This window comes from Dryobates pubescens, chromosome 14 (assembly GCF_014839835.1).
Source record: "Dryobates pubescens isolate bDryPub1 chromosome 14, bDryPub1.pri, whole genome shotgun sequence".
NCBI lineage: Eukaryota > Metazoa > Chordata > Aves > Piciformes > Picidae > Dryobates > Dryobates pubescens.
This window is the reverse complement of record NC_071625.1, coordinates 29702025-29771596: the sequence shown is the minus strand read 5'-3', so window position 1 is coordinate 29771596 and position 69572 is coordinate 29702025. Positions and strand designations below refer to the sequence as shown.

Here is a 69572-nt window from a genome sequence, read left to right as displayed (position 1 = left end):
GATAGCAAAGTGCCCTGTGCAGGCCTGACAAAGTGGGACCAGCTCCAGAGGGCAGCAGGCTTAACCCGGTTCTTTGCTGCTTGGTTTTCCTGTGTGTGGTGTTGTGCCCTGCCACCCTTCCATTTCCTCTCCCAAATAAACAATGGTCTTACTGAGATGCCCTCTCCAGCTGAGCAGGACATCTTTTGCCCCAGCACTGACATCCCCACCTGTCTACCCCTTCCAGGTGTTCACATACACAGACACTCCTCCAAAATCCTCTTTGCTGCAGTTTGTCCTGCTTAGCTGAGGGAAACTTTGACACTCCAGGTGCATAAACTGCTTAGGTACCTAGCACCTTCACCTGCCTTTTGTCAGGAGTTTAAAATGGATCTGGTGGCCACGTGAGAGACCTGGACCTCAGAGAAACAGCTCTGCAGAGAAGGTAGACAATTCTTTTTACACTTACTTATAAGACCAGCAGCAGATCAGCTCCAGCATTGCTACAGATGGAGAACTTTTCATACAGAAGACCTGACAGGTTATTTACCCTGCTTTCTTGGAACAGCACTGGTGGTGAAGACTCTGCAGCTGGAGAAGAGCATCCATGGGGAGTGCTGGAAGTTCATCCCCCTTAGCTTTACAGAGGGGATAAGGTACCGGTGAGATGAGCTTACAGTTTTCCATGCTGGCAGCACCGTGATACTAACACTGCCCAGAGCACGTGGAGGTTTGGGGTAGATGCTTGGCTGGGTATCACCAAGTGTCCTGAGAGTGCCAAGGCTCCTGCATGCAAGAGAGGAGCTGGCTGAATGTGCCAAGATTTTCTGCCTACCCCTCAGCTGCTTTCTTTGCTCACAGGGGCTCAAACCAAGTGATTTTTACACAAAGTACACAGGACCATACTTCTCAACATGCTGTGAGGGCGAGGGTTGCTTCTGCTCCTGCCAAGGAGCTGTTAGCTCTGTGCTGTGCTGGGAGCTCTACATCCAAATGATGAAAAAGATGGGTGGCTGCAGGAGGACAAGGAAGCTTGGACTCGGCAGCGTACAGCTTCACACACTGTGGTCTGGGTATGTCAGTGCTTTCCCTTTCACCACATTCTTAATCTCCCTATCCAAGGACTGAAAAAACAGAGGATTTGGGTGGCATTTAAGCCATCCACTCACATGAAACCAGCCTGCATCTCCATGGGAGGTGCCAGTGCAGTGCCCTGATTAATTGATAGCCAGTAAGATGTAAATAACGGAAATACAGCAAGCATGACCTAACATGACAGCAGTAGGAAACAGGGCAAAATAGCGCAGATTAATCTCCACTCCTATGATCCTTCTGTGCCATGACTCAGGTGGACAGGGATGGCCTGGAGAGAAGTGGCCAACAGACATTCTTGTCCTGGCAGTCTCTTTCTTTGAACAAGGAGCTGGGGGAAATGTGCTACTTCTAGTTGTCCAGAAATGTTAGTGCCATAGGAATGACAACCTTCCACTAAAATCAGTGCAGGAAATACACCTAAGCATTTGCCTGGTAGTGGTGAGGGATTTAGCATCATTGTGTGTGAACTGATGTCATTTTGCTGCTCCTTAACAGGTCTCAGCTGCCCATCCTGCCCTTCCCTCCCTGCAGGCTTGCCCTCTAGCAGGCAGCCTCAGCCTGGACTCCATGGCTGGGCAGCAAAAGCAACCATCAGAAATGAGGCTCTTGTGAGCAGTTTTACATCTGAGAGACTGGAAACCATCCCCAAACCATCCCCAGGTTTGGTTACCATTCAGCACATTATTTCATAAAGCAAAATGGTTTGATCATGGCTGCTGTGAGTCTAAACCACTCCAGTAAGTACAAGAATGAGTACTGAGGGCAGATGCCAGCCATGCTTTGATGCAGTCCCAGCCCAGGCCCGCAGGTTTCACACTCCTGTGCTCTCAGCACACCAACCTTACTTGCTTGGGGCTGCAGGTATCGTGAAAAGGAGCTTCCTTTAAATGCACTTCCTTCTCCCATTTCTCTGGGCCTGGTTCAGTGCCTCCTCCTGACTTGGCTGGCTATGTGAAGGTCATGACTTCACACACTTTGTAAACACAGACTTCTAGAAACACAGACTTTACAAATGTGTATTCTGGGGAGATCTTGCAGCAGCCTTCCAATGCTGAAAGAGAGCCTAAAGATGGGGAGAGACAATTTATCAGGATGGATAGTGATAGGATGAGGGGCACTGAAAGAGCGTGCAACAAAGATGGTGAAAGGTCTGGAAGCTGGTGAGGAGCAGCTGAGGGAACTGCAGGTGTTCAGCCTGGAGAAAAGGAGGCTGAGGGGAGACCTCATTGCTCTTTACAGCTCCCTGAAAGGAGGCTGCAGTGAGGTGGAGTTGGTTTCTCCTCCCTCATGTCAGGAGGGGAAATGGCCTCAATTCGCACCAGGAAGGTTTGGGTTGGAGGTTAGGAACAATTTCTTTGCTGCAAGAGATGTCAGGCATTGGAACAAGCTGCCCAGGGAGGTGGTGGAGTCACCATTCCTGGAGGTGTTCAAGAAACAAGTAGACAAGGCACTCTGGGACATGGTGTAGTGGGCACAGTAGGTCGGGCTGACAGTCGTAGAGATCTTCTCCAACCAAAACAATTCCACGAGTCTCTTTAGCCTGTGTCTGGGGCTAAACTCCAGCAGTTGCTCTATCACTCAATGAACCCTCCCCAGCAGTAAAAGGGAATCAGGAAAAGGAGAGAAGACCAGCAGGTTGAAATGAAAATGTATTTAATGGTACCTCCAAACTGATCTCAGTATCAATACAGTACAGAAAGTTATACTCCCCCCAGCACAGCTCCAGCAGGTACACCCAACAGAAAGGCAGGGTCAGGAGGAGCACAAGCAGGAGACTCTCCTCTCCTGGGCAAACCTTCCCCTTTACACTGAGTGTGCTGCTGATGTTCTGAGACACACCTGTAGCCAACTGCAGCCAGCTGTGGAGCTGCTGATGGCCTGCAGCCCGTGGTAGCCTCACATTCTGGCCCAGCAGCACCAGGACAGAGAGTAGATTTGTGTCAGATGGTAGAAGAAATTCTTCCTCATGGAGGGAAGATGTTGCCCAGAGAAAGTGTGGAGGCTCCAAGCCTGAAATGGTTGAAGAGGGCCTTGAGCAACCTGGCCTAGGGGAAGGTGTCTCTGCTCATGGCAGGGGTTGGAACTTTAAGGTCCCATCCAGCCCAAATTGTTCTGTGATTCTGGACAACAGCAATTGCTATAAAGCTCAGGGGTTTTCCTCTCATTTCCCCCCCTCCTCTTTGCCCAGTGCTGTTGCTTGTGCTATTCTAGCTGTCATTAACTTAGTCATCCACACTTCCTCCTAATCAGTGGCAGGATGTAAACCTGTGAAAACCAAACTGCTTTGAGTTAATTTCAGAATCCTCTCTCTATGGATTTTAAGATATTTCTTTTGCCATATACACAAATACCTGCAGTTCAGAGCTGAGACCAAACAGACTGAAATAGTGCTGCTGCCTTGGAAGGGGAGACATTATCTTCCAATTCTCCTTATCTTAGAGTGAAACAAAATAACCCCCAAGTGTTACTGTCTGGCCTAAATGAGCAGTTACAGCCCTGGGTGTTACCTAGCATCTGCTAAAGCACGACCAACCTTCTCAGCCCAAATGCATCCACCTCAGTGAAGAGGCTGGGAAATAGCAGGCTTGGAAATGAAAACTAAGTAGGAGGCACAGGCCTAGGCAAAGTGGGGCAAGGAAGAGAGTTCAGAAGCCCCATGCTCTAGGAAGCTCTCAGAACTGTCTAGCTGAGTGCTCTGAAACTTGGAGGCTGCAAAATGTACATTTGGAAAAGATATTAAGTAGAAAATATGCACAGACCTTGTCCTGGCTTCTTCCTTAGAGCTACCTTTCAGTATCTGAAGGGGACCTACAGGAAAGCTGGGGAGGGACTCTTTAGAAGGGCTTGAGGTGGTAAGGTGAGGAGCAATGGTTTGAAACTGGAGCAGAGGAGGTTTAGGTTGGACATCAGGAGAAAGTTTTGCACAATGAGAGTGGTGAAATACTGGAGCAGGTTGCCCAGGGATGTGGCTGAGGAGACATGGTCCCTGGAGACATTCAAGATCGTTCTGGATGTGGCCCTGGGCAGCCTGATCTAGTTAGAGATGTCCCTGCTGCCTTCAGGGGAGTTGGACAAGCTGCCCTTTGAGGATCCCTTCCAAGCCAATGCAATCTGTCAATCTTCCCTTCACTGCTGGGGGAAGGAGCAAGGAAGCAAGCAAACAAACCCACTACTTTTTAAATGCCAGTTTTAAAGTATCAGCCATGAAGTTGTGTGCTGCTCTGCCTGTAGTCTCTGCACAAAGAGCTCTCAAGCTCATGAGATTAGTAACAAAATCGCTACTCTCATGATCAAGCTTTTCTGCTTGCCTTTCAGATTTAGGAACTGCTCCTTCGTGTGCCTGGGACTGGGGGGCTAAAGCCTGATGGCTGCTGCTCCAGCGGATAAATGAAGTCTCTTTTACAACAGTACCCTCTCCCCAGTGCGACCCAGCCCGTCAGTCACCTGCAATTTCTTGTCTTGGCTGCCCGAAGGGAGCGGAGCAGCCCGGCCCAGCCTGGCCCGGCCCAGCCCAGCCCAGCCCAGCCCAGCCCAGCCCGGCCCAGCCCAGCCCAGCCCGGCCCAGCCTGGCCCAGCCCGGCCCAGCCCGGCCCAGCCTGGCCCAGCCCAACCCAGCCCGGCCCAGCCTGGCCCAGCCCGGCCCAGCCCGGCCCAGCCCAGCCCGGCCCAGCCTGGCCCGGCCCAGCCCGGCCCAGCCCGGCCCAGCCCAGCCCGGCCCGGCCCAGCCCGGCCCAGCCCAGCCCAGCCCAGCCCAGCCCGGCCCAGCCCAGCCCAGCCCAGCCCAGCCCGGCCCGGCCCGGCCCGGCCCGGCCCGGCCCGGCCTGGCCCGGCCCAGCCCAGCCCAGCCCGGCCCAGCCCAGCCCAGCCCAGCCCAGCCCAGCCCAGCCCGGCCCAGCCGCTGCTGCCCAGGAGCGGCGCTGCCCAGCCTGGGTGACAAGAAGCTTTGCTGTGACTAATGCAAGTTGATGGCGCTTGCGAGGGGCTGGCAGTGCCCAGGGGCCCTTCTCCTCCCGCTGTTAGCAGGGAGCCTGTGCGAGCAGCTTGGCTCGGGAGGTGCTGCTAATGCTGTCTCCGGCCGAGCAAACGCGCGCCGGCGTTAAGGAGCGCGGCGCTGCTGCCCCGCGGGTTTGGAAGGCGTGGAGCGGGGCTCAGAGCAACCCCTGGTTTTTCCTTCCCATTTTCCTTTTGCATTTAAGGCAGCTAAACATCAAAGGGGCACAAAGGAGAGCTTTTGTGTCAGGACGTGCAGAGAGCTTTCGGTGCTCGCTAGAAGGGGCCGACACGGGGTAGGGAGCACTTCCCTTTTGGTGCACTGTCATTCATGGTTAGATTCATAGGATGGGTTGGGTGGGAAGGGACCTTAAAGATCATCCAGTTCCAACCCCCTGCCATGGACAGGGACAACTTCCACCAGCCCAAGTTGCTCAAGACCTTATCCAACCTTGCCTGGATCACTCCAGGGAGGGGACATCCACTGCCTCCTTGGGCAACCTGTTCCAGCATCTCACCACCCTCACTGGAAAGAGTTTCTTCCTAATCTCCAGTCTAAATCTGCCCTCCTCCAGCTCCAAGCCATCGCCACTCGTTCTATCAGTACAAGCCCTTGTAAAAAGTCCCTCCCCAGCTTTCTTGCAGGCTCCTTTAGGGCCCTGAGGGCTGCTATCAGATGGTTCTCTGTTTATCACCATCTCCCTTACTTCCTCTGACACCTTTTCTTTCCCCCTCTCTCTATGTAATTTCTCAAAAAGAGCTTGTAATGACACAAAGAAACCTTTACCAAACCCGGGGCCTCCTTCCCAGTCAACAGCTCAGATGCTGCCCATGTTTTTCAGGCCCTTTGTCCTGCTTTGGAGTACCACCCTGAGATTCCCAGGGAAAAGAAGATGGAGCTTTCCCTTTGCTTTCTCCCCAGCCCACTCCTCCTCCTCCAGTTGTCAAATGTCAGATCTGATTATGCTGTCCTGAGAGAGATCCTCATGCTGGCAGCATTAGAAACCGTGGAACTGGCAGTCGTGTGGGGGTGGTGGGAAGCAAGATGGGCTGGGCTTGGGCATGAGCAATGATCTAGCCTGGGTTTACATGCCCAGAGCACTGACCAGGCTCAGTTTAAAATGAGAATGACAATAGTAAGAGGATGACCATGACAATAAGAGTCACTGTGGGTGATGTCATTCCTGCTGAGAGTAGCCAGGAAACTGCTGGTGCTCCTGAAGGGCCAGGGTGACCTCAGGCATCCTGCAGTGAGGTGCTTTGATGGCAAGAAGCTCGCTCTTCCTGAGCCTGCTAGCACAGTTTAGAGAAAAGGAAGATGTGTGGGGCTGAGGAGGGAGGGGAGGAAGCTGCAAAAGCCTCCTTTTAATGAGGCTTTGCAGGAATAATTATGAATGAGTGTGGTTAATAGAAGCACAGTAGGCAGCATGGAGCAGGGAAACTGTAGGGCCCTGAAATACTTCTGCTGTGTTTCTGTAACAAGTTGGTAATAAATATGCAGTTGGCAAGAGGAAACCTTCATGGAGCCACGATAGGAAAGCCATCTCAAGTTAAGGGCTCAGCAATGTGGACAGCAAATCCATGAGGAGGGCAGTCATGGTTCCACTGCTTTTCAAATCACGCAGCAAAGCAGCTGGAGGAGAAAAGGGGAGAGGGTGCAGGAGATTATTTCCAGGTCAGACCTTGTGGCCAGGTGGAAAATGTAGTGTCCTGGCCACAGCTGGGGCAGCTGGCACTGCAAGGGACTTGGTGACCATTGCAAGCAACCTGTGAAAAAGGGCATCAAAGAAATGGGAGACATGAGACCTGCCACTTGAGGAAAGGCTGAGAGAACGAGATTTGTTCAGCCTTGAGAAGAGAAGGCTTAGTAGAGACCTTATTGGCACAGGCCAGCAGGTAAAGGAGGGAGACCGCCCTTTAACAAGGAGTCCTATGGAAACATGTGTCAGGTTACACCCATCCCTGGAGGGGGCTGAAAAGAACCCAGCCCCCAGGTGGACAAAGAAACCTGACCCAGGTGAGCAGAGAGCAATCTGGTTTTCCCCCTCCCAGAGGAAGGGGTCCCCAGGCCAAGGTCTGTTCCACTCCCCCTTCCTGTCCAGCAAACCCTGTTGAAGGGGAGCCATCCTCTTGGCTCTTTCTCTCGTGCTCCTGCACTTCGCCTGCCCGACAGACATCTCTGCTGCCCCTCCTTGCCACGTGGCCTGCCTCATGCTGCAGCCATGCTTCTAAGGGCTGCAGCCAAAGAGAATCCACATTCACATCAAGGGAACCCAATGCCAGCTGGCCTGCTTTTGTATATTTTTGCATTTACCCTTTTCCTTACAGCTTTGTACCTTTCCCTGTTACTCAAATGCTATAGGTATTTTGCTAAACTTATATTTTTTACTTCCAGATTGATTCCAGACCATTTATTTTGTGATTTTACCTCCTTTATTCCTGCCTAATTTGCTTTTACCCTGCTGGGCAAAAAGGGAGAGGGGAAGCAATCTGATGTGCTCCATTTGGGCTTTTGGACTCTGGGAAAAGCTTAAACTACAACAAAAAGACAAAGGCTGATGGGGACAAGTTACTGCTGGGGAGATTCCCAGCAGACTCCAGAAGAAAATGCTTCCCCATAAGAACAGTTGGATGTTGGAATCATCTCCCAAGGAAAGCAGTGGATTCCCCTACACTGAAACAGCTTTCAGACTCAGGTTGTCAGGGTGCTGGGCTGTGTCATTTCAACTGCACAATGACCTGGGAAGGTTGGACCAGGTGGTCCTTGGGGTCCCTTCCACTCTGACCTCTGTGATTCTGTGAGATCTGTTGTCCCCATGCTGCCACTCTGCAAGGAGAGTTGTGTTGCTGCTGCTCTGCCTGTTCCAGTGCGCAGGCACCTCTGAGTGAAGCAGTCTGGGAGCTTAGGCTGTGCTGAAGTGGCTCTGAAGCCAGGGAGTCTGAATGTAGCTAGACAAATACATTGATTTAAATGCAAACAAGAAGCCAATGTAAGTGAAAATTTTAGCCAAAATGGTGGCTGTTTGGAACATTTGATTTTGAAACGATAAATTCTCTCTGGAGACATTCCAGACCCTCCTGGATGTGCTCCTGTGTGACCTTCTTTAGGTGAACCTGCCCTGGCAGGGGGTTGGGCTGGATGCTCCCCAGAGGCCCCTTCCAACGCCTGGCAGTCTGTGATCCTGTGACTCATCCAAGCAGCATCTTTTTGCTTCAGTTCCCTCAAAATGCAGTCCAGCTTTTCAGAATGAGGTCTGACCAGTGTTGGTGGAATCAGTGGAAGTGGGAGGTGCTTGGTGCTTTTGCAAATAGATGCTGGGTGTAACTGAATAGAAGTTCAGTGGATATCAGAGACCTGCATCCTTTGTGGTCTTCCTGGCTACCCTTTCTCGGTTCTGTTCGAAGCCCCATGGGCCTTCACGGCTGCAAGGGGACCTGAGCCCATGACTTTGAAAGCCTGAAATGCAGAACAATGGGATCATAGCATGGGGTTTAGGGGTGACTAGGCTGAGAGAGAGCTGTGCAGATGGAATAACCTAAGTCAGGATGATTCCCATATGTAACAAGATGACTTCTTCAGAGATCTCAGAACACAATTCACCAGTGGGGGCTAGTAGGCAAGGCTAGCCAGTACCTGGCTTTGTTTTAAATGAAGTTACTGCATCCATCACTGCGTTGTTTGAAAGCAGGGCTTCATAAATGACTGGAGGGAAGAGTGCAGATTAAAGCCTTTGGGCTGAAGAAGGAATTGCCTGGATGGCTGCACTCAGAGAGTTATAATCAATGGCTCAATGTCCAAACGGAAACCAGTGACAAGTGCTGTCCCTCAGGGGTTGGTGCTGGGCCCAGTGCTGTTTAACATCTTCGTCAGTGACATGGACAGCAGCACTGAGGCACCCTCAGCATGTTTGCAGATGACAGCAGCTGAGTGGCCCAGCTGACACACTGGAGGGAAGGGATCCATACAGAGGGACTTGGGCAGGCTGGAGAGGTGTGCCTAGGCCAGCCTCATCAAGTTCAACAAGGCCAAGTGCAAAGTCCTGCACCTGGGTCAGGTGCAGCACAAAGCCAGGCTGGGTGAGGAGTGGCTGAAGAGCAGCCTGGAGGAGAAGGCCTTGGGGGTGTCAGGTGGTGACAAAGTCCCCAGGAGCCAGCAGCAGTCACTGGCAGCCCAGCAGACAGCTGCGTGCTGAGCTGCATCCAGAGCAGGGAGAGCAGCAGGACAAGAGCAGGGATCCTCCTCCTCTCCCCTGCTCTGGTGAGACCCCTGTCTGCACCCAGTTCTGGTGTCCCTGGCATAAGAGGGACATGGAACTGATGAAGCAGGGCCAGAGGAGGGCACAGAGATGTTCAGAGGGCTGGGGAACCTCCCCTAAGGGAACAGGCTGGGAGAGGTGGGGCTGTTCTGCCTGGAGCAGAGAAGGCTCCAGGGAGGCCTTGGAGCAGCCTTCCAGTATTTGAAGGGAGCTACAAGAAAGATGGAGAGGGTTTTCTTACAAGGGCTTGTAGTGACCAGACAAGGGGCAATGGCTTCGAGCTGGAAGAGGGCAGAACTGGAATTAGGAACAAATTCTATGCAGTGAGGGTGGTGAGACACTGGCACAGGCTGCCCAGGGAGGCGGTGGATGTCCCCTCCCTGGAGGTGTTCGAGGTCAGGTTGGATGAGGCCTTGAGCAACCTGGGCTGGTGGGAGGTGTCCCTGCCCATGGCAGGGGGTTGGAACTGGACCTTAAAGTGACAGAATGGTAGAATTGTTTTGGTTGGCAAAGCCCTCTGGTCCCTTCCAACCTAAACCACTCTATGGATCTATGAAAGAAAGGTAACAAATCCACTCAGTGCTCTGAACACAGCAATGGCAACAGCCACTTGATATCAGCATCCTTACAGCCTTCCTTTGGGAGATGACAACAGAGAGAGGCAGTGCTTTCCAGAAACATGTTCCTGGAAGTGCCAGAGGAAAAGCTAGTGTCTTAGGCACAAAACAAGGGGGAAAAGGAAAAGAAGAAAATGAGAAAAGAAAAGAAGAAAGGGAAGGGAAGGGAAGGGAAGGGAAGGGAAGGGAAGGGAAGGGAAGGGAAGGGAAGGGAAGGGAAGGGAAGGGAAGGGAAGGGAAGGGAAGGGAAGGGAAGGGAAGGGAAGGGAAGGGAAGGGAAGGGAAGGGAAGGGAAGGGAAGGGAAGGGAAGGGAAGGGAAGGGAAGGGAAGGGAAGGGAAGGGAAGGGAAGGGAAGGGAAGGGAAGGGAAGGGAAGGGAAGGGAAGGGAAGGGAAGGGAAGGGAAGGGAAGGGAAGGGAAGGGAAGGGAAGGGAAAATAATGTTTACAAAAAGAAGAAAAGGAAAAGTGAAGAGCAAGAAAAAGAAAAGGAAAACCAGGGAGAGAAGCTAAAATGCAAAGCTTCAGCTCAAGAGATCTGGCAGGCTGCTGTGCTATCCTGGCAGCCCCATCATCTCTGGCATGAGTCACTGCTGCTCTGCATTTTCTTTCAAGAAAAGTTTTGCCACTTATTTCTGAACCACATCTCCTGAGTTGTCATTTATATATCTGTTTTTTTGGCTAACATATCTAATTTGGTCTTTTGGTGAAGTGTTTACCAGCTCTTTATCAAAAGTGTTTGGCCAAGGCTGTCTCCATCAGAAATGGCAAGCATGACAGCAAGTTGTGTTGGAATGGAATGGCAGGGTTATTGTTGCCATACTGTAAATGTCACTGTGACAGAATAGCAGATTTTAAAGCACTGAGCCACAGACATCTGTTCTTTCTGAACTGTTACCATTATTTTGCTGCAGTGAATATGGTTTTGTGCCATATGGACATCTTTGGGTGCTTGGGAAAAACTTAGAATAGATTGACTTGGATGTACAGAACCTGAATTTGAATGAATTCTTTGTTCTCCTTTTATTCCTCATTTGCATGGCTTATGGTCTACATATGCAGGTCCAGAGGCCACAAGATGATCAGAGGGCTGGAGCACCTCTGCTGCAAAGACAGGCTGGGAGAGTTGGGGTTGTTCAGCTTGGAGAAGAGAAAGCTTCAGGGAAGGTCTTGAAGCATCCTTCCAGTACCTGAAGGGGGCTACAGGAGAGCTGGAGAGGGACTTTGGGTGAAGGCATGGAGCAACAGGATGAGAGATTCAGGCTGGAGGAAGCTCTATTTAGATTCAGCACTGGGGTGGAGAGGCACTAGACCAGGTTGCCCAGAGGAGGATCCAAGCCTGGAACTGCTGAAAACCAGGTTGGATGGAGCCTTGAGCAACCAGGTCTGCTAGGAGGAGTCCCTTACCATGACAGGGGGTTGGAACTAGATGATGTTTAAGGCCTCTTCCAACCCCAACCATTCTGTGATTCTATGCATGCTGAGGACAGAAACTGGACAGTGCCTTTCTTTGTGCTCTATCAGGCACTGACTTCTGCTGTACCCTTTATGAAACTATGTAAGATCTCACTCCAAGTTTCATTTGCTTGCAAACTGTCAGTACTGCTGCCTTGAGATGTGGCAGGTACTGCATTCTATTGCCAGGTCACAGTCTCACCTTTAGCCACCCAACTGCTCCTGAAGAAATTGCACAAACCAGTCAAGAACCTGTGTAGCAGTGGCAGCAGTGCCAGCAGGGCTTTCTCGTAGCTGCACCACTATGAGCAGTGCTCCTCTTGCTTCTGGTGTCTCCAGTGCCTAGCAGCACACCAGCACTGTTTAAATTCTGTTTCTTCTCCTTCTGCCATGAAGTGATGAATTCAAAAAGCTGCTGCTGTCCTGACTGAAAGAAAATGTTTGACAGGATGCTCTGAGCCAGGGCCTGGGCTGGTACTAGTCAGCACATGTACATCACTCCAGCTCTTCCTTGTACTCCTCAATGAGCTCTTCTGGAAACATCCTACCATAAATACTGATCCTTGTTCTTTCTCTCCTCTGCCATGAGAGAACTGGCAGAGATTGTTCATGGGGTGGAGGAGGGAAGGATCTTGACCCCTGAGGTGTCTTCTGCTTTTCCTGGGCTCAGCCCATGCAAACAAGGGGTGCTGAATCTGTCATGGAGATCCCCACTGGCTGCACAGCTCTTGCAAGGAGGCCAAGCCAGTGGCCTGGTGGACATGTGCTGGGCATTGGTCCTGCCAGGGTCAGAGGCAGGGGTAGGATTCATGCACACAGTGGTGCCCCAAACCAGCTCTGTCCCTGCAAGACCAGGCCTCAGGTTTTCTCCCTCACTTGTGCACTTGTCATGCACCTCACCAGAGTCAGGCTCAGGGGGACTGCCCTGATCGGGGCTGGTGCACAGGCCACGTTCTCTGGTAACTGCTGTGTGTACTTTGGGCTGGGCTGGTCATGCTCAGGAGTCACTGAAAGGACAATTTCTCTGTTCTTCTGCACAACTCCTTGGTTAAACCTAATACATGTAGCTTGAATGGATAGTGTTACATTCTCAGAAAGCCACTTTTCTCCTACATTTGAAGCTCAAGTAGAGAGCACTGCCTTTTATTTCCTTTTTTCACACAGAAATGTGCTTGTGAGGATGCTGATTTCATGTACTCACTTCATCAATTATTTCCAGTTCTCTGATTCATATGATGGAATCAGGTTCCACTGGAGTAAGTGGAGTGCAAAGCACAGCTTTCTTCCTACAACGTGTATCTGCAGGCACTAGAAACGTACTGATGCCGAAACAAAACTCAGCGTAAGCCCCTGCTGTGAATGGGGAAGGAGCCAAACATGTTTCTGCTCAGCTGACAAGCCTGGGAAGTCAAGAGACAACTTCATTGAACAATTGGTTCAGGGGCTGGAGAAGTCTTAGGTTACAGGAACGACAAACCCACTGATAGTTTTTTACACCCAGGGTATTTCTTGTGGTAGAAGCAGCAGGTAGTAATTAGGGGCTGGGATTTCTTGCCTTCCTAGCTTAACAGAGGGACTAGACTCCAATTCTAATTGACACAGCATGAATTAATTGTACTTTCTCATTGTGTGGCTTTAGAAATGGCTGGCATCCCATGGATGGTTGATGTAGGTAGTGCAAAAAGAAGGCAGGAGTCCAAAGCCTTACTCTTGGGGCTGTCCCTGAGGCTTCTCCAAACACCCCCAGGCAAGGCACTTGGTACCAAGCTGCCAAAGTCATGGTGCTGATTGCTCCATTAGAGGCCATGACTCCAGCATGCTGCCCAGCCATTCTCCTACAGGCTTCTCCTCAAAGTTTGCATTCAGCTCCAGAAAATTGTCTCATAGTAGTAACCAAGGATGAGAGTTTGTGTCCTGAGTCACAGAAACAGAGAATGGGTTGGGCTGGAAGAGACCTCAAAGATGGTTTAATTTCACCCCTGCCATGGGCAGGGACACCTCCTAGTAGAGCAGGTTGCTCAAGGCCCCATCCAACCTGGTTTTTAACACTTACAGGCTTGGAGTTTCCACAGCTTCCCTGGGCAACCTGCTCCAGTTTCTCTCCACCCTCATGGGGAAGAAGTTCTTCCTCTTGTCTCTCTTAAATGGAGCTTCTTCCAGTCTGAAGCCATCACCCCTCACCCTGTCACTCCATGTCTTTGCCAAAGTCTTCTCCAGTTCTTCTGTAGACCTCTTCAGATACAGGAAGGCCTAAGGTCTCCCTGGAGCCCTCCCTTCTCCAGGCTGAACAACCCCAACTTCCTCAGCCTGTCTTTAGAGATTCTCCAGCCTTCTCTGGACCTGCTCTAGCAGTTCCCTGCCCAGCAGGGCTGTGTTCTCCAGGGTGCCTGCCCAGCAGGGCTGTGTTCTCCAGGGTGCCTGCCCAGCAGAGCTGTGTTCTCCAGGATGCCTGTCCAGCAGGGCTGTGTTCTCCAGGGTGCCTGTCCAGCAGGGCTGTGTTCTCCAGGGTGCCTGTCCAGCAGAGCTGTGTTCTCCAGGGTGCCTGTCCAGCAGAGCTGTGTTCTCCAGGGTGCCTGTCCAGCAGAGCTGTGTTCTCCAGGGTGCCTGCCCAGCAGGGCTGTGTTCTCCAGGGTGCCTGTCCAGCAGAGCTGTGTTCTCCAGGGTGCCTGCCCAGCAGGGCTGTGTTCTCCAGGGTGCCTGTCCAGCAGGGCTGTTTTCTCCAGGGTGCCTGTCCAGCAGGGCTGTGTTCTCCAGGGTGCCTGTCCAGCAGGGCTGTGTTCTCCAGGATGCCTGTCCAGCAGGGCTGTGTTCTCCAGGATGCCTGTCCAGCAGGGCTGTTTTCTCCAGGATGCCTGTCCAGCAGGGCTGTGTTCTCCAGGGTGCCTGTCCAGCAGGGCTGTTTTCTCCAGGATGCCTGTCCAGCAGGGCTGTGTTCTCCAGGGTGCCTGTCCAGCAGGGCTGTTTTCTCCAGGATGCCTGTCCAGCAGGGCTGTTTTCTCCAGGGTGCCTGTCCAGCAGGGCTGTGTTCTCCAGGATGCCTGTCCAGCAGGGCTGTTTTCTCCAGTGTGCCTGTCTAGTAGAGATTTCTATTCTAGGTGCAGAGGTAAATTTCTATTTTAAAGCAGAGCATTTGCAGAGGGGACTGAAGATACAGAGCTCTGAGGAGGTGCTTTATTTTGAGCTTGCACTGTGTCTTACTAAAAAAATCGCACTGCCAAGACAGGCCTTGAAAATCTTCAGCAGAAATACTCAGCACAAGCTGCCAGCAGGCTGGGCTGCTGCTGCCAGTTAGCACCACTGGCATTTCATCCATTCCTTTGGCACTGCAGGGAAGCACCAGCCTGGCATCACCAGGACTTTGATTTCTCTTGGGTTGGTGACCAACTGCTCATGCCCCTCAGGGTGCTGCTGAATGAGGACTATGTGGCTTCCTCTATGTCAGTTGTAAACATGGACCACAAAAATGATCAGGGGGTTGGAGCAGCTCTGCTACAAGGCCAGGCTGAGGGAGCTGGGGGTGTTCAGCCTGGAGAAGAGAAGGCTCCAGGGAGACCTGAAAGCAGCCTTCCAGTAACTGAAGAGGGCTGCAGGAAGGATGGAGAGAGACTGTTTGCAAAGGACTGCAGGGACAGGATGAGAGGCCTACAAGAAGGATAGATAGAGACTTCACAAAGGCCTGCAGCAATAGGATGATGGCTTCAAACTAGAGCAGAGCAGATTGAGATTGGATGTTAGGAACAAGTTCTGCACCATGAGGGTGGTGGAACACTGCAACAGGCTGCCCAGGGAGGTACTTGAGGACCCATCCCTGGAGATATTTAAAGTGAGGCTGGATGAAGCCCTGGGCAACCTGATCTAGCTGGGGATGTCCCTGCTGACTGCTGGGAGGTAGGGCTGGATGAGCTTTGGAGGTCCCTTCTGGCCTGGAACATTCTGTGATTCTATGAGTGACACCAGAGCAACACTGTGGGAAGAGCAGGGCTGGGATTTGGGTGTGCAGAAAGACTGCACAGCGGGCAGGCAGCACCTCCCAGTTGTCCAATGGATGGATCCAGATTTCAGCCTTTATTTGTCTATCCCTTATGCCTACCACTTAAACACAGCCAGACACATCAGCAGGCTGAAAGCTCACAGCATCCTGCTGACAGTCTCTGTCAGAAGGCACTGAGTCCAACCCCCTGACAGGCCATCACTGCACTGTGCACAAAAGCCTGCCTGCTACCTTTCAGGCTGGGAGCCACATCATGAGATCTCTGCTGATGCCAGCTGTCAGGAGATGAAACTTTGCATTGCAGAATCATAAGGGTTGTTAAAGACCTCTAAGATCACCAGGTCCAACCTCCCACTGAAGACCTCCATGACCACCAGCCCATGTCCCAGAGTTGCCACATCCACACATTTTTGCACACCCCCAGGGCTGGTGACTCCCCAGCTCCCTGGGCAGCCTGTCCCAGCGCCTGACCACTCTTGCAGGAACAATTTCTTCCTGATATCCAATCTAAACAGCTTGCAGCCATTCATCAGCATCTGTTCCCCTTCTTCTTGTGCAGTGTTTTAACTTCAACTCAGACATGAAGGTCTGTAATATTTTATTCAGCAGCTCATGATTTATTTTTTGATTACAGAGAATAACTCTGGGAATACAGACAGAAAGCAGGAAGAAGTTGAGCTCCTTGGGGGACAGGAAATACCTCAAAGTTCAAGCCCAGAATAAATCTGGATCAATAGCTTGGCAAATGTCTCTGTCAGGGGGTTGTCACAAAGTCTCTTTCAGTGAGAACCTCCTGTTCACTGCAGCCTGCAATCTGCTGGGGAAGCATCATCCTCAGACAGGCATCCTGTACCCATCTCTAGCACAGCCTTGCTTAAGAGAATGTATCTAAAGCACCCTTCATAGAACCATAGAATTGTTATGCTTGGAAGGGACCTCAAGGATCAATCAGTTCCAACCCCCTGCCATGGGCAGGGACACCTCACACCACAGCAGGTTGCTCACAGCCACCTCCAGCCTGGCTGCAAACACCTCCAGGCAGGAGGCTTCCACCACCTCCCTGGGCAACCTGTGCCAGTCTCTCACCACCCTCATGGGCAACAACTTCTTCCTCACAGCCAATCTCAATCTACCCATTCCTAGTTTAGCTCCATCCCTCCCAGTCCTATCCCTCCCTGACACCCTCAAAAGTCCCACCCCAGCTTTCCTGCAGCCCCCTTCAGATACTGGAAGGCCACAAGAAAGTCTCCTGGGAGGCTTCTCCTCTCCAGCCTGCACAACCCCAACTCCCTCAGTCTGTCCTCATAGCAGAGCAGCTCCAGCCCTCTGCTCCTCCTCCTGGCCCTTCTCTGGACACCTTCCAGCACCTCCAGATCCTTCCTGGCACAGAGGCTCCAGAACTGGCCCCAGAGCTCCAGCTGTGGTCTCAGCAGAATGGAGCAGAGGGGCAGAATCCCCTCCCTGGCCCTGCTGGCCACACTTCTCTTGCTGCAGCCCAGGCTCTGCTTGGCTCTCTGGGCTGCAAGTGCTCCCTGCTGGCTCCTGTTGAGCTTCTCCTCCCCCAGTACCCCCAAGGCCTTTTCTTCAGGGCTGCTCTCCAGCCAGTCCCTGCCCAGCCTGTAGCAGTGCCTGGGATTGCCCTGCCCCAGCTGCAGTACCTTGCCCTTGGTCTTGTTGAACCTCAGGAGGCAGTCATGGGCCCAGCTCTGCAGCCTGTCCAGGTCCCTCTGGATGGATCCTTCCCTCCAGCTGTCAGCAGCACCACACAGCTTGGTGTCACCAGCAACCCTGCTGAGGGTGCCTCAGTGCCACTGTCCATGGCACCAACACAGATGTTAAACAAGCCTGGTCCCAGTGCTGACCCCTGGCCCCTGCTTGTCCCTGGCCTCCACTTGGACATGGACCATTGACATCATCTGGGGCTGCTCATGGAGTTTTGGAAACTTATTCTGGTTGGGTGTTGCAGTGAATTTGGAGTGATCTCATCTGAACTGTGTGAACATCCATGCAATTAGCCATTATAAACAGGTTTTTCCCACACAGGACTTTCTGAGCAGGCTGCCTAATGAGGCAGGGGAGTTTTTGTCCCTGGAGAGGTTTGGGATCTGTCTGAGCAGCCTGGCTAAGAGCAGTGTAGGAGCTGCAGGTGCAGAGGAGCTGTAGCTGCAAGACAGGGCCATAAACCTGTCTTGAGCTTGAAAAACTGGCTTTTGGTAGGCATCCAGCTGGTATGACTGTGGTGAGCTAAGAAACAGTAGATTTCAGCTGAGCCTATCCTGGACTGCTGTCAGGAGTCTCCATGTTAGCATGTGGGAGTGGAGGGAAAAGGCACTTGTGCTGGCTGGAGGCCTAATTACATTCCATCCTAGATGGCTTGCAAGAGAGTTCAAACTGCAAAACTCATAATCCCTTGAGCTAATGCCATCTACCATGGATGGACCACAGCATCAGGAAGAGTTTGCCAGGGCAGGACCTGGTCATCTCTGTAGCTAGAATTAAAAGCTATCATTTACTTCACACAGTGCTGCTTGCACTTACTGCAGGGCTGCACATATGGCTTCTTACATGATTACTGTGGAGACAGACTGATTGTGGAGCTGAGACTGAAGAACACCCTAAAATATGTTCAGATTGGTTGGTTGACTCTCACTGAGGAGATCATAGGTGTCAGCTTAGACATGAATTGTTTCATACAATAACAGAATCATCTTAGCTGGGAAAGCCCTTTCAGATCATTGAGTCCAACCATTCTCCAGCTCTACCAAGGCTGGGGTTAGACCATGGCCCTCAGCACCACATCTCTGCTTCTTTGAAACACCTCCAGGGATGGAGATTCAACCACCCCCCTGGGCAGCCTGTGCCAGTCTTTGAGAGCCCTTTCAGTGAAGAGTTTTCTTCTAATGTCCAACCTAATCCTCCCTTGGTCCAACTTGAGGCCATTTCCTCTCATTCTATCACTTTTTACTAGGGAGAAGAGACCAACCCCTACCTCACTCTAACCTCCCTTCAGGGAGTTGCAGAGAGCAATGAGGCCTCCCCTGAGCCTCCTTTTCTTCAGACTAAACACCCCCAGCTCCCTCAGCTGCTCCTCACCAGCCCTGTCCTACCCACCCTTCCCCTTCTCACACTGCAGTGCCCAAAACTGAACCCAGGACTCAAGGTGTGGCCTCACCAGTGCTCAGTACAGAGGGACAATCCCTGCCCTGCTCCTGCTGGCCACACTGTTCCTGGTCCAGGCCAGGATGCTGCTGGCCTTGGCCACCTGAGCACACCTTCAGCCGGCTGTCAGCCAGCACCCCCAGATGTTCTCTGCTGGGCAGTTGCCAGCCATTCTGCCCCTAAGCCTGGAGCATTCCTGGGGCTGTTGTGACCCAAGTGCAGCATTGGCCTTGTTGAATCTTGTGACACAGACTGCAGCCCGTGGATCCAACCTGTCCAATAGCTCTGTAGAACCTTTTGGCACTCAGGAGGTAGCACATCATGCGACGAGTCTTAGGATTTACATTGCAGCCAACAGCCAAGCACTAAGGAAAGATCTGGTAGGTTGGGGAGGGACTGGAAGTGGAAGCAGCTGTCACAGTGCAATTCTTTGCAATTTTGGCTTTTGTGGCATAACTTGCTGAACATTATTTAAAAAATGTGCTGATGTGCAGACTGCTGGAGGGCAGAGCTGGGTGACATGCTGCTTTCCTGCTCAGTGGATCTCTGAAATGGTTTGTACACAGTCCAGCTGAAATTATTCTTACATGCTGGAAATACATAATGGAGAGATCCCAGCAATCAGTTCTGCAGGCATTGGCAGAGTGTCCCAGACCTCCTCAGGTGCATGGGGAAATCCAGAATACAGAATTTGCTCTGTGGACTACAGACTTGGCCCTTTCTTTTTGCATTAGTCTAAGCACTTACACTGTCCTCATGAGCCTGAAAGCTTTTGTTGCTAATTTGCAGCTGGGCCTTTTCATGGCCATTAGGATTCTCCCCTCACAGCTTAGAGGGAGACTTGCTATGAGAAGAAGAGACCGTGTCCAATCACATCAACCAGATCAGCTGATGATCCAATTCCTCATCTCAGTAATGGGGATGCAATTTCTCAGAAGTCCTTAATAGCTGTGAGCTGAAAAATTGGCTTACCAGAACCAGCCTGAACAGTGCTGGGCTGCCCAGCCCCTCAGGGTGGCTTGAAGGTACCAAGCAGTGTCAGTAAAGTCATAAGGACAGGTAATAGTGATGGAATGCACTAATCATTCCCAGTACCAGACAGCTATTTTGCTGCCCAGGGAGGCTGTGGGTGCATCCTCCTTGGGGGTGTTCAGGGCCTGACTTGATGAGGCCTTGAGCAGCTGGGTTTAATTGAGAGGTGTCCCTGCCCCTGGTGGGTAAGTTGGAGTAGCTGATCTCTGAGGTCTCTTCCACCCTCAGCCAATCTATGGTTCTATGACTATATGTGAACCAGAACATAATCAGACAGCACCAATCCTTCTTTCCTTCCTACTGCAGCTGTGTTGATGCCAACGTAACTCTGAGCCAGGATGATTAACAAGCAGAAGCAATGCTCAGAACATACCACTCTGGTATGGGTGTCCTGCCACCTGAGGCGGGCCTGGGGTGGAAGACACTTTTCATGTTCCCACCCTGCCTGTACAAGAACTGAACCCAGTCCAAAGAGGCTGTCAGACGGGAGCAGAGGCTCTCTCGGAGCTGGGTGCTCACCGCCCCACAGTCCCAGCACGGCTGTGGAGAAGGAACCTGCCAAGGACTGGAACACGCTGCTCAGAGAGGTAGTTGAGGCTCCATCCCTGGAGATATTCAAGGTGAGGCTGGACAGGGCTCTTGGCCACCTGACCTAGTGAGGATGTCCCTGATGACTGCAGGGGGGTTGGCCATGATAAGCTCTGGAGGCCCCTTCCAACCTGGGTAATTCTGTGACTCAAGTCTGCTCCCAGCTAGGAGCTCCCACACGGTGTTTTGGGTATGCTAAATACAATTTCCAGGGCAGATGAATCTCATGGGAAGCTGTTATTCCAGATCCCTCAGCAGGACCCCTGAGTGTGGAGATTTCAGGACACCAAAGTCAGCTGCTAATTGCAATCTTTCCTGTGGAAGGACTTCTGGGCTTTGGAAACAATGGCGCCCGTTTGCTGAGCTCACCAGCTTTACCCTGCCCCTCTCACTGTCTCACAGCTCCATCTGTTTCCCTGATTTCCTGCTTGTGTGTCCTTCAGGGCAGATCATTAGACCTTCCCCAGCCAGCCTGGCAGGGGAGATCTCCTTCACCTCTGTTTTCTCTAGCTTGGCCTCACTTTGCAGCAGTACAGCTTTTGGAGCCATATCCTGATCTCTTCCCATCATATTTGCTCTCCAGGGTGGAATGACAAAGCCTGCTAACAAAAGCATCAACCCTTTGCTCCTCATCTGGGAAGGAATAAAGTAAAATTACACTGGAAATTAAAAATTGCAGCTCCAAATAGCCTCTGGACATTGGCAAGAACCAAGTGAGCATTGCCTTGGAAGTGCTACCAGTGAAGCATGTGCTGGACAAAGGGAAATACGAAGCCAGCCCCAACTAATCCCATTCCCAGAGAACCTACCTCCTCTCCTGCTCTTCATGACTGGCTGCTCAGCAGGGCCTCCAGTGATGACACATGTGTCAATATGGCCTCCTGACTGCCACATATAAACCCCAGCCCTCTGCACCTACAAATCATACAATAATAGAGTCAACTTGGTTGGGAAAGCCCTCTGAGACATTGAGTCCAACCATTCTCTAACTCTGCCTTGTACTTGGGGCTAATCCATGGCCCTCAGCACCACAACCTTTGTGCTGGGATCTCGAGCAAACAAGGCTCTCGGGATGGGAGGAACAAGAGGGCGGCTCTACATCAAGCATCCCCACCTCTTTAAGTACGCAGCCGACCCGCAGGATAAGCACTGGCTGGCAGAGCAGCAGCACGAGGGCGACGGGGGGCAAGATGGCCTACCTCCTCATCGAAGAGGACATTCGGGATCTGGCTGCCAGTGACGATTACAGGCACTCGGTGGACCTGCGGCTGGAGGAGCCGAAGCCCTTTGTGCCGCCGGCCCGGATGACGCAGAAGAGGCAGCGGCACATGGAGACGCTTCGCCGCGGGGGGGATGCTCCTCCCGCCGATGGCCCCCCCGAGGCCGCGCCGCCCCCCGAGCCCTAAGCCCCACCTCCACGCCCCCCGGACCTAATAATTATTTTTGTGGCTCAGGGGATGGTGCCAGCGGAGGAACTTTGGTTTCTTTGATCATGGCACTTTTATGGCACCCGACCTGCTGGGTCCTGATGGGGTGCAGTTATCTAGGAGGGGCAAGAGAGTCCTAGCACTGGAGTTGGCAGGGCTCATTAGGAGGGCTTTAAACTAGGTCTGAAGGGGGTGGGTGAAGACATCGGTCCCTCTGCAGAGGTAAGAGTAGGGCACAAGGCAGGGTCAGTTGAGAGGTGGGGAGCCCAGCTGCAGTGCATGTACACCAATGCAGGCAGCCTGGGCAATAAGCAAGAGGAGCTGGAGGTCCTAATCCACCAGGGCAACAATGATATCGTTGACATCTCAGAAACATGGTGGGACAACAGGCACGATTGGAGTGCTACACTGGGGGCCTACAGGCTCTTTAGGAGGGATAGGCAAGGGAGGAGAGGAGGAGGGGTGGCTTTGTATATTAGGGAGTCACTTTCTGCCTCAGAGCTTGAGGTGGAAGATGAGGGAATTGAGAGCCTGTGGGTTAAAATCAGAGGGCAGCCCAACAAATCTGACATCCTGGTTGGAGTCTGTTATAGACCACCCAACCAGGATGAGGAGGCTGATGAATTATTCTACAAACAACTGGAGGCTGTTTCAAGATCATCAGATCTTGTCCTCGTGGGGGACTTCAACCTGCTGGATATCTGCTGGGAACTTAATTCAGCAGAGAGGAGGCAGTCCAGAAGATTCCTGGAGCGGATAGAGGATTGCTTCCTGACGCAGCTGTTAAGTGAGCCTACCAGGGGACAGGCTCTGCTTGACCTGCTGCTCTCCAATAGGGAAGGGCTAGTGGGAGATGTGACCGTGGGAGGCTGCCTAGGGTGCAGTGACCACGAGATAGTGAAGTTTTCAATCTGCAGGGAGATAGGGAGGAGCACCAACAGAACCTTCACCTTGGACTGCAGGAGGGCAAACTTCAGCCTCTTTAAGAAACTTATTTGTAAAGTTCCCTGGGTACCAACCCTCATGAACCGAGGGGTCCAGGAGGGTTGGAGCTGCTTCAAACAGGAGCTCTTGAAGGCACAGGAACTGGCGGTCCCCATGTGCCGAAAGATGAGCCCAGGGGAAGGCGACCGGCCTGGATGGACAGGCAGCTCCTGAAGGATTTAAGGGAAAAAAAGAGGCTGTATCACCTTTGGAAGGAGGGGAAGGCTTCTCCAGGTATGTTCAAGGAAGTGGTTAGATTATGTAGGAATAAAATTAGAGAGGCAAAGGCCCAGTTGGAACTGAAGCTGGCCACCTCTGTGAAAGACAATAAAAAGCATTGTTACAAATATATCAACACTAAAAAGAAGGGCAAGAAGAACCTGCACTCCTTACTGGACCTGGAGGGGAACATGGTGACCGAAGATGAGGAAAAGGCTGAGGTCCTGAACACCTTCTTTGCCTCGATGGCCTCCTGAGCTGGGTAACAGGGTCGGGGAGCAGTGTAATGCCCCAGAAATCCATGAGGAATTAGTTGGGGACCTGCTGAGCCACTTGGACACTCACAAGTCCATGGGACCGGATGGGATCCATCCTAGGGTGCTGAGAGAGCTGGCAGATGAGCTGCCAAGCCGCTCTCCATCATTTTCCTCCAGTCCTGGCTCACTGCAGAGGTCCCAGATGACTGAAACTGGCCAAGGTGGTCCCCATCCACAAGAAGGGTTGGATGGAGGAACCTGGAAACTCCAGGCCTGGCAGCCTGACCTCAGTGCCAGGGAAAGTGATGGAACAGATTATCCTGGAGGCAATAACTGCACCTGAAGGATGGCCAAGGGCTCAGGTCCAGCCAGCATGGCTTTAGGAAGGGCAGGTCCTGCCTCTCCAACCTGATCTCCTTCTATGATCAGGTGACCCGTCTGGTGGATGTGGGGCAGGCTGTGGATGGAGTCTATCTGGACTGCAGCAAGGCCTTTGACACCGTCCCCCACAGTAAACTGCTGTCTAAGCTGTCAGCCCCTGGCTTGGACAGCAGCTCTCTGAGCTGGGTTAGGAACTGGCTGGAGGGCTGAGCCCAGAGAGTGGTGGTGAATGGTGCCACAGCCAGCTGGCAGCCAGGCACCAGTGGTGTCCCCCAGGGATCAGTGCTGGGGCCCATCCTCTTTAACATCTTCATTGATGATCTGGATGAGGGGGTTGAGTCAGTCATCAGCAAGTTTGCAGATGACACCAAGTTGGGAACAGATGTTGGTCAGTTAGAGGGTAGAAAGGCTCTGCAGAGGGACCTTGACCGACTGGACAGATGGGCAGAGTCCACCAGGATGGCATTCAACAAGTCCAAGTGCCAGGTGCTGCACTTTGGCCACAACAACCCCATGCAGAGCTACAGGCTGGGGTCAGAGTGGCTGAGAGCTGCCAAACAGAGAGGGACCTGGGGGTGCTGATTGACAGCCACCTAAACATGAGCCAGCAGTGTGCCCAGGTGGCCAAGAGGGCCAATGGCATCCTGGCCTGTATTAGGAACAGTGTGGCCAGCAGGAGCAGGGAAGTCATTGTGCCCCTGTACTCTGCACTGGTTAGGCCACACCTTGAGTCCTGTGTCCAGTTCTGGGCCCCTCAGTTTAGGAAGGACATTGAGACACTTGAAGGTGTCCAGAGAAGGGCAACAAGGCTGGGGAGAGGCCTTGAGCACAGCCCTGTGAGGAGAGGCTGAGGGAGCTGGGGTTGCTTAGCCTGGAGAAGAGGAGGCTCAGGGGGGACCTCATTGCCCTCTACAACTACCTGAAAGGTGGTTGTAGACAGGAAGGGGTTGGTCTCTTCTCCCAGGCAACCAGCACCAGAACAAGAGGACACAGTCTCAAGCTGTGCCAGGGGAGGTTTAGGCTGGAGGTGAGGAAAAAGTTCTTCACCGAGCGAGTCGTTCGTCACTGGGATGTGCTGCCCAGGGAGGTGGTGGAGTCACTGTCCCTGGAGGTGTTCAAGGGGAGACTGGACGTGGCACTTGATGCCATGGTCTAGTTGTGAGGTCTGTTGGGACAGGTTGGACTTGATGATCCTTGGGGTCTCTTCCAACCTTAGTTACTGTGATAACTGTGATACTTTGTGATACATCTCTGCAGCCTGGAAACACCTCCAGGGATGGGGCTTCCACCACCTCCCTGGGCAGCCTGTGCCAGTGCTTGAGAAACCTTTCAGTGAGGAAGTTTCCTCTCGTATCCCACCTAAAGCTCCCCTGGGCCAACCTGAGGCTATGTCCTCTCATCTTACCAAGTGATACTAGGGAGAAGAGCCCACCCCCCACCTCACTGCAAGCTCCTTTCAGGGAGCTGTAGAGAGCAGTGAGGTCTCCCCTCAGCCTCATCATCTCCAGACCAAACACCCCCAGCTCCCTCAGCTGCTCCTCCCCAGCCCTGTTCTCCAGACCAGCTTTGTTACCTTTCTCTGGACCTGCTCCAGCCCTCAATGTCCTTGTAGTGAGGACCCCAAAGCTGAACCCAGTACTCCCTCAGGCCTCCCCAGTGCTGAGTCCATGTTGTGTGTGCTCTTTGCCAGCTCAGGGACAGCTGGGTTCTGTTGCTGGTTTCAGATTATTGGCCTGGAGGTTGTGGCTGTGAGCTTGTGGCTTTCCAACTTTCCCAGGGAGCAGCCCCCCAATACTTTGCATTTGCATTCAACTTGTGCAACTAAAATGTGATTCCACTCCACAAACAGCAAAGGCACTGAAGTACTAATGTGAATTTCCATCTTCTGGTGTTCATCTTTCTCCTTTCAAAGTTTGTTTTAGGGCATAAGTTGACTGAGAGGCTGAGGGAGCTGGGATTGCTTAGCCTGGAGAGGAGGAGGCTCAGGGGAGACCTCATTGCCCTCTACGACTACCTGAAAGGTGGTTGTGGCCAGGAAGGGGTTGGTCTCTTCTCCCAGGCAACCAGCACCAGAACAAGGGGACACAGTCTCAGGCTGTGCCAGGGGAGGTTTAGGCTTGAGATGAGGAGAAAGTTCTTCACTGAGCGAGTTGTTCGCCATTGGGATGTGCTGCCCAGGGAGGTGGTGGAGTCACCGTCCCTGGAGGTGTTCAAGAGGGGATTGGATGTGGCACTTGGTGCCATGGTTTAGTCATGGGGTCTGTGGTGACAGGTTGGACTCGATGATCCTCGAGCTCTCTTCCAGCCTTGGTGATACTGTGATACTGTGATGAGTCTTCCTTAATGGAGCAGATAGCCACAGCAATCACACCCATCAACATCACACTCTGAAATGCTCCCACCTTGTGTGTTTCAGCTGGAATTTGCTGTAATGTAGCACAGCTGAGGTGTCCATTTCAGCCTGAGTACTGCTGATACCTGAGCTCATCCAGGCATGCTCCCTGTGCCTGGGCTCTGGGCTATTACTGGCACTGAACCATAGACCCAAAAACGTTGAAGAACTTCAAAGCATCCAAATGCTCAAGAAATGCAGCAAGTATTATCAGTCTCTCCTCCCTAAAAAGAGAATGATTATGTCACTAATTGATTTTCTGTAGTAGATAATCCACTGACATTTGTCATAAGGCTGAAATAAATCATAGGTTGCATGTAAAACTCTAACTAGTAAGGATCTTGATGCTGGATGGTTTCAGAATGCTGTGGGAAGTAGATGGGTGCTGGCTACGTGGAACAAACGTGCAGGTCTCAGCAGCACAGCTCTCTGTGACAGTAGCCACAGAGCAGAGCTGCCCAGAGCCCTCCATTTGTGCTGGTGGGAGATCCCATGTCTAACTGCAGGGAAGGGCCTGAAGTTTACTTTCAGCAGCTTCAGCTTCTGTCAGCTGGAGGGAGCCTTAGTCTGAATTCTCCATCTAAAGGCTGAAGTACAGTGGGAGTGTGGAATGAGTCTCCTGCTCACTGCCATGGGTATCACAGTATCACAGTATCACAAAGGTTGGAAGAGACCTCGAGCATCATCGAGTCCAACCTGTCACCACAGACCTCATGACTAAACCATGGCACCAAGTGCCACATCCAATCCCCTCTTGAACACCTCCAGGGACGGTGACTCCACCACCTCCCTGGGCAGCACATCCCAATGACAAATGACTCTCTCGGTGAAGAACTTTCTCCTCACCTCGAGTCTAAACCTCCCCTGGCACAGCTTGAGACTGTGTCCTCTTGTTCTGGTGCTGGTTGCCTGGGAGAAGTGACCAACCCCTTCCTGGCTACAATCACCTTTCAGGTAGTTGTAGAGAGCAATGAGGTCTCCCCTGAGCCTCCTCTTCTCCAGGCTAAACAACCCCAGCTCCCTCAGCCTCTCCTCACAGGGCTGTGCTCAAGGCCTCTCCCCAGCCTTGTTGCCCTTCTCTGGACACCTTCAAGTGTCTCAGTGTCCTTCTTAAACTGAGGGGCCCAGAACTGGACACAGGACTCCAGGTGTGGCCTAACCAATGCAGAGTCCAGGGGCACAATGACCTCCCTGCTCCTGCTGGCCACACTATTCCTAATGCAGACCAGGATGCCGTTGGCCCTCTTGGCCACCTGGGCACACTGCTGGCTCATGTTTAGGCAGCTGTCAATCAGCACCCCCAGGTCCCTCTCTGTTTGGGAGCCCTCAGCCACTCTGACCCCAGCCTGTAGCTCTGCATGGGGTTGTTGTGGCCAAAGTGCAGCCCCTGGCACTTGGACTTGTTGAATGCCATCCTGCTGGCCTCTGCCCATCTGTCCAGTCGGTCGAGGTCCCTCTGCAGAGGGCAGAGGCAATCCTGTGGAGGATGGAGGCAGAGGGTAGCAGCTGGGATAGCGCTGGACCTTCTAGGCAGGGGTGTTGTGCAGTTCTGGGGTGAGGCATGTTCTACAGGTATACTCTGGTGTGGTGCTTGGGTTTCCATCCCAGGCTCTGATTAATTGCTACTTTAGAGCATTTCTGTCCAGTGGTAGTGGCTGGGCAGGTGAAGGGGACGTGGCAAGACAAGTGATTTGAGGACTGAATTCTGCTGCATTTATCTGCTGCTTGTGGATCAGTGAAATGTCTGGCCCCTGAAATAACTCACCTGAAATGTTAGGCAGCTCCACTCCTCTGTGTCAGTGGGTGAAGCCAGCCATGAGGTGTGGCCAGGCAAGTGGCTGGAGTGCTCCCCACATCACGGGCTGAGGTGACAGATGTCTATTGCTGGCAGCATTAGGCTGAGCTATCTGGCATACAGAAAGATTGGGAGAGGAGACACAGGCTTTGGGGGGCATCTGAACTCTTGCTGCAGCAAGGGTGTGATTAAAGTGAGCATTCACAGGGTTGCTGAGCACTCTCCTGCCACTGCAGACACCCCATACACACAAGTGACCACAAGAATCAGAAAGGTATCTCTCCCTTTTTACATCAGGGTCCTGTTTGAAACCTCTGGCACAGGTCCCTGTGATAACATTTCCTGCTTGCTCTGGCAGTGGTTTTGTTTAAGGTTCAGGTGGTGACTGTGCCCATTTGGGTTGCATTTTGCTTTCCTTAAATGCTGTGTTGCAAGCTTTGGATGGAGGGAGTGTGTGGAAGGAATCCTGTTGGGCAGGACTCTCTCCATAGGCACTGTCTAGAAAGTAAGGCTTGCAGGCAGCAGCAGCAGCCATAATGTTAGAAACTCAAGATCCTGCTGTGAAGTTTCATGCACAGACACTGGCACAGGCCCTGCCCCCCTCAAAGTGCAGAATGTGCCAAAGTGACCACTCAGGAACTGAAGTCTCAGCAGTATCACACATTTTCAAGTGACAGGGGAAAGTTCATGGCCCCTTTACCTCTGTGTCTGCCTGGAGTCAGTCATGGATCCTGCAAAGCCCTTCTTGAATTCTGCTGTAGGTTTAGGGGCAGGTTTATTGGGATTCATTTTCCAAAGTTAGTGAAACACCAAAGCCTGGGAAATCTCTTTAAATTCCATTGTTAGTGAATTAAAGAAGGACAGGGAGCTGCTTGAGGGAGCCCAGCACAGAGCCACAAAGGTGATGAAGGCAGTGGAACATCTCCCTGCTGAGGACAGGCTGAGGGAGCTGGGGCTCTGAAGCTTGGAGCAGAGGAGCCTGAGGGTCACCTCATTCATATTGATCAAGATGTGCAGGGCAGTGTCAGCAGGACAGAGCCAGTGATAGGACAAGGGGCAAGGGGAGCAAGCTGGAGCAGAGGAGGTTCCATGTGAATATAAGGAAAATCTTTTTCATTGTGAGGGTGCCAGAGCCCTGCCCAGAGAGGTTGTGGAGTCTCCTTCTCTGCTTCAAACCCTCTTGTCCTATTGCTAGACATGAAAAGTCCCTCTACAGAGTCATTTTCATTGGAAGTGACCTTTAAGATCATCAAGTCCAAAGACTAACCCAGCACAGCGAGCATCCTACAGCAACCAGCCACACTCAGGAGCCATGGAGACATTCAGACCCCTCCTGGATGTGCTGCTGTGTGGCCTGCCCTAGGTGATGCTGCTCTGGCAGAGGGGTTGGACTGGATGATCTTTCGAGGTCCCTTCTAACCCTGAACATCCTGTGATTCTGTGGCTCTGCCACTGTCTAATGTTGATTTAGACAAAACCTTGCAGCAAACAGCTGAAAATGCCCCGAGTATGTCCCTCCTTCCCTCCCTCCCCAAGGAGAGCGTCCCTGCCTTTGGATGTTTGCTTATCCATCTGTGGCAGCACCACTGTGATTAAGTAGATGTTAATTACATCCTTAATGCAATTGAATTAATGTAATCAATGAACATCTATCCTTTTATTAGATTCCCCCATCATACTCTGATGTTCTAAAAGCTCACATTTCCTATTCTTTCTGGCGAGGACTGTAAATCTGTCAGTAGGAGACCATAACATTGTTGAGAGCAATGAGGTCTCCCCTCAGCCTCCTGCCCTCCAGGCTAACCACCCCCAGTTCCCTCAGCTGCTCCTCATAAGCCCTGTTCTCCACACCCTTCACCAGCTTCATTGACCTTCCTACTCTCTTGGGTTTGATTTCAGCACACCTCTGTGTCCTTGCTCCTTTTCCAGCCCTACTGGCCGTGCCTGTTCTGCTGGGGATCAGGGAGCATGGCCTTGCTGCAGTCCATGCCCAGGATGTGCTGCCTTGCCATGGCAGGGATGCACAGAAGCCATCTGCTGGGTTGTCAGAATCTCACCACTTACCTTCCCTTTGCAGAATGTCTTTTCCAGTCCCAGCCCCTATGAACTGCTGCTAGTGCTCTCTGCCTTCATTGTTTCCATGGCAGCTGATCCCATCCTTCCATGACTTCCTCACCAGTGGCCTAAACAAAACCTAGGCCTGTCACAGTGCGAAGGGAAGGCAGCTACAGACTCGCTGAAACCTGCTCAAAGCTCTTTGCAGCTAAAAATGACTAAGTAATTAAGCACCATTATCTTAAATGATGGCATTTCAGAGGTGTTCTGTGGAACATGTCCTGAATGCAGTGAAACTGCAGTGCTCAGTGCAGCAGTGACACTGCTCCAGGGGTACAGAATGTGATGGTTTCATTAACCCACAGCTCCTGCAGCCTGACGAAGCAAGCCCTCCCCCTCCTTCCTGAGCAGCACTCCCAGTCCAAGCTGCGTGCTCTGGGGACCAGACCTGCGGTTGGATTCTGTCTGAAATCCCCCAAACAACTGATCCCACTTCCAGATCTAAATGCCTTCAACCCCTGGCATATTTGTAGGCCAGACAAAGCATCTCCACAGGTGGCAGTGTCCAGCCTAACACTTGCCTTCCTCCTGCCCCTCCCTGTCAGCAGCTTTGCATAGCAAATGTGGGATGTTCAGGAGCTGGGAAGTGTTTAAAGGTCTTGTGTAGAATAAGAAGTTTAACTATGGGCAGCAATTCTTGAGCACCCTGAGTGTGTCTTTTGTGGTCTAACACAGTGGCTCTGACAAGCTGCTGCTCAGTGCATCAAATTTGGAAGTTCCAGGAGGACACCTCTCCTCTCTCAGATTCATCTGTGCAACTCAGAGGAACTCAGCTGCTGCCATGGGCTGACAGGCACAGTTATTATGGTGAAAGGCAACCCCTGGAATTCTAGTCTTTAACTGTATATCATGCTGTGTGAAGGGAGGGGATGCCATCCAGAGGGAGCTGGACAGGATGCAGAGCTGGGCTCAAGCCAGCCTCACAGAGCTCAACAAGGCCAGGTGCAAGGTCCTGCAGCTGGGTCGGGACAATCCCAAGCACAAATCCAGGGTGGGCAGAGAATGGATAGAGAGCAGTGCTGAGGACAAGGACTTGGGGGTGCTGGGTGATGAGAAGTTCAACATCAGCCAGCAAAGGTTGCTGGCAGCCCAGAAATCAACCCTGTCCTGGGCTGTGCCCCCAGCAGTGTGGGCAGCAGGTGTCTGCCCCTCTGCTGAGACCCCACCTGGAGTCCTGTGGCCAGCTCTGGAGCCCCCAACACAAGAAAACCATGGAACTGTTGGATTTGGTACAGAGGAGGCCATGAAGATGATCAGAGGGCTGGAGAATCTCCCCCAAGGGGACAGGCTGAGAGAGTTGTTCAGCCTGGAGAAGAGAAGGCTCCAAAGAGACCTTCTAGCAGCCTTCCAGTATTTGAAGGGGGTTACAGGAGGGCTGGAGAGTAACTTTTGGCAAAGGCTGAGGGGTGATGGCTTCGGACTGGAAGAAGCTGGATTTAGGTATGAGGCACTGGACCAAGCTGCCCGGAGCCTGCAGAGGGTTTGGCATGTTGCCACACACAGATTCTTGCTCAGGCTTCACAGAATTTCCACTTTTCTCCATTTCTGTGAATGTTAAATGAGAGCAGGAGCAGCTGACTCCATCTGACAGGCACATCTCATTTCCCTGCCCCTCATTCGCTTTGGTCAGTGAATTCCATCTCCTTGGGACACCCTTACGTAGAACATTGTCCCTGACCAAAAGGCTCAAGTAAGCTATGAGTAAAAGCCTTCAGCTGCTGTTAGCAACCCTGTCTTGTTAACAACGTGGAAGCTACTCTGTTAGTAACCCAGAGCGCTGGTGTAGCGCGACGCGCAGAGCGCTCCTGACGACTTCTACTCCGCATCCCGGTTACCGTCAGAACCTGCTCATACTGCACAACGGTGTCTTAAAAGAGCTTTCACAGGAAACATTTTGCCTGAGAAAAACATCTCACTGCACTGAAGTGCAGTTATCAGTATCTGGGCTGGAGCAAATACAGGAGAAGCAAGCTGCATTGCCCTCACTTCAAGAAGGACATTGAGGTGCTGCAGCGAGTCAAGAGAAAGGCAACCAAGCTGGTGAAGGGTCTGGAGAGCAGGGCTGGGAAGGAGCAGCTGAGAGAACTCAGGTGGTTTAGTGTGGGGAAGGGGAGGCTGAGGGGAGACCTCATTGTGCTCTATGGCTCCCTGAAAGGAGGCTGGAGCCAGGTGGGGGTTGGTCTCTTCTCCATAGCATCAGGTAATAGAAGGAGAAGAAATGGCCTGAAATTGTGCCAGGGGAGGGTTAGGTTGGAGATTAGGAAGAACGTCTTTGCTGCAAGAGTGGTCAGGGATTGGCACAGGCTGACCAGGAGGTGTTGGAGTCCTCACCCCTGGAGGCGTTGGAGAAAGGTGTGGCCATGGCACTTGGGGACATGGTTTGACAGCCATGGTGAGGTTGGGCTGATGGTTGGACTTGATCTTGGTGTTCATTTCCAACCCAAGCAATTCAGTGATTCACAAGGCTTTCAAAGGGGCCAGGACTTCACCCATGTTCCTGCTTTGCTCCCTGTTTATTGAACTCCTTAGAAAGAGAACTTCCAGAGAGTGACCAAAGGGATCCGCGAAGAGCGAGAAACGAGACTGCAACTCCGGTAGTAACGAACTCATTTTTATTAGAGCAATACAGTTGTGCAAACTGTACCTTGTACATTTTGGGTTATAAAGAGAGAGACTGATAGAGAAAGAGTTCATTCTTTGACAGCAAGGAACTTCCAATAGACAAAGTGACGATGTCGAAGAGCCTCGGCAGGCCTGGGTTGTGCTGTCCAAAATGTAGTGTACAGTAGAACAACCAGGTATAAATAGCCTCTGTGCACAGGTTAGAAAAATACCCACATTTTGTATGAGCTTCCTCTTAAAAAAGCTTAGAAATCAGACATCTTTAGAAATGGTACTAACAGGCTGAGATTTAGAAACATCTTCAGAAGCTTTTGTTACCCATTCTCTCCGGAGTGTTTCAACAAACACGAACAGGAACTCAGTAGGTGCCAGTTACAAAATCACCTCTCCGGGGAGGGAGACCGGGTGGGGGGCGGGAGGGGGGACGATTTCCACTGCTGGACTCTTTTGTCCATGACATCAAGGCTCGCACAGCAACTTTTAAAAGTTCAGTTCTTCTTTAAAAATGCCTGTTCCTACATGTAAAACACCATTGCAACTCTGTGGCTTTTTAAAACTTTTTTTTTTTAAACCTTTTATTTTGTATTAAAAATAAATACACAAGTGTCCTTTTTCCTCTGCTCTCCTCCTGCTCTCTTCTTCCTCCACACACAGGATTCTCCACACGCTCCTGTAAAACCCACCACGGGTGTCACTGCCCTGCCGGGAGCTGCTCGGCTCAGACCCTACCTCAACGTGAAGGTGCTGCAGCAAAAGGTAGCTCCTGGGCCGCCGGCAAAGTGCTGCCCAGTAAACCATGCAAACACGGAGAAAGGTTACAAACAGGTTCAAAAAACTCTACTGTATGAAAGGTTTGTCTAACAGAGATAAAAGAAACCGTAACACAAGCCCTTTGCTTGCTGCAGCTTGAGAATATTCACTTGCCAAATGGCCACACCACGTGTTTTTCAGTCAAGAAAGCATGCTTTGGGTTAATATAGAGGACAAGAACTACGGCGCAGCGGCACGGGGAAGGAACCAGGGGCACACCGCTGGGGCCAAGGGCTGGAAACGATTCAGGGGAACTTCCCAAAGGGAAAAAACCCAACAAAAAAACCCCCAAAAAATAATCTGAGGCTTTCATTTAATGCTGAGGCAAAATGATAAATGGGCTGTAAATGGGCTGTAAAGACACTGAAGGCATCAACCCAATAACCAACCACTAAGGGCTCTAAGCGCTGTGCCTGAATGGATGCAGCACAGATCTCGTACCTTCAAGCAGGGGAGCCTGGCTGGTGAGCAGCAGCTCCACTGCCAGTGGCACCCAGGAGCTCCCACACAGCGCTTGGCTGCAAAGTACCTCAGTGTTGAAACTCAAATCACAAATTACCACAGCACCAGACTTTAAAAAGAAATAACAGGGAGGGGAGAAGGAGGAAAAATAAAGAAAAAATGGGAAAAAAGAAAGAAAGATGACGAAAAGAAAAGAAAATGAAATAAAAAAGGAGAAAAAAATAAAAGAGGAAAGAAAAAGAAAAAGAAAAAGACAAAGAAAAAGAGGAAAAGAAAAAGGAAAAGGAAAAGGAAAAGGAAAAGGAAAAGGAAAAGGAAAAGGAAAAGGAAAAGGAAAAGGAAAAGGAAAAGGAAAAGGAAAAGGAGAAAAGGAAAAGAAAAAGGAAAAGGAAAAGGAAAAGAAAAAGGTAAAGAAGAAAAAGAAAAAGAAAAAGAAAAAGAAAAAGAAAAAGAAAAAGAAAAAGAAAAAGAAAAAGAAAAAGAAAAAGAAAAAGAAAAAGAAAAAGAAAAAGAAAAAGAAAAAGAAAAAGAAAAAGAAAAAGAAAAAGAAGAAAAGGAAAAGAAAAAGGAAAAGAAAAAGGAAAAGAACAAGGAAAAGAACAAGGAAAAGAAAAAGGAAAAGAACAAGGAAAAGAACAAGGAAAAGAAAAAGGAAAAGAAGAAAAGAAAAATAAAAAGAAAAAAAGAAAGGGAAAGTAAAAGAAAAAGGAAAAGAAAAAGGAAAAGAAAGAAAAAAATAAGAAAAAGGAAAGGAAAGAAAAGAAGGAAGGGGGAAAAAAGAGCAAACATCACCATGCAAAGCCTGTATCTCATCTCTCTTGGCTTGTTCTGATATCCCACCATCATTTAGGATGTGCTGATACCAACTGAAGATTCTGACTCCTTTACTATGGGAATTTTTGCTGGCTATTGGCATCTGAGCACTTGCAGGAGGGTACCACAGGCATGGCATGGCACTCACTGAACCTCGAAGCAAAATGGCTGTGCAGGTTCAGGAGCACCACGTGAAGAATTTCATCCTGCTCTCTGCTTCTGCTGCTAGGCAGAAGCGGCGGCTCTCTCCAGGCTGGCCTAGACACTACGTTATGGCTATACATCAAATGTCATCAACAAGGACCAAACAGAATCATGCACAGGCAAATGAAACTCGAGCTCCCCGAGCACCGCAGGATGTTAAAAGCAGAAGGTAATGGGATCAGCCTGGTGACTGCTGCTGCTAACTATTTCTTCTAACGAGATCGGAGCGGGCGCTGGAATCGCTTCCACAGCAACAGGGTCCTCTGAGCACATTCCTCTGGCAGTCCTCCTCCCATCTCCCCACCACACACATCAGACAGTAAAATAGTAAGGCAGCTGTTAGCTTCCATCAACCAAAAGTGCAGCTCCGTGCGTTTCCACCCTGGTCACACTGCTGGGACAGACGGAGAAGCCAAGGCGCGCCGCTGGCGGGGCCGCTTCAGCAGGTTGCTTTGGTTGCCTTCCAGCACGGCTGCTTGCTTCAGCCCGCAGAGGACCCCAAAGCGGAGAAACTGAGCTGGGCCCCTGGCTGAAGTTTCCAAGTTTGCTCTCTCTCGCATCCCATCCCGACTCCAAGCCTCCTTGCCTGTGGCTGAGCAAGACAGGTGCCATTTAAAAGGCTGATGACACAACTGCAGAGAACTGTGGGCTAACACCACTAGTTGTGATGACTTCACTGAAGGGTCAGAACAGTTACACCGTTAAACAACTGCCTTCAGCCACCTTCAGACACAGCTACAATTGAAGGAGGGAACATTAACAGGATGGGAGGAAATGAAACCTTTTATGGTGTGAGGTGGGGTGGAGCTGGTGGTTTGAGAGGAAAAAGAGACCTTTCTTACCTTTCCTAATGCCAATCAAGTTAGAAAGTGGACAAACAGAATGGCTAAGCCAATGTTCAACAGCATCACCAGGGCGATCAGGACTGAGTTAGGGCCCTGCAAACGAAACAAAGATGTCAGAGCGGATGCAGCCTCCCACAGGCTGCGCAGCAACCAGCGTGACCTGGCACCACCGTCCCTGCCAGCTTGCACCTTGCTCTGAAGGGCTACCTGCAGTCCTGAAACACAGCCACTGCCCTGGATTTCAGCTGAGCTGGGTCTCACCTGTGTGAGAAGGAGCTGGGAAAGTGCAGGTGAGAGCAGAGTGTGGCACTGTTCTTAACCCCCCTGACCTGAGCCAACTGAGATGTGAAAGCAGCCCCAACAGCATGAAACAGGATCAGCTGAAAATAAAGCCCAAGAATGTGAGCTGCTGTAGGACAGCAGGAGCACTGCTCTTCATCCTGGCAGCATGGTCCTCCTCCAGTTCCAACCCCTTTCAAAGCAGACAGGACAATGTGTTTTATGCAAAGCAGATTGGTTTATGGATGAGCCAAAGGGAAAAGGAGTTCCTGCGCACCAGCACACCTGGCAATGCTTCCATTATGGACTAAAAACCACTTTACACCTGCAAAATCAAACTGCCTTTGGTTCACTCTGACACTTGTCTCCCAGATCTGTGCACTGAGGAAATGAAAGGTCAGAGGAGAAGCACAAAATCATTTTGGTTGGGAAAGCCCTTGAAGATCATCACTGATGATCCAACTATTCTCTAACTCTACCAGGGCTCAGCACCACATCTCTGCCTCTTTGAAACACATCCAAGCACAGGGAGTCCAAGTGCTGGGTGCTGCACTTTGGCCACAACAACCCCATGCAGAGCTACAGGCTGGGGTCAGAGTGGCTGAGACCTCCCAAACAGAGAGGGACCTGGGGGTGCTGATTGACAGCTGCATAAACATGAGCCAGCAGTGTGCCCAGGTGGCCAAGAGGGCCAACGGCATCCTGGTCTGCATTAGGAATAGTGTGGCCAGCAGGAGCAGGGAAGTCATTGTGCCCCTGGACTCTGCATTGGTTAGGCCACACCTGGAGTCCTGTGTCCAGTTCTGGGCCCCTCAGTTTAAGAAGGACATTGAGACACTTGAAGGTGTCCAGAGAAGGGCAACAAGGCTGGGGAGAGGCCTTGAGCACAGCCCTGTGAGGAGAGGCTGAGGGAGCTGGGGTTGCTTAGCCTGGAGAAGAGGAGGCTCAGGGGAGACCTCATTGCCCTCTACAACTACCTGAAAGGAGGTTGTAGCGAGGTGGGAGCTGGTCTCTTCTCTCCCAGGCAACCAGCACCAGAACAAGGGGACACAGTCTCAAGCTGTGCCAGGGGAGGTTTAGACTCAGGGTGAGGAGAAAGTTCTTCACCGAGTGAGTCGTTCGCCATTGGAATGTGCTGCCCAGGGAGGTGGTGGAGTCACCATCCCTGGAGGTGTTCAAGAGGGGATTGGATGTGGCACTTGGTGCCATGGTCTATGAGGTCTGTGGTGACAGGTTGGACTCGATGATGCTCGAGGTCTCTTCCAACCTTAGTGATACTGTGATACTGTGATAATACTGTGATTCAATCACATCCCTGGGGCAGCTGTTCCAGTGGTTAAGAACCCATGCAGTAAATAAGTTTCTTCTCATATCCAACCTAAATCTGAACTCCTATTGTAATACTCCTTCACTTCCTAGCACACACAACCATCAGATCATTTTGATCTGTCTGCGAAGCAAGAGAACAAAGTTTCCAGTCTCACAGATTGCATCAGGACCCTCAAGGGTCATCTTGTCAAGGGTCATCTGGACAGGCTGCACAGGGTCACATTAAGTCTAATCTTGAATGTCTCCAGGGATGGGGCCTCCACCATCTCTGTGGGCAGCCTGTTCCAGTATTTCACCACTCTCATTGTAAAGAACTTCCTCTTGATGTCAAACCAAAATCTGCCCTGCGCCAGGTTCAAACCATTGTCCTTCACCCTATCCCCACAGGCTCTTCTAGACAGTCCCTCCCCAGCCTTCCTGCAGTCCCCTTCAGATACTGAAATGCAGCTCTAAGGTCTCCCTGGAGCCTTCTCTTCTCCAGGCTGTACAGACCCAATTCTTTCAGCCTGTCTGTACAGCAGAGGTGACCCAGGCTCTCTGACCACCTTTGTGGCCTCCTCTGGACCCACTCCAGCAGCTCCAAGTCTTTCTTGTGTTGGAGGCCCCAGAGCTGGACACAGGACTCCAGGTAAGAAACTTTTTAGTCATGGAGGCTTTCTCATGAGCAGCTTGAAATAATGTCTTGAATAGATGGAAATTCTCAACTCTTCTGTTCTCCTCAGTAGATTTGGTTTACCCCAACACACTCTGACAACAGTTAGTGTGTTTTATATTCTAAGGCTGCACCTTTACTGCAGAAGCAGAAAACCTCTCCACTCAGAGAATACTTTCCTAAATCCAAAGAAGCCCACTAAAAAAACCTGGGCTGCATAAGGAGCACTGGCTTGCATAAGGTGGTCTAGATTTCATTAGAGAGAACATCACTTTGTTCACTTTCCACAGGAGGCATGCCTTGCAGAAGCTCATGGTGCTCCCAGGCAGTGCTTGCATTAGCTGTGTGACTGCTGGAATGCTCAGGTGGAAGAACTTGCTGTTGGGAACCTGCTGCAGCAGTGTACCAGGGAACCTGCTCAACAGTACTTGTGTCCTGATTGTATCAGGATCATTAAGGTGCAGCTTGAGGCCATTTCCTCTTGTTATGTCCTTAGTTACTAGGAAGAAGAGGCCAACACTGGCCTTGCTCCCACCTCCTTGCAGGGAGCTGTAGAGAGCAAAGAGGTCTCCTCTCAGTGCTCTCCTCCAGGCTAAACAATCCCAATTCCCTCAGCCTCTCCTCAGCAGACTTGCTCCCCAAGCCCCTCACCAGCTTCCTTGCCCTTCTCTGGACCTGCTCCATCACCTAAATGTCCTTCTTACACAATGGACACAGCACTTGAGGTGTGACCTCACCAGTGCTGAGTACAGGGGGACAATCCCTGCCCTACTCCTGCTGGCCACACTATTGCTGACTGGGGCCAGGATGCTGGTGTCCTTGGCCACCTGGCTACACTGCTGGCTCAGCAGCTAAGCAATCACATGCTCTCATCCTGAAAGAGCCTCATGAAACACCGTCAAGCAGCACACACCTCCAGGCAGCAGTTAGGATGGCAGGCGAGACGCGGACTGCTAAGTTCTTGAGTAAGTCCCAAAGCATGTTCTGCCAAATACTCCTAAACCTCTGGGGAATGTGAAGCCTGTCTGTACCTCTGTCCATAAAGGCCACAAAGTTCCCCCTGCACCTCTGCAGAGGCAGCTGCTCAGCCCCGAGGAGCTGGGCGTTCAGTGCACACAGCCATGGGCACCACCGGGATGCTAGCTGGAGGCTGCCACAGGGCCTGGGCAGCAGCATCCACACTGTGCTGAGTGGCAGAACACCTCACACGGCCACTGGGACGCTGAGGGCTAGCTTTAAGGTCACCTTCATCAAAGGGATTTGGAATAACAAGCTCCCACTGACCAGTGGGAGGTTTTGACCACTGGGTAACAGAACAGAAGTGGCACCATGCCCCTTCCTTCTTGCTGGAAGTGAGCCACCATGGCCCAGGGAGTAGGAGGCACCTGGGGACAGAGAACAGACCTGAAAGGCACCTCTCCTATGAGCACAGGCCTGGGGCTCTTCAGACTGGAGAAGAGCAGTCTAAGGGGGGATTTCTTAATGCTTATGAATATCTGAAGGGTAGAGGTCAAGAGGATGGGGCCAGGCTCTTTTCAGTAGTGCCCAGTGAGAGGACAAGGGGCAGCAAGAGCAAACCAGAACTGAGGAGGTTCCATCTGAACATAAGGAAAAGCTTCTCTCCTGTGAGGGTGCTGGAGCCCTGGAGCTGGCTGCCCAGAGAGGCTGTGGAGTCTCCTTCTCTGGAGACTTCCAAGATCTGCCTGGATGTGTTCCTGCATGACCTGCTCCAGGTGACACTGCTGTAGCAGGGATCTTGGACTAGATGATGGCCAGAGGTCCTTTCCAACTGTCACCATGCTGTGGTTCTCCCTCCCTAAATGAAGACAGATTGTATGGTTGTGCTTCTAACTACCTCTATGTCCCACTTACTAGAAGCTGAAAGGCAGTTTTTAAGCAGGACTGGGATTTTTCTACTGCAGCTTCCTTAGAGCACCTGCTCTGGTCACTCCTGAGCTGTGCAGACTAATTATAGCTTTTGCTATCTTAGGCCCTTGCAGGGCACAAGAGTCTTGTTTATGGTATTGATCATAGGTGCCTACTAAAGGGGCAGTAGCTTCTTGCACAGGAACCACAGACTCCACAAACACTGATCATTTTCCTGAGTGTGTCAGGAAATGCTGCTGGGGGCTGCTCCAAGCCAAACAATTCTGTGATCCTGCTATACAACTCTATTTTTCTGCCATTCACTCCTACTTTTCCCCCCAGTCCAAGCCAATCTCAAATGAGGTGACACTCAAATGGGACAGCAGGCTGCCAGCTGATACTGGGTCTGTTTTGAACAGCAAGGCAGGAGTCCAGGATGAGTGGCCTCCTGAGCTGGGCAATGGGGTTGGGGAGCAGTGTGATGCCCCAGAAATCCATGAGGAATTAGTTGGGGACCTGCTGAGCCACTTGGATGCTCACAAGTCCATGGGACCGGATGGGATCCATCCTAGGGTGCTGAGACAGCTGGCAGATGAGCTGCCAAGCCGCTCTCCATCATTTTCCTCCAGTCCTGGCTCACTGGAGAGGTCCCAGATGACTGAAACTGGCCAAGGTGGTCCCCATCCACAAGAAGGGATGGATGTAGGAACCTGGAAACTCCAGGCCTGGCAGCCTGACCTCAGTGCCAGGGAAAGTGATGGAACAGATTATCCTGGAGGCAATAACTGCACCTGAAGGATGGCCAAGGGCTCAGGTCCAGCCAGCATGGATTTAGGAAGGGCAGGTCCTGCCTCTCCAACCTGATCTCCTTCTATGATCAGGTGACTGCCTGGTGGGTGTGGGGCAGGCTGTGGATGGAGTCTGCCTGGACTCCAGCAAGGCCTTTGACACCATCCCCCACAGCAAACTGCTGGCCAAGCTGTCAGAGCCTGGCTTGGACAGCAGCTCTCTGAGCTGGGTTAGGAACTGGCTGGAGGCTGAGCCCAGAGAGTGGTGGTGAATGGTGCCACAGCCAGCTGGCAGCCAGGCACCAGTGGTGTCCCCCAAGGATCAGTGCTGGGCTCCATCCTGTTCAATATCTTTATTGATGATCTGGATGAGGGGATTGAGTCCATCATCAGTAAATTTGCAGATGACACCAAGCTGGGGGCAGGAGTTGATCCATTAGAGGGTAGAAGGGCTCTGCAGAGGGACCTTGCCAGGCTGGAGAGATGGGCAGAGTCCAAGGGCAGGAGATTGAACACATCCAAGTGCCACAGCAACCCCATGCAGAGCTACAGGCTGGGGTCAGAGTGGCTGAGAGCAGCCAGGCAGAGAGGGACCTGGGGGTGCTGATTGACAGCTGCCTAAACATGAGCCAGCAGTGTGCCCAGGTGGCCAAGAAGGCCAAGGGCATCCTGGCCTGCATCAGGAACAGTGTGGCCAGCAGGAGCAGGGAAGTCATTGTGCCCCTGTACTCTGCATTGGTTAGGCCACACCTTGAGTCCTGTGTCCAGTTCTGGGCCCCTCAGTTTAAGAAGGACATTGAGAGACTTGAAGGTGTCCAGAGAAGGGCAACAAGGCTGGGGAGGGGTCTGGAGCACAGCCCTGTGAGGAGAGGCTGGGGGAGCTGGGGTTGCTTAGCCTGGAGAAGAGGAGGCTCAGGGGTGTCCTCATTGCCCTCTACAACTACCTGAAAGGTGGCTGTAGCCAGGAAGGGGTTGGTCCCTTCTGGTGCAACCAGTACCAGAACAAGAGGACACAGTCTCAAGCTGTGCCAGGGGAAGTTTAGGCTGGAGGTGAGGAGAAAGTTCTTCACTGAGCGAGTCGTTCGTCATTGGGATGTGCTGCCCAGGGAGGTGGTGGAGTCACCATCCCTGGAGGTGTTCAAGAGGGGATTGGATGTGGCACTTGGTGCCATGGTCTGGTCATGAGGTCTGTGGTGACAGGTTGGACTCGATGATCCTCGAGGACTCTTCCAACCTTGGTGATACTGTGATAGAGGCTGCTAGGGAGCAATGAGAAACAAGTCAGCACTGCTTTGTGCTCATCTGTCTCTGTGCACACTTCCCCCTGGGGCAAAAAGCAGCCTGGAGGTGTTTGAAAGAAGCAGAGACCGTGGTGTTGAGGGACATGGGCTGGCACCAGTGCTGGTAGAGATTCTGTGCTTCTATGACTCCAAAAAGATGATGCTCAAGTCAGAGTGAAAAAAGGCTGATTGCCCCCTCAGGTAGTAGTGTCAAGGCCTGCAAACAGGCAGGTGATGAAAGGTGACTGTGTCCCTGTTTTATCCAATCCTTGCTAAAATTATGACTCTTGCAGGCTCTGAAATGATTTCAGACTTTGATCTTTGAACATTAGAAAATGAGTAGATGGAGAAGGACATTCCTATACGTGGCAGAAGAAGTATGTGATGATACTGTTCAAGTCCAGTGCCAGAAATGGGAACATCTAGAGAGTCAGAACCCCTCCTGAAAATGACTTACTGCACAGCTGATAGCCAGCAGGGTTCTCAAGGATGTAACAGATTCACAGAAAACATGAAACATGACCCTGATCGCTGCAACAGCTGCTGCAGGCTTGCCTGTAAATAAAGTTGGTCAAAGTTCTCAATCCAAAGGAAGGTTGGTCTTTCATTCCCATGTGAGAAAGGGCTTGGGTCTGGAGAGGTAGAAGGAAGAACTGAAAATGGGCCACCCTGGCTCTATGTTCCTGATGCTCTGGCTCTGAGAACATGGAGAAAGCACAGCACAATTTCATACAGCACCTCTGGAGACAATGGAAGTGCTGAAGGAATGACACAGATGAAATGTCGCATGCCCAGCCCCTGTTTTCCCAGTCTCTTTTCAGGAGCTGGAGAGTCCTTTTCCCTTTATATTCTTTAACAAACACATTTGTAAGCTTTCAGCTAAGATCCTGTTACAGAGGCCTGTAGTGCCGGGAGGAAGGGCAACAGCCTTGAGCCGGAAGAGGGCAGATTCCGACTGGAGATCAGGGAGACATTCCTGACAGTGAGGGCGGTGAGACACTGGAACAGGTTGCCCAGGGAGGTTGTGGATGCCCCCTCCCTGGGGGTGTTCAAGGCCATACACCTACCTGCAGCTTAGACTGGCACTGTGTTCAAAGCAAGTTCCTAAACTCCACATTTCCTCCTCCCTGAAATGCTGCTAAGAAGAACAATGCCTTCAGAGGTGCTCCAAGTAAAGCAGAGGGACGGCTCCCAGAGGCTCTGGAGCATCAGCCAGCAAGCAGCAGCCAATGGCCAATATCTCATCCCTTTTTCACCTTTCCTAGTAACAGGCTATGTGTGCTTGCAGTCCCCTGATGACGCTAAAAGGTCAACCAGCTGCTGCTTAGCTGCCCTGCTTGGTTTCTTACAGCGAAGACCATGGCACAGAGGAAACATGAGGACTGCGTCTAGCCACTGATTCTGCCCAGCGCTGTGCCTGCTCAGTCACACTGAGCAAGCTGGGAGCTTTGTGTTACCCTTGGTGGAGTGCAGTCTGTGAGATCTGAGAGGTCAAAGGGCTGCTATCAGCTGTGCTCAGATCTGCAGATTACAAACCCGCTGTGACCGCCTGCTCTGATCCGCACAAAACAGGGCACGAGCTGCCTGCCCAAGCAGAGGATAGCTCCTGGTGAAATGCTCATTGGCAAACCACTCATTGACAGCTCCCAAACCTCACTGTCTGAAAGCTTCTGGGGCATGTAGCTAAGACCATGAAAAGCAACTCAAACCAATCCAAATCTGCCCAGCTGTGGGATCCTCTTGCACATTCGCCTGGTCGCTTGGGCAGCTGCTCTAACAAAGTGTACTCCCAGGAGGTGAGCTCATCTGCCAGGGCTTTTGCCTTCAACCTTTGGCTCTAAGATATGTTTTAATCATTCTTGCAGCTCCTGGTGGGGCTCTCCTCAAGGCTTTATTTCCATTTTAAATCCCTGATTTATGTATGCTCTGCTGTATTCCAGAGTGGCTGCACCAGTGCCAAACCCAGATAAAACAGGCTCCCGGGGACTCTTGCTTAATCTTTCCTGTTGATAAATCTAAGGATTATATGAACATCTCTGAACAACAGCAGCAGACTGGGAGCTCATGCTCAGCTGCCTCCCTGGCTCCTGATCCACCAAACCTTTCCCAGTCCCAGTCCTGCAAGGCCAGGCTCTATTAAATGTCTTCCAATGAACCATTTCAAACTTTGCTGTGATTCATAGCTTCACAGGATGGGTTGGGTTGAAAGAGACCTTAAAGATCATCCAGTTCCAACCCCCCTGTCACAGGCAGGGTCATCTCCCACTAGACCAGGTTGCTGAAGGCCTTATCCATCCTGGCCTTGAACACCTCCAGGGAGGGGGCACCCACAGCCTCCCAGGGCAGCCTGTGCCAGTCTCTCACCCCCCTCACTGGAAAGACTTTTTTTAATATCTCCAGTCTAAATCTTGCAGCTCCAAGCCTTTGCCCCTTGTCCTATCACCCCAAGCCCTTCTGAACAGTGCCTTTCCAGCCTTCATGTAGGCCACCCTCAGATATTGAAATGTAGCTCCCTGGGGCCTTGAAGGTCATCTCCTCCAACCCCTGAAGACAGCAGGGACACCTCTAACTAGATCAGGCTGCCCAGGGACACATCCAGGCTGAGCTTGAATGGCTCCAGGAAAGGGGCCTCAACCACCTCCCTGGGCAACCTGTTCCAGTGTCTCACCACTCTCACTGTGCAGAACTTCCTCCTGATGTCCAGCCTAACTCTGCCCTGCTCCACTTCCAAACCATTTTCCCTCATCCTGTCACCACAAGCAGCCCTTCCCCAGCCTTCCTGTAGGTCCCCTTCAGATACTGAAATGCAGCTCTAAGCTTCCTCCTTCCCAAGCTGATCAGCCCTGACTCTTCCAGCCTGTCTCCACAGAGAAGCTGCTCAGCCCTTTATCATCTTCGTGGCCTCCTCTGGACCCGCTCCAGCAGGCCCATTTCTCTCTTGTGCTGGGGGCCCCGGCGCTGGACACGGGACTCCAGGTGGAGTCTCACCAGAGCAGAGTGGCAGAATCAGCTCTCTTGACCTGCTGGCCACACTGCTTTTGATGCACTTCATTCTTTTTCAGTTCCTCATCAATGTAGTCTGGTGTCAATTATTCACCTGCTTTGCCTGAGGTCAGTGTTAAGCTCTCTGTATCTCATGAAGTTTGTCATTCTGCTTATCAGCCCAGCAATAATGACACTGACAATTTTCTTCTTTCTATTCAAGTAGCCAAGATGACTCCAAAAGCCCAATGCCTGCAAAGCCCATGGCAATCACAGCATCACAGAGTCAGCCAGGGTCAAAGAGACCTCCACAATCATCACGTCCAACCCATCACCCAAGCCCAACTAATCAACCAGCCCATGGCACTAAGTGCCTCAGCCAGGCTTTTCTCAAACACCTCCAGGGACGGTGAGCCCACCCCCTCCCTGGGCAGCACATTCATCCAGGCTTCTTTCTTCACTAAAGGTTCACTTTAGCATCTACACTGCACGTTTCCCCAAGTTTCTAGTGGCCCAGAAAGAATTCTCCCCCTTGTGCTCTCATCATCAGACATTCTTCATTGGATAGCTTGGCTTTTTCTTCTGACATGGAATAGCAATGCTTAGTCAGCTCTCCTTTTCTGCATAACTATTGATAGCTCTCTTCTTTCTGAACACCAAGGAATGCACAGCTTTAAAACTCCTTCTCCAGTTCCTGAGGAAGAGGCAAGTGTCATTTTCCCATCACTGTGACAGGCCAGTGCACAAATTGTAAACCCATTTCTCTTTTGGTGCAGATTGCCTGGTTTTAGGGCCTGCATTCAACACAGAGAAGGAAATGAAAATGGGGATGAGTCTGGCCTGGGTCAGACCACATGCCAGCAGCCTGTCACCAGCAGCAGTCAAAATGAGACCTTTGGGGCTAAGAATAAGTGGGAGTCCCAGTCCTGCCACTGCAGTACAATGAAGGTTGTTTTGAGGGGGAGGAAAGCACAGATGTGTGTCTGCACCCACAATGCACAAACACATTCAGAATACAGAATCACAGAATCATTCAGGCTGGAGAAGACCCCTGGGATCATCAAGTCCAACCATTAACCCTGCTCTGCACAGTTCACCCCTAAACCACATCCCCACGCAGCACATCTAAATAACCTTTAAACACATCCAGGGTTGGTGACTCAACCGCCTGCCTGGGCAGCTCATTGCAGTGTCTGACCACTCCTGCTGTGAAAACACCTTTCCTGCTGTCCAGTCTAAACCTGCCCTGCTGCAGTCTGAGGCTGTTCCCTCCTGGGCATTGCTAATCACCTGTGAGAAGAGACCAGCACCAGCCTCTCCACAGCGTCCTTTCGGGCAGTCGCAGAGAGCAGCACTGCTGTTTGGGGCCGGAATGGGCCTGCCAGAGCCTGGCTGTCACCTGGCCCCTCCCAGCTTCAGAGAAGGTAACCCAGAGGCCTGGAGCACCTGCTCCTCCCTGCAGCCTGCTGCAGCAGGCTGTATCTGGAGGGCTGTGGCAGGTGAGGCTGAGAGGAGCGAGCTCCACCTGTCTCCAGGCTGCAGGGCTCCCAGAGGAGGCGGGAGGGCTGGGCAGGGGGCTGGGCAGAGGGCTGGGCAGGAGGGCGGGGCAGAAGGGCTGAGGTGGGAGGGTGGGGCAGGAGGGTGGGGCAGGAGGGCTGAGGTGGGAGGGTGGGGCAGGAGGGTGGGGCAGGAGGGCTGAGGTGGGAGGGTGGGGCAGGAGGGTGGGGCAGGAGGGCTGAGGCGGGAGGGTGGGGCAGGAGGGGTGGGGCAGGAGGGCTGAGGCGGGAGGGCTGAGGCGGGAGGGTGGAGCAGGAGGGCTGAGGTGGGAGGGCAGGGCAGGAGGGCTGAGGCGGGAGGGTGGAGCAGGAGGGCTGAGGTGGGAGGGCAGGGCAGGAGGGCTGAGGCAGGAGGGCTGTGCCAGGAGGGCTGGGCAGGAGGGCTGTGCCGGGAGGGCTGGGCAGGAGGGCTGAGGCAGGAGGGCTGTGCCAGGAGGGCTGTGCCAGGAGGGCTGGGCAGGAGGGCTGTGCCGGGAGGGCGGGGCGGGAGGGCTGTGCCGGGAGGGCGGGGCAGGAGGGCTGGGCAGGAGGGCTGTGCCGGGAGGGCGGGGCAGGAGGGCTGTGCCGGGAGGGCTGTGCCGGGAGGGCGGGGCAGGAGGGCTGTGCCGGGAGGGCTGTGCCGGGAGGGCGGGGCAGGAGGGCTGTGCCGGGAGGGCTGTGCCGGGAGGGCGGGGCAGGAGGGCTGTGCCGGGAGGGCGGGGCAGGAGGGCTGGGCAGGAGGGCTGTGCCGGGAGGGCGGGGCAGGAGGGCTGTGCCGGGAGGGTGGGGCAGGAGGGCTGGGCAGGAGGGCTGTGCCGGGAGGGCGGGGCAGGAGGGCTGGGCAGGAGGGCTGTGCCGGGAGGGCGGGGCAGGAGGGCGGGGCAGGAGGGCTGGGCGGGAGCGGCGTGCGCTACTCACCGAGCTGCTGTGTGCTGGCTTGCCCAGCGCGGCCTGCGGCTGGCTGGGGGCTGGGTTCTTTGGCGCAGCAAACTCCGGCTTCTTGGGTTTCGCGTCGGGTTTGTTTTCTTTGGCATCTGGCTTACCCCCAGCCCTGGCAGGGCTTGGCTTCTGTGAGGCTGGTACCCGCGCAGGTGCTGACGAGGAGGGGTTGATATATTCATCTTCTTCCCTGAGCATCTGTGGAAGCACTGCTGGATTGGTTTTGACGTAGTAGCCGTGGTAGTGCCCGTGCAGCTCCCCATTCTCCGTGCTGCTGGGGTTGTGATGGGCTGAAAACTTGGGCTGCTGCTTGGCAGCCACCTCCTCCTTCGCTGATGCTTTTGAATATAAAGGCTTGTTAACCGTGGGGGTTATATTCTCAGTGACTAAGAGCTTTTTGTCTTGATTGAGTCTTGCCCCAGCAGCGGAGCTTTGCCTTTTCTGCTGTTTGGAAGGAGAGGACTCGGCGGAAGGAGGAGGACTGTGCCTTGGACTTGGCTCTGGGGTCCGCGGGGGGGTAGTCCCTTTCCGATAGAAGTGAGGAGACTCTTTGGGGCTGGGTGGCTTCTCCTGAACCTTTTCTTCAGATTTTTCTTTTACCTCCATTCCTTCTTGCAATTTTTGTTTGATGTAATCAGGGCCTGAAACAGAAAGTCACAGAAATATTGCCAGTAAGACCAAACTAAGGCTTCACGGCAGAACTGCTGCACTGGGGTGCCAAGATACCAGCAGGGGCAGTGAAAGCCCCCCAGCAGGAACACCATCTCTTCACCCTTACAGTGCTGCTCGTGCTCTGTTCCTTGCCCATCTGGATAACTCCAGAGGTTTACCGGTATTTGGTGACACCTGACAGACTGAAGACGTTCACAGGGAACACACCTGGGCCTCAGAACTGCCACCCTCTTCAGTGTTTCCTATGATCAACTAAAAGCCTCCCAAGGCTGGCCAGAGGGACTTTCTCTCTCCTCCAGAGACCTCCAAACTGTGCTGGAATTCGTGCAACAGGAAAGGAGCAGGGTCTGGCTCACCCATGTCTTCCTGAGAGACTGGTGGGAGTGAAAACCAGAACAGAAGCATCATCTTCAACTGGAGCTTCCCAAGAAGCTGAGTGTCAGCAGGCTAACCATGCCAGTTTTGCTGGGTGCCTGGCAATAGTTAGTTGATGCCAGGTGACACTGAGCCCCACCTGAGAGATCTGTAGCTATCTGCATCCAAGTGAGGTCTCTGGCTGTCTGATCAGACATTCGGGATTGCCTTAACATAGCACAGCAGCCCAGCCTCCCAGCTCTGCAGTACACCAGACATGGCTATTAGAGATACAAGCCTTGCCTTCAGTCTCACCAGGAAGGTCTTTCCAATACTCAAATTCTTGGCTCTGTGCTGGTTACCTTTGGAGACTGCCTAAGGGCTGACTTTCCATCTGTTCAGTGCCTTCAGTGCAATCAGATCCTGTCTGACCTGCTGGCTCCAAGGAACAAGAGCACAGTTCCTGCTCCTTTCTGAGGACCAAGAGTACTTGTCAGGACTTACCTTGTGCCCTGGGTGAAAGGCAATAGCTAACACTACAAATGTGGGCAACAGAACCTTTTCCCTCAGCACTGGAGCACTCCAAAGGAATCAGGACCAAGGGAGCCTGGAAAGGGAGTCACTAACATCGGATCCTACAGACCAGGCTTATCACAGTGAGGCACAGAACAGGACTGGAGGGTGGGGAGAAGGTAAGACAGGAGTGTCTGTCTAGGAAATTAACATGGACATTTTTTCTCCACTTGGCAGCGCAAGCAACTAGCAGATCCATCCCTAGACTGTATGTCTGAGTGCCCAAGGAGAACCTGGTCTGGGAAGCAGAACTAAGAAATGTCCTCTACTCAGCTAAAGAGAAGCTTGCTTTGTGGGTAAACCTGTGTGCTTACAGTCACCTGCTGGCCCTGCTGCCCTCAGTTCCATGCTGAGGTACCTCTGCTGCCTGAGGCTCAGCCACAGGGAGGCTTGGCTCACACAAGTGTTGTGATGGCAGCAGGAGGGGAAGAGCCTCTGGAAGCCTAAGGACTGAGTAGGTGTGTGTGATGTAGACTGGCCAGCTTGGACGGCAGTTCATTGATGGCCAGGGGGTGAAGGAAGGTTTGGTTTGGCTGCAGACACTCACAGATGTTCTAAACCTAGAATGTCTTGTGGTGTTCCTGTGTACCACATCCTTCACAGGATCACAGGTCATACAGAATGGTGAGGGTTGGAAGGGAACTCTGGAATCATCTGGTCTAACCGCCCTACCACAGCAGGGTACCTTAGGCAGGTTTGAAAGTCTCCAGAGGAGACTCCACAACCTCTCTGGGCAGCCTGCTCCAGGGCTCCAGCAAGTTCTTCCTTAAGTTCCAGTGAAACCTCCTGGGTTCCAGTTTGTGCTCATTGCCCCTTGTCCTGTCACAGGGCACCACTGAGAAGAGCCCAGCCCCATCCTCATGCCTCCTGCCCTTTAGCTCTTGCTGAGCATTGAGCAGATCCCTCTCAGGCTGCTCTTCTCCAGGCTCAGCAGCCCCAGGCTCTCAGCCTCTCTTCCTCACAGAGATGCTCCAGGCCCCTCAGTATCTTTGTGGTCCTCTACTGGAGTTTCTCCTGTAGTTCCCAGCCCCTCTTGCACTGGGAAGCCCAGAACTCCTGGAAGAGCTCCAGGGAGTGATGAGGCAGCATGAGAAGAGAAGGGTGCCCTGGTTCTGCCATAGCACTATTAGAGACATGCCAGCCTCAGGCTTTCCCACATGGCCCAGTCAGACATCCACAGTGCTGCATGGGGCTGCTTCAGCACTGTGTCCCAAGTGCTGGGAGGAAGAGAGAGGCAGTTTGAGAGGTTGTCATGCCCTGTGTCTTCAGGACCCTTCTGATGGACACAGCGTGCCAGCAACAGGGCATGGAATGGTGCAGCTGCCCTGTGGCTGGGTCCATGTGCAGCAAGGTGTGTCAGACTTCTGGTGCCCAGACAGCAAGAGGGCACCTGATGATTTCCAGGTGGGAGGTGGGATTTCCCTAGAGAGCAATGCCTCACTGCCAGGGACGCACAGGGATGGCAATTTCTGAGTTCACTGTGACGTGTGCTGGCCCTCAGAGCCCTGCTCTGGCTGCACCTCAAGCTGGTGATGGCAGCTGGAGTAAGAGCTCTGCTGAACTGTGCAGAGTGAAACTCCACAATCCTACATCTGCTGGAGTTTAACAATCAAGAGTGGCACACAAGAGAGAGAGCTGAGATGGAAGGGACTGTGGCACTGGTAAGGTGCCAAAGAAAGTGAGCTCTGGGTGCCTGCTTCACTGTCTCTCCTCTGGCAGCATGTCAGTGATCAACATTTTCAGCACTCTTGAGCAGCTTTCCCAGCAAAGGGCAAACCCAAAGTCTTGCCTGAATTAATGTTTGAAGCCCATGTGTCTGCTTTACAATGCCTTCTCTTTTTCCTTTGGTGTTTGGTTTTTCCTGGCTACCTTACAATGTGTTCTTTCCCCCCCGGACTTAATGCCACTAGCAGGAAGCACCAGGGCTGCCCAGGAAAGCAGGCTACAAGGTAAACTCTTTGGAATGTTTTGAAACCACAGAATCATAGAACTGTTTGGTTGGAAAAGGCCTCTAAGCTCATCCAGTCCACCCATCAGCCCAACCTCACCATGGCCACTAAACCACATCCCCACGTGCCATGGCCACAGGTTCCTTGAACACCCCCAGGCATGGGGAGTCCACCACCTGCCTGGGCAGCCTGTGCCAGTCCCTGACCACTCTTGCACCAAAGACATTTTTCTTAATCTCCCCTGGCACAATTTCAGGCCATTTCCTCTCATTCTATCACCTGATACTAGGGAAAGAAGACCAACCCCCACCTCACTGCAATCTCCTTTCAGGGAGCTGCAGAGAGCAATGAGGTCTCCCTCAGCCTCCTCTGCTCCAGACTGAACACCCCAGGTCCCTCAGCTGCTCCTCCCCAGACCTGTTCTCCAGACCCTTCCCCAGCTTTATTGCTCCTCATTTCCTCCTCCTCCTCCTTGCCTTGACAGTTCCTTTGCTTTGCTGAAGTGCTCTCCAGCTGCCTCAGCCAGGGCTCTCTCTCTGATGCTAGCATTGGTGCTTCCTCAAGCAGTACCCCGGCAGCCTTTCCTCCCATGCTGCACCGCAGGCAACACAGGAGCCAGCATGTGCCAATGGTTCCTCACTGCCAGCCCCATGAACGTCATGGAGAGCGCTGCCTGCATGCCCTGGCAGTTTGATTTGCTCTGCCAGCCTGCTGTCCTTCAAACCAGCTACTACTGACATGACCTAAAAGCACAGCACCAGGAGGGCACCCTGTGTGACCAGCCTGCTGCCACAGCCTGACCGAGGCACAGCAGCACTCAGCCACCTGGAAGCTGCACTACACCAATCTCCCACCCAGGAGCACTTGAGAAGGTGCTGGCCCTCAACAGGAACAGCTCTGGAAGCAGCCTTACAGGCAGCTGTCCCTGCTTGCTAAGGAAAGAGTCACAGACTGCTCTGGGTGGAAAGGGACCTCAAAGGGCATCTTGTCCAAGCCCCTCCACTCAGCAGGGACACCTCCAACTGGAACAGGCTGCCCAGGGCCACACCAAGTCTGGTCTTGAATGACTCCAGGGACAGAGCCTCCAACACCTCCCTGGGCAACTTGCTCCAATGTTTCACCACCCTCATTGTGCAGAACTTCCTCCTGATGTCCAACCCACATCTCCCCCACTCCAGTGTCAAACCCTTGCCCCTGCAGCAGGCAGCCTCTGGTGAAGATTGCTAAATGTCCTGTGCAGAGCCCCAAACCACTAATGACTGTGACCAAGGCTGTCCTCCCAGCTGCTTTTCCTGCCCTCTGGCAGCAGCTCTGTGCAGTGCCACAAACCACTCTCACCCAGTTTTGCTAGAACACCTGGGTCATACAATGGAATCATCAAAGGGTTGATGGGTGGAAGGGGCCTTTGAAGATGCCCTGGTGCAAGCCCTGCCACGGGCAGGGACCTGCCCCCAACTGAAAAGCCTTTTCTGGACTGAGAAGGGGAAAGCTGCTCCTGCTGCACCTCCCTCCATGCAGCTCTGCCATCTGCCAATGTTTGCCAGTGCTTCCTCCTGGCTGTGACCCGGATGGAGACCAGGAGGCCTTGCTAAAGGCACATCCAGCACTGCTCTCACACAGCAGGCAAGGCCCCAGGGCACTGCCCACAGCTCCTGCTCACCATGCACAGCCGGGCACACACCTGGCCAAACCCAGGCCAGGCTCTCACACCCCTGGGCTGGCTCTGTTCTCAGGTCTGCACAGCACAACAGAGCTGCTGAGGGGGGCTGTGCCCTGCTGGGGGGGAGCTGTGCCCTGCTGGGGGAGCTGTGCCCTGCTGGGGGGGAGCTGTGCCCTGCTGGGGGGGAGCTGTGCCCTGCTGGGGGGGCTGTGCCCTGCTGGGGGGGAGCTGTGCCCTGCTGGGGGAGCTGTGCCCTGCTGGGGGAGCTGTGCCCTGCTGGGGGGGGGCTGTGCCCTGCTGGGGGGGCTGTGCCCTGCTGGGGGGCTGTGCCCTGCTGGGGGAGCTGTGCCCTGCTGGGGGGGAGCTGTGCCCTGCTGGGGGGGAGCTGTGCCCTGCTGGGGGAGCTGTGCCCTGCTGGGGGGGAGCTGTGCCCTGCTGGGGGGGAGCTGTGCCCTGCTGGGGGGGCTGTGCCCTGCTGGGGGGGAGCTGTGCCCTGCTGGGGGGGAGCTGTGCCCTGCTGGGGGAGCTGTGCCCTGCTGGGGGAGCTGTGCCCTGCTGGGGGGGAGCTGTGCCCTGCTGGGGGAGCTGTGCCCTGCTGGGGGGGAGCTGTGCCCTGCTGGGGAGCTGTGCCCTGCTGGGGGGGAGCTGTGCCCTGCTGGGGGTGGGCTGTGCCCTGCTGGGGGGCTGTGCCCTGCTGGTGGGGAGCTGTGCCCTGCAGGGGGGGAGCTGTGCCCTGCTGGGGGAGCTGTGCCCTGCTGGGGGGGAGCTGTGCCCTGCTGGGGGAGCTGTGCCCTGCTGGGGGGGAGCTGTGCCCTGCTGGGGGGGAGCTGTGCCCTGCTGGAGGAGCTGTGCCCTGCTGGGGGAGCTGTGCCCTGCTGGAGGGGCTGTGCCCTGCTGGGGAGCTGTGCCCTGCTGGGGGGCTGTGCCCTGCTGGGGGGCTGTGCCCTGCTGGAGGGGCTGTGCCCTGCTGGGGGAGCTGTGCCCTGCTGGGGGGCTGTGCCCTGCTGGGGAGCTGTGCCCTGCTGGGGGGGAGCTGTGCCCTGCTGGAGGGGCTGTGCCCTGCTGGGGGAGCTGTGCCCTGCTGGGGGGGAGCTGTGCCCTGCGGGGGGGGAGCTGTGCCCTGCTGGGGGGGAGCTGTGCCCTGCTGGAGGGGCTGTGCCCTGCTGGGGGAGCTGTGCCCTGCTGGAGGGGCTGTGCCCTGCTGGGGGGCTGTGCCCTGCTGGGGGGCTGTGCCCTGCTGGGGGGCTGTGCCCTGCTGGAGGGGCTGTGCCCTGCTGGGGGGGGAGCTGTGCCCTGCTGGAGGGGCTGTGCCCTGCTGGGGGGGGAGCTGTGCCCTGCTGGAGGGGCTGTGCCCTGCTGGGGGGGAGCTGTGCCCTGCTGGGGGGCTGTGCCCTGCTGGGGAGCTGTGCCCTGCTGGGGGAGCTGTGCCCTGCTGGGGGGGAGCTGTGCCCTGCTGGGGGAGCTGTGCCCTGCTGGGGGGGGGCTGTGCCCTGCTGGGGGGGAGCTGTGCCCTGCTGGGGGGGAGCTGTGCCCTGCTGGAGGGGCTGTGCCCTGCTGGGGGGGAGCTGTGCCCTGCTGGGGGGGCTGTGCCCTGCTGGGGGGGAGCTGTGCCCTGCTGGGGGGGAGCTGTGCCCTGCTGGGGGAGCGGTGCCCTGCTGGGGGGGGCTGTGCCCTGCTGGTGGGGAGCTGTGCCCTGCAGGGGGGGAGCTGTGCCCTGCTGGGGGAGCTGTGCCCTGCTGGGGGGGAGCTGTGCCCTGCTGGGGGAGCTGTGCCCTGCTGGGGGGGAGCTGTGCCCTGCTGGGGGGGCTGTGCCCTGCTGGGGGAGCTGTGCCCTGCTGGAGGGGCTGTGCCCTGCTGGGGGAGCTGTGCCCTGCTGGGGGGCTGTGCCCTGCTGGGGGGGCTGTGCCCTGCTGGGGGAGCTGTGCCCTGCTGGGGGAGCTGTGCCCTGCTGGGGGGGCTGTGCCCTGCTGGGGAGCTGTGCCCTGCTGGGGGGAGCTGTGCCCTGCTGGAGGGGCTGTGCCCTGCTGGGGGGAGCTGTGCCCTGCTGGAGGGGCTGTGCCCTGCTGGGGGAGCTGTGCCCTGCTGGAGGGAGCTGTGCCCTGCTGGGGGGGCTGTGCCCTGCTGGAGGGGCTGTGCCCTGCTGGGGGAGCTGTGCCCTGCTGGGGGGGCTGTGCCCTGCTGGGGAGCTGTGCCCTGCTGGGGGGGAGCTGCCCTGCTGGGGGGCTGTGCCCTGCTGGGGGAGCTGTGCCCTGCTGGGGGGGAGCTGTGCCCTGCTGGGGGGAGCTGTGCCCTGCTGGAGGGGCTGTGCCCTGCTGGGGGAGCTGTGCCCTGCTGGGGGGGAGCTGTGCCCTGCTGGGGGGGGCTGTGCCCTGCTGGAGGGGCTGTGCCCTGCTGGGGGAGCTGTGCCCTGCTGGGGGGAGCTGTGCCCTGCTGGGGGGAGCTGTGCCCTGCTGGAGGGAGCTGTGCCCTGCTGGGGGGGAGCTGTGCCCTGCTGGGGGGAGCTGTGCCCTGCTGGAGGAGCTGTGCCCTGCTGGAGGGGGAGAGCGCGTGCCCTGCTGGGGGAAGCTGTGCCCTGCTGGAGGGGGGCTGTGCCCTGCTGGGGGGGAGCTGTGCCCTGCTGGGAGGGGGGCTGTGCCCTGCTTGGAGGGGAGCTGTGCCCTGCTGGGGTGCAGGAGCTTGTGCCCTGCCTGGAGGGGCTGTGCCTGCGGGGGGGGCTGTGCCCTGCTGGGGAGGGTGCCTGCTGGGAGCTGTGCCCTGCTGGGGCTGTGCCTGGTGGGGGGAGCTGTGCCCGCTAGGGGGAGCTGTGCCCTGCTGGGGGAGCTGTGCCCTGCTGGGGGGGAGCTGTGCCCTGCGGGGGGAGCTGTGCCCTGCTGGGGGGGAGCTGTGCCCTGCTGGGGGGGAGCTGTGCCCTGCTGGAGGAGCTGTGCCCTGCTGGGGGAGCTGTGCCCTGCTGGGGGAGCTGTGCCCTGCTGGGGGAGCTGTGCCCTGCTGGGGGGGAGCTGTGCCCTGCTGGAGGGGCTGTGCCCTGCTGGGGGAGCTGTGCCCTGCTGGGGGAGCTGTGCCCTGCTGGGGAGCTGTGCCCTGCTGGGGAGCTGTGCCCTGCTGGGGGGGAGCTGTGCCCTGCTGGAGGGGCTGTGCCCTGCTGGGGGAGCTGTGCCCTGCTGGGGGGGAGCTGTGCCCTGCTGGGGGGGAGCTGTGCCCTGCTGGAGGGGCTGGGCCCTGCTGGGGGAGCTGTGCCCTGCTGGGGGAGCTGTGCCCTGCTGGAGGGGCTGTGCCCTGCTGGGGGGCTGTGCCCTGCTGGAGGGGCTGTGCCCTGCTGGGGGAGCTGTGCCCTGCTGGGGGGGAGCTGTGCCCTGCGGGGGGGGAGCTGTGCCCTGCTGGAGGGGCTGTGCCCTGCTGGGGGAGCTGTGCCCTGCTGGGGGGGAGCTGTGCCCTGCTGGGGGGGAGCTGTGCCCTGCTGGAGGGGCTGTGCCCTGCTGGGGGAGCTGTGCCCTGCTGGAGGGGCTGTGCCCTGCTGGGGGGCTGTGCCCTGCTGGAGGGGCTGTGCCCTGCTGGGGGGGAGCTGTGCCCTGCTGGGGGGGAGCTGTGCCCTGCTGGAGGGGCTGTGCCCTGCTGGGGGGGCTGTGCCCTGCTGGGGGGGAGCTGTGCCCTGCTGGGGGGGAGCTGTGCCCTGCTGGGGGAGCTGTGCCCTGCTGGGGGAGCTGTGCCCTGCTGGGGGGGAGCTGTGCCCTGCTGGGGGAGCTGTGCCCTGCTGGGGGGGAGCTGTGCCCTGCTGGGGGGAGCTGTGCCCTGCTGGGGGAGCTGTGCCCTGCTGGGGGGGAGCTGTGCCCTGCTGGGGGGCTGTGCCCTGCTGGGGAGCTGTGCCCTGCTGGGGGAGCTGTGCCCTGCTGGGGGGGAGCTGTGCCCTGCTGGGGGAGCTGTGCCCTGCTGGGGGGGGGCTGTGCCCTGCTGGGGGGGAGCTGTGCCCTGCTGGGGGAGCTGTGCCCTGCTGGGGGGGAGCTGTGCCCTGCTGGGGGGGAGCTGTGCCCTGCTGGGGGAGCTGTGCCCTGCTGGGGGGGGGCTGTGCCCTGCTGGGGGGGCTGTGCCCTGCTGGGGGGGGGCTGTGCCCTGCTGGGGGGGCTGTGCCCTGCTGGGGGGGAGCTGTGCCCTGCTGGGGGGGGGCTGTGCCCTGCTGGGGGGGAGCTGTGCCCTGCTGGGGGGGGGCTGTGCCCTGCTGGGGGGGAGCTGTGCCCTGCTGGGGGGGGGCTGTGCCCTGCTGGGGGGGCTGTGCCCTGCTGGGGGGGCTGTGCCCTGCTGGGGGAGCTGTGCCCTGCCTGCCCTACCAGCAGTCTGCCTGCCCCGCACACAGGTTTGGGATGGAGGCTCTGTGGCACTGTGCTCTCTCACCAGCACAGGGACTGGTGAGAGCACACTGGGAGCAGGGACTGGTGAGACCACACTGGGAGCAGGGACTGGTGAGACCACACTGGGAGCAGTGGTGATACCCTCTCAGGCTCTGGGGCCACCCAGTGAGACCTGGGCAGGCTGAGAGCTGGGCAAAGGGGAACCTCAGGAGGTTGAACAAGGATCAGGGCAGAGCCCTGCAGCTGGGAGGGAACACCACCATGCACCTGTAGAGGTTAGGGCTGACCTGCTGGGGAGCAGCTTTGCAGAGAAGGACCTTGGAGTCCTGTCCTGGTTGAGTTACCCAGGGGACAGCAATGTGCCCTGCTGGCTCAGAAGGCCAAGGGTAAAGTTGGGTGCATTAAGAAGAGTGTGGCCAGCAGGGCAAGGGAGGTTCCCCTCCTCCTGTGCTCAGCCCTAAGTGAGACCACATCTGGAGTACTGTGTCCAGTTCAAGAGGGACAGGGAACTGCTGGAGGGAGTTCAGTGGAGATCTGCAGAGATGATGAAGGGTCTGGAGCAACTCTCTCACAAAGGAAAGGCTGAGGCTTGGGGCTGTTTAGCCCAGAGAAGAGAAGGCTGAGAGGGCACCTTATCAATATCTACAACTGTCTGAGGGGTGGCTGTCAGGAGGATGCAGCCAGGCTCTTCTCAGTGGTCCCCAGTGACAGGACAAGGAGCAATGGACCCAAACTCCATTACAGAAAATTTCACCTCAACATGAGGAGAAACTTCTTTGTGTGAGGCTGCTGGAGCCCTGGAGCAGGCTGCCCAGAGAGGCTGTGGAGTCTCCTCCTCTGGAGATCTTCAAACCCCCCTGGACATGTTCCTGTGTGACCTGCCCTAAGTGGCCCTGCACTGCTTGGGGGTTGGACTGGATGGTCTCTGGAGCTCCCTTCCAAGCCCTGACACGCAGTGACTCTGTGACTCCAGCTGCTACAGCAGCTCTGCTCTAATTTCCAGCCATTTGCCCTCACTCCTCAGGTCCATCTCCTGCCTGTGTTGAGGGCTCCAGGGCTGGACATGGCACTGCAGCTCCCCAGAGCAGAGCAGTGGCAGGAACCCCTCTCTCCAGCTCTGGCCACGCTGCTTTTGATGCAGCCCAGGCTGCCCTTGGCTGCCAGTGCCCACTGCAGGCTCCTGCCCAGCTTCTCACCCACCAGCACCCCCAAGTCCTTCTGTGCAGGGCTGCTCTCAAGCTCATCATCCCCCAGCCTGGACTGACAATGAGGATTGTTCCAGCCCAGGACCCTGCACTCGGCCTTGTTGAATCCCAGAACCCCAGCATGGTGTGGGTGGGAAGGGACCTCTAGAGATCATCTAGAGCAAGGCCCCTGCAGGTTCACCTAATCCACATCACAGGTTAAAACTCAACTAACCTGAGAAACTTCACATTTTCCTGCAGGCTTTCATCTCTCACTGGTGTAACAAAATCCCTTCCAGCTAAATCACCACAATGTGAGCACTGTGAGGAAGCTTCTCACCACACAGACCTTCTCAGCTGAATTTCACCATGGCACAAACATTTATGCCACAGATATAAATAGGATTTACAATGGAAATGTTGACACTGTGATAATACTGCCATGTGACAGAGCCTCCTTCCTCGTGCCCTTGGCTGCTGGACACTGACACACCACTACAGAAACTGGCTGGAGGGGGCAGGTTCCCAGCCCTGGAATCACAGCATCACACGGATTCACAGGATGGTGGGGCTGGAAAAGACCTCTGGAGATCATCCAGGCCAATCCCCCTGCCAAAGCAGGACCACCAGGTTGCACAGGAACACATCCAGGCAGATTTGAGTCTCCAGAGGAGGAGACTCCACAGCCTCTCTGGGCAGCCTGCTTCAGGGCTCCTGCACCCTCACACCAAAGCTTCTCCTCTTGGGTTCCAGTTTGTGCTTTCTGCCACTTGTCCTGTCACTGGGTGCCACTGAAAAGAGCCCAGCCCCATCCTCTTGATCCCAACCCTTTAGCTCTTGCTGAGCATTGAGAAGATCCCCTCTGGGGCTGCTCTGCAGGCCAAACCACCCCAGCTCTCTCAGCCCCTCTTTGTCAGACATGCTCCAGGCCCCCAGCACCTTCATGGCTCTCCACTGGAAGGAAAGGTTCATTTGGGAGCAAACAAAATCTTGCACAGGAGAAAGGAGACACTAAGACACCAATGCCCTCTTTCTCTCAGATACTGCTCTAACCAATGACCTCATGGTGGCTGCTCAGGCAGCTCTACCTAGACTAGAACTCAAGAAGCTTCCTCAAGCCAGGCACCTAGCTAAGACAGCAGTCCAGGATGCTTCTATCTAGCTTGCTTAGCAGGCAGATTCTGTGGCCTTTACTGGGCAACTACAAGTTATATCTGGGTGTTAATTAACTAGCTGAGCACTGGAAGCCTGTGAAAATGAGAGTGATTGCAGCAGCTCCAGCTCTCTGCAGGAACCTGTCTCACCCTCTCTTATTAGTTTTCGAAGTTAATTCCCTAAAACTAATTACATGCTTTTTTTGGTAAGAAAATCATTTGATTGCATGACTCAGAGGTATGTTGGACAGATTGAGAAAGCAGCCTGAAGAATTAAAGCTACTTCTTCACAACCTCTCACCTCTTTCCTCCTCCCAAGCAAGCCCTTGTTGCAGATTCAGTGATCCATAGAATGGGTTGGAAGGGACACCAAAGATAGGCAGTTCCACCGCCCCTGCCAAGGGCAGGGACACCTTCCACTAGATCAGCTTGCTCTAGGCCTTGAACACCTCCAGGGAGGAGGCATCCACAACCTCCCTGGGCAGCCTGTTCCAGTGTCTCACCAGCCTCAGTCTGAAGAACCTCTTCCTCATCTCCAGTCTCAATCTGCAGAGCGGGTTGAGCCAGTGCTGTGCACGGCAGTGGGGCAGGATGGCTGCAGGCTTCCAGAAAGCAGGAAGGGCCTTGTGCTGGGCAAAGGGAATGATGTGGAAGGATGGAAGCCTCTGTACCTAGGGCTTGGTGAGACTGGTGATAAACTTGGAAGTCAAGTTGTGAAAAGAGTTCCAACAAGAGGTATAAAAAGACAGGGAGGGCAGGGGCACTCCTTTTACCTCTTTCTGGCCTTTCACCTCTCTAGCACACCTAATACAGCAAATACAGCAGCAGTGCCTTAGGACACTCCTTTAGGCTGTGGCTTCTGCAGAGTTGTGTGGGGACAGAGAGAATAAGTGGTGGAGGAAAGCTGCTGCAGCGAGAATCCTGAGAGGAGTTGTGTGAGGATGATGAAGCCCTATGTCGAATCACTGCAGCAAATGAACAGGCTCTCGTGTGACTAAAAATAACCTGGGAGCTTCTGGGTGCTCAAGGCACGGCTGCTAACTCCTATCAGGCAAAATCCTGCTTGCAATTGGCCTTTAAAACAAAGAAATCTGGCCTGGTCCACATGCATTTAGCCAGTACATTCCAGTTAATTAGCATCAGGCAGAAATCTCTCCTTCCTGTCCATATGGAGCTTGCATTTTGTGCACTGGAGGAGGTGGAGGTGGCAGAGAGGAGGGAGATGGGAAGGATGGGCAGCCTCATCTAGTTGGAAGTGTCCCTGCTGACTGCAGGGGGGCTGGACAAGACGACCTTTGAGGGTCCCTTCCAACCCAATGCAATCTGTGAATATGTAGAGGATTTGTTATCTCCTGAGGATGAGGACAAACACCACTGGTTACAGAGCATGCAAACCACAGCTGCTCTTTACAGGCATCAGAAGCCATCAGAAACTGCCTTAGTAAGCTGCAGACACTTCCTTCTGAAGCCTGTGATGTTGAGCACCTTTGTACTGATGCTGTCCCAGCAACCAAACATCACAGGGAAAGACACTGGCACAATCCAACCAATTCTTCCTCTTTTCACCAGGAAATCTTTGTGCTCTTCTCATGTATCTCACCTACACAAATTCTGCCCCTCTCTTTAGAGAGCATTGATAAACTGCTCCTTGATGTCTCTCCTGCATGGTTTAGGAGCTCAAAGAGTTGTTCTGGTGAGCCAGAGATTTCTCCTGGCAGCTGGCTGGCCTGACAGATCATCTGCCATGAACCACTGCAGATGCTCTCTGGTAAAGTGCCAGGGCCACCATTACCCTGCAGCAAAGCAGTTTTACCCCTCCTCCCTGTAATCAAGTGTTAGTCACTGAAACTAGGCTGCCCAGGGAGGCTGTGGATGCCTCCTCCCTGGAGGTGTTCTTGGCCAGGCTGGATGAGGCCTTGAGCAACCAAGTCTAGTTGAGAGGTGTCCCTGCCCATGGCAGCAGATGATCTCTGAGATCCCTTCCAAGCTAAGCTATTGCAGGAGTCTCTGATGAGCAGGACATCTCTGCACATGGGCAAATGGCTTTGCTGTCCAGTCTTCAGCCTACCCCCCGAAAATGGAGTTCCAAGAGATGGCCTGTGGAATGGAGACTGCAATAGGTAAGGCAAAGCATCCATCAAGTCTTGGGCAACACTCCCCCTTTCACTGGGTGCCCAAAGCCTTTCTTTTCTGCCGCAGTGTGCAGAGCCCTCCCGTGAGCCACCTGCCCTGCGCTGCCTTTGCTGGAGACACAGAACAGCAGAGGCTGTTTTGCTCCAAGCAAAGACAACCTCAAAGTGTCCCTGCATGACTCCTGGGAAGGAGGGGATGACTCAGGTTCCATTGGTTGCCTTCTTCTGACACGTCTACAAGCGTAGTGATGCCTGAAGAAAACAAAGAGGTAAGAGCTGGGAATCCTCCCAACCCATGCTGTTTGGTGACAGAAAGGCTCTGCAAACATAGCCTCTCTAGACACTGCAACACCTGCTACATCTCCAAAGGTGGAGCCTTGTGGGGAGGGCTCTGCAAGGATCTTCCATCCCCACAGCTACGGGCCACCAGACAAACCCCTGCTACAGCAAAGGAGGAGCCTGGTTTTGCCTGAGACCAGTGTGAACAACTTCAGGGACAAGAGCTGCTGCAAGCCTGTGTAGCAGTTTGGCCTGGGTGCCCTCTGCTGCGTGAGGTGCTTCCTGTGTCCAGAGGTCCAGCCCAGAGGGGAGGACACAGGAAGCCAGGTATTCCATCCCATAATTCCCTGCACCACCATAAGATCCAGCGTGGGGTCTGCCTCTTTCCCCTCGCCGCCAGCCGGTGACTGGGGGAGATGTCTCCCGGCCTGGGCCTGGCTGGGCCCAATGCTGGGGGGATGGGCAGGCTCAGACCTGGCCAGCTGAGACTAGCAGTGGGGGGAAAGAAGGAGCCCTGGGGGTCTTGGGTGTACCCTCAGGTGGGGATGGGATGTTCCTGGGTGTGCTTTGGGATCTCTTCTGTCACTGTGTGTCTGGCTCTCTGTACACACTCACTGCTTTCCATTTAAACTGTCCACCGCTGCTGCAATCCCTTTGTCTGAGTCATTGTTTCTGCCCGTGGTGGGGAGGGGTCTGCCTCAGCACAGCCTGCCAGTCATAGAACAGAATCATGGAGCCACAGAGTGTTAGGGTTGGAGAAGCCCATTCTCTAACTGCCAAGGCTGGTGCTAAACCATGGCCCTCAGCACCACATCTCTGCAGCTTGGAAACATCTCGAGGGATGGGGATTTAACCACCTCCCTGGGCAGCCTGTGCCAGTGCTTGAGAACCCTCTCAGTGAAGAAGTTTCTAATGTCCAACTTAAACCTCCCCTGCTGTAAGTTGAGGCCATTTCCTCTTCTCCTGTCACTTGTTACTGGGATCTTCCAGCATTCCTGTGGCCCTTTCCAGCCTGGGAGAAGAGACCATCCCCCAACCTTGTTCTAGCCTCCTTTCAGGGAGTTGCAGACGGCAATGAGGTCTCCCCTCTGGCTCCTCTTCTCCAGGATGAGCAACCCCAGCTCCCTCAGCTGCACCTCAATGTCTTTCTTGTCATGAGGAGCCCAAAACTGAAGCCAGGACTCAAGGTGTGGCCTCACCGGTGCTGAGGCCAGGGGAACAATCCCTGCCCTGGACCTGCTGGTCACACTATTGCTGATCCAGGCCAGGATGCTGGTGGCCACCTTGGATTTTCTAAATGAATTTAAGCCACAGGTACTGAGGAGCTCAGCCACTAAGACAGGAAAAAACCCAACTTAACTGTTGCTTACAGAGCTGTTTTGACTTCTCCCCCTGCTCTTTTTCAAGAGACCTCCTGATGCACCACAGACAGTTCCTGGTTGCTGCCAGCACACCTGCACACACTGCTGAGCAGCACAAGCAGTTAGAGACAAAGGATGCTTTCCCCCAGGAACCTATTTTCAGGACAATTTAGCAAAGTGGAAAGCTTTCTCTGTCAGAGCCTGAGCTACAAAACTTAGCAGAGATCCATGGCATCACAGAATGCTTTAGGTTGGAAGGGATCTTGAAGATCATCCAGTTCCAATCCCCTGGCCATGGGCAGGAACACCTTCCACTACACCAGGTTGCTGAAGGCCTCCTCCAATCTGGCCTTGAACACCCCCAGGCAGGAGGCATCCACAGCCTCCCTGGGCAGCCTGTTCCAGAGTCTCACCACCCTTGTGCTGCAGAACTTCTTCCTAAGATCCAGTCTAACCCTGCCCTCCCTTGGCTTCAAACCATTCCCCCTTGTCCTGTCTCTAGACACCCTCAGAAGTCTCTCTGCAGCCTTCCTGCAGGATCCCTTCAGGCACTGGCAGACAGCTCTAAGTTCCCCCTGGAATCTTCTATTCTCTACACTGAGCACCCCCAGCTCCCTCAGCCTATCCTCACAGCAGAGGTGCTCCAGCCCTTGGATCATCCCTGTGGCCCTCCTCTGGACTTGCTGCAACAGCTCTGTCCCTCTTATGCTGGGAAGCATCATCTGTTATGGTAAAGCATTCTCTAGGACTGTGGGAATTTCCTTGGACAGCAGAGAAGTTAAGGATCTTCCCCTAAAAACACCTGACAGAACTAGCCCCAGCTCCTGTTATCTCTGCTCTCTGCAGCCTGCCTGCGACACCGTCCTGAAGAAGGGGCTGGTTTGAGGAAGAGGTTTAGGCTTGGTACTGACTTTTCACCACAGCTGGTTTTATACAAAGCAAAATCCATCACAGGCTTCCAAACTGTGCCACCACCTGCTCCAGCCCTGCAGACCCCCTGCCCAGGGCTGCTGTAGCTGTAGCAGTGACAACATTCACACCGAGCTCAGCTTTGCCAACTCAACCCAGAGCCCCTCCAGGGCAGCGATAACCACGGCAACCCTCCTCCCACCCCCCAAAACCAGCCACCACCCCCACCTCAGCCTCCAGTTACCTGGTTGGTAGAAATTTGGTGAGAGTTCTCTGGCAACTGCTCTTGCAATGTCAGACTCCTGGCGAGCAGCCTGAGCGGCCTGATCCGCAGCATCGGCTTTAGCTCTTGCGTGAGCGGTTCTGGACAGAGCAGAAAAGAGGTTTATGCAGGAGGGCTTTGGGGAGATGCATCGAGGTGTGAGAGCCCAGAGCTCCTGCCCTCAGTGCCACACGCCCTCCTTGTGCCTGCCTGCTGGGAGTAACTGCAAAGCAGAGAATCATAGCAGTGTTTTGGGAAGGGTCACCCAGCCCAACCGGCAGCCCAACCCCACCATGGCCATCAGACCATCTCCCCAGGTGCCATGGCCACACATTTCTTGAACACCTTCGGGGGTGCTGACTCCACCACCTGCCTGGGCAGCCTGTGCCAATCCCTGACCACTCTTGCAGAAAAGAAATTCCTCCTCATCTCCAGCCTAACCCTCCCCTGGCACAATTTCAGGCCATTTCCTCTCATTCTATCACCTGATAGCAGGGAGAAGAGCCCAACCCCCACCTCACTGCAGCCTCCTGTCAGGGAGCTGTAGAGAGCAATGAGGTCTCCCCTCAGCCTCCTCTTCTCCAGACTCCCAGTTCCCTCAGCTGCTCCTCCCCAGACCTGTTTTCCAGGCCCTTCATGAGCCTCATTGTCTTCCTCCGGACTTGCTCCAGCACCTCAATGCCCTTCTTGTAGTGAGGGCCCCAAAACTGAAGCCAGGATTTGAGGGTTGGCCTCACCAGTGCCCTGTGCAGGGGCACAATCGCGTCCCTGGTCCTGAGGCAGGGCAGGCTGCTGGTGACTGCCTTGGCCACACCCTGGCTCATCTTCAGTTGGCTGTGAACCAGCAGCCCCAGCTCCTTTTCTGCTGGGCAGTTTGCAGCCACTCTGCCCCACTCTTGGAGTATTGCATGGGATTGGTATGACCCAGGCATAGGACCCAGCACTTGGGTGACATCAACCAAAAGTCAGGCAAAGGGGTTTGGAACCAACACAGGACTCCTCTCAACTCTTCAATCCTGCTCATTCTCGTATCTCACTCATTGCAGGCACACAATTCACAGCCCAAACTTAGAATGACTATTTCTAGACAGAACAACAACAGTATCTGACCAAAACCTGGGAGGATGATTTTCAGACAGCTGGCAGCATGTGTGCAGGAGGTCAGACCGGGCCACTACAGCAACTCCTAGCACAGGCCTCTCAGACCAGGCCATGTGGTGGTCAGGGAGACTGCAGAACGTCCTTAGCTCTAAAGCTTGGACCAGCTGATCTCTGGGGTTCCTTCCAACCTGGCATTCTGGGATAACATCTCAAAGTGAAGGCTTGAGGCTGGCTGCCATGCAAACCTGAGCTATGTTGGCCCCAAAATCAGAGAAATGTCTTTCACAGTCAGGCCATGCTAGAAAGGAGGGAGGGAAAGTGTCTTTGATGCTTCAGTGGGCATTTGTATAGAAACACAGAATGGTCTGGGCTGGAAGGGACCTCCAAAGGTCATCCAGTCCAGCCCCTCTGCACTCAGCAGGGACATCCCCAACTAGATCAGGTTGCCCAGAGTCCTGTTGAGCCTCACTTCAAGTATCTCCAGGGCTGGGGCCTCAAGCACCTCCCTGGGCAACCCATTCCAGCGCTCCACCACCCTCATGGTGCAGAACTTGTTCCTAACGTCCAATCTAAATCTGCTCTGCTCCAGTTTGAAGCCATCATCCTATCACTGCAGGCCTTTGCAAACTGTCTCTTTCCGTCCTTCTTGCAGTCCCCTTCAGGTCCTGGCAGGCTGCTGTTAGGTCTCCCTGGAGCCTCCCCTTCTCCATGCTGAACACCCCCAGCTCCCTCAGCCTGGCCTCCTAGCAGAGGATAACGTTAGTTTTAAATGCTTATAACTCATTGAACATCAAATCCAAAGCAGTCTGAAGAGGCATCTTGTCTGAAGTCAAGACAACAGTTTGGAAGGCGTTTGGAAAGTAACCTGCCCTCTGCTTCCACTTTTCTCCTTCTGCTGTTCCTCAGGAAGCCTTGAGAACAGTCTGTGCAAGTGCCCGTGGCTGCAGGCGGCGCGGGCGCAGAGCTGAGCTGCTGCTGCGTGGCAGCACGGCCCCAGCTTCCCCCCACTTGGTTTGCTCAACACTCATCTGCTTAAACACTCCTGGTGGCAGGGATCCCTCTGTGCCTCTGCAGCATCAGCACATAGCCTGGAGCTACCAAAGGGTTCAGCAGAGGGGAGGGGAAGCTCAGTGTGGCAAACCAGCAGAGTTTATTCAGCATCCAGAGATATTAATAACATTTCTAAACCAGATTTATTAAGGAGGATGATGCCAGGGTTGTTCTAAAGTTCCAGCAGAAAACTAACACATTTAGTAAGATCCAAACAACTAGTGAAGAGGCCAACAGCAGCAGCAGCGATCCCTGGGCCTAGTGACACCGGTCAGCAATCACAGGCACCAAAGCGCACACCATTTCGGCTGCAAACATTCAGTCTCAAGGAGGGCAGAAGAGTTGGGTGTGTTTTAGACAGAGGCAGGAGGAAATGTTAGTGAGCAGCAAGAGACTAACAGTATGGCAGACTTTGCATTTCTAAAGGATGTGCAATCCCCTGGGGGACCAGGACAGACACAGACAGCAAAACCCCACGGAGACAGCTTCATCTGAGCTGCCTGCAGAAGCCTTCCCTTGAGTTCCATCCTCCCTGAAAAGCTCAGCTGGGCAGAGGGTACTGGGCTAGGGTCAGCTGGTGCTGCCTGCTCCTAGGGCCTTCTGGTGGCTGAGGGGAAAGGTAATGAGAGATAAGACAGGCAGATGGATGGATAGATAAGGATAGATAATGATAGATAATCCAGTGAGACCTGGGCAGGCTGAGAGCTGGGCAAAGGGGAACCTCAGGAGGTTCAACAAGCATCAGTGCAGAGCCCTGCAGCTGGGAGGGAACACCACCATACACCTGTAGAGGTTAGGGCTGACCTGCTGGAGAGTAGCTTTGCAGAGAAGGACCTTGGAGTCCTGGCTGACAATGAATTACCCATGGGACAGCAATGTGCTCAGGTGGCCAAGAAGGCCAATGGTATACTCAGGTGCATTAAGAAGGCTCTGGCCAGCGGGTCAAGAGAGGTTCTTCTCCCCCTCTACTCAGCCCTGGTGAGCTACATCTGGCGTACTGTGTCCAGTTCTGGGCTCCCCAGTTCAAGAGGGTCAAGACACTAGAGACTGTCCAATGGAGGCTGTGAGGATGCTGAAGGGACTGGAGCATCTGTCAGTTGGGGAAAGGCTGGGGCTTTTCAGTCTGGAGAAGAGAAGGCTGAGAGGAGATCTTATTGATGTTTACAAGTATCTGAAGGGTAGGTGTCAAAAAGAAGGTTCCAGTCTCCTCACTGGTGTCCTGTGAAAAGACAAGGGGCAATGGATACAAGCTGGGACACAGGAAGTTCCACCTCAACATGAGGAAACATTGCTGTGAGGCTGACAGAGCCCTGGCCAGGCTGCCCAGAGAGGTTGTGGAGTCTCCTGCTCTGGATACTTTCAAGACCTGCCTGGATGTGCCCCTGTGTGGCCTGCCCGAGGTGATCCTGCTCTGGCAGAGGGGTTGGACTGGATGATCTCTGGAGGTCCTTTCCAACCCCTGCCATTCTATGATCATAAGATAATTCAGGGACACCTTGAACTTGTACTCAGGGTGGGGGAAGGAGCCTGTCCACCAGAAGCAGCACACTGCATGGCTCCACATGTGGGTGCTCCTGAACGACTGCATCCTGTGTGCTGGCTCAGGAGCAGCCACCAGAGCTGCTCTTCCTCTCTAATCATTAGTTTGGATTCAATGAGCTATTCTTAGCTCCTGCATAATGATGTCTGGGTAGCATGAACCTAATGAAGCAATCCTAGTGCTGAGACATTGTGTGGTGAGACAATAATGCAGTCTGTGCATAGATAAACTGACTCTGAGCGTGCTTTTGTGAGGACAGGACAACCAGACTGTTCCCACAGCAAAGCAGGCCGGTGTCATGGCCACTGCTGCAGCAGGCACTGCACAGGCTGAGATACAAAGGGCCCAGCAGCAGGAAACCAATCTGCCATGATAGACCAGCTCTTGAGTGATGCCTGTGAATCACAGAATCACCAAGGTTGGAAGAGACCACAAAGATCATCAAGTCCAACCTGTCACCACAGACCTCATGACTAGACCATGGCACCAAGTGCCACATCCAATCCCCTCTTGAACACCTCCAGGGACGGTGACTCCACCACCTCCCTGGGCAGCACATCCCAGTGACGAACGACTCGCTCAGTGAAGAACTTTCTCCTCACCTCGAGCCTAAACTTCCCCTGGCACAGCTTGACACTGTGTCCTCTTGTTCTGGTGCTGGTTGCTAGAGAGAAGAGACCAACCCCTTCCTGGCTACAAACCACCTTTCAGGTAGTTGTAGAGAGCAATGAGGTCACCCCTGAGCCTCCTCTTCTCCAGGCTAAACAACCCCAGCTCCCTCAGCCTCTCCTCACAGGGCTGTGCTCCAGACCCCTCCCCAGCCTTGTTGCCCTTCTCTGGACACCTTCAAGTGTCTCAGTGTCCTTCTTAAACTGAAGAGCCCAGAACTGGACACAGGACTCAAGCTGTGGCCTAACCAGTGCAGTGTACAAGGCACAATGACTTCCCTGCTCCCATGTGATCATGTCCAGGAAGCAAATCACACATTCTGCCCAAATTTACATAGCCACAGAATGGTTTCAGTTGGAAAAGTGCTTTAACATCATGGAGTCCAACTGCTACCCAGCTCCACCCAGGCTGGTGCTGAGCCATGTCCCACATCTCTGCCTCTTTGAAACATTATCAGGGTTGGGGATTCAGCCCCATGCCTGGGGCTGCTGGCCACACCACTCCTGATCCAGACCAGGATACAGTATCAATGAGTCAAGGATTTAATGGTGCAGCTCCCTCAGGTGAAGCTCCATCAGAGCACCACCAAGCCAGGGAACAGAAGGGAACTGAGCACTGCTCTCCTTGGCTGCCTTATTGCAACTCACAAGCCCTGCTCTCCTGACCCTCTGGTACTCACCTCAGGAGCTCCAGCAGAGCAGAAGGGCAGCAGCTGCCCAGCTGTGTGCAATGCCAAGGCAGGTCTCAGCCACACACCTGAGCAGGGCCTCTGGGCTGTGCTGTCACTAAGCAACAACACAGCTGGAGGAATGCAACAGGCAGGGAAGGCAGAGGAACAGTTCCTGTGCCCTGGGCATCCTGTTCCAATCTCTCACCACCCTCATAGGGAACAACTTCTTCCTAACATCCAATCTGACTCTACCCATTTCTAGTTTTGCTCCATTCCTCCCAGTCCTATCCCTCCCTGACACCCTCAAAAGTCCCTCCCCAGCTTACTTGTAGCCCCCTTCAGATCCTGGAAGGCCACAAGGTCTCCTGGGAGCCTTCTCTTCTCCAGATTGAACAGCCCCAATTCAATCCCTGGAGCAGGCTGCCAGAGAGGTCATGGAATCTCCTTCCCTGGAGACATTCAAGACCCGTCTGGATGCAGTCCTGGGCTGCCTGCTCTGCATGACCCCACGTTACCAGGGGTGTTGGGCTGGATGATCTCCAGAAGTCCCTGGCACCACTTCCAATCAGCATTT

General features: G+C 54.0%; 2 protein-coding genes across 2 annotated transcripts; one reads left to right on the top strand and one right to left on the bottom strand.

Annotated features, from left to right (window-relative positions):
* The first annotated feature begins 21175 nt into the window (after positions 1 to 21175).
* Positions 21176 to 21566, top strand: LOC128897787 (deoxynucleotidyltransferase terminal-interacting protein 1-like). Its single transcript, XM_054167212.1, is given in 2 exon segments — positions 21176 to 21330; positions 21332 to 21566. Coding segments are annotated over 2 exon segments (390 nt in total).
* A 12802-nt stretch (positions 21567 to 34368) lies between these two features.
* Positions 34369 to 47609, bottom strand: LOC104306619 (junctophilin-1). The gene is made up of 3 exons (XM_054167433.1): positions 47116 to 47609; positions 35484 to 35579; positions 34369 to 35376 (listed from the first exon to the last, which is right to left on the bottom strand). Exons 1-2 carry the CDS (start codon positions 47332 to 47334, stop codon positions 35499 to 35501), a joined length of 300 nt encoding a protein of 99 aa, XP_054023408.1. The 5' UTR covers positions 47335 to 47609; the 3' UTR covers positions 34369 to 35376; positions 35484 to 35498.
* Positions 47610 to 69572: the final 21963 nt, after the last annotated feature.

Excerpts from the sequence above, each read along its gene's own strand:
- LOC104306619 (XM_054167433.1), bottom strand. The coding sequence starts at position 47,334 with ATGCTCAGGGAAGAAGATGAATATATCAACCCCTCCTCGTCAGCACCT. Across the intron at positions 35,580-47,115 it reads AGCCAGCACACAGCAGCTCG|GGCCCTAACTCAGTCCTGAT; the intron begins GTGAGTAGCGCA and ends TTTCGTTTGCAG.